This window comes from Hibiscus syriacus, unplaced genomic scaffold (assembly GCF_006381635.1).
Source record: "Hibiscus syriacus cultivar Baekdansim isolate YM2019G1 unplaced genomic scaffold, ASM638163v2 tig00110809_pilon, whole genome shotgun sequence".
Lineage (NCBI taxonomy): Eukaryota > Viridiplantae > Streptophyta > Magnoliopsida > Malvales > Malvaceae > Hibiscus > Hibiscus syriacus.
Genome location: NW_024062869.1, coordinates 704,557 through 776,645, shown reverse-complemented (window position 1 = coordinate 776,645; position 72,089 = coordinate 704,557). Strand labels below are relative to the sequence as shown.

The 72,089-nt window shown below is 34.6% G+C and overlaps 4 protein-coding genes and 1 long non-coding RNA gene across 5 annotated transcripts; 3 read left to right on the top strand and 2 right to left on the bottom strand.

Annotated features, from left to right (window-relative positions):
- Positions 1–16,313: 16,313 nt before the first annotated feature.
- Positions 16,314–17,370, bottom strand: LOC120141499. Its single transcript, XR_005517769.1, has 3 exons — positions 17,224–17,370; positions 17,005–17,125; positions 16,314–16,570 (listed from the first exon to the last, which is right to left on the bottom strand). It is a non-coding gene; the product is annotated as an uncharacterized LOC120141499 (long non-coding RNA).
- A 4,925-nt stretch (positions 17,371–22,295) lies between these two features.
- On the top strand, positions 22,296–25,134 carry LOC120141450 (style cell-cycle inhibitor 1-B-like). Its single transcript, XM_039156313.1, has 4 exons — positions 22,296–22,382; positions 22,550–22,669; positions 23,705–23,760; positions 24,751–25,134. Exons 1-4 carry the CDS (start codon positions 22,316–22,318, stop codon positions 24,982–24,984), a joined length of 477 nt encoding a protein of 158 aa, XP_039012244.1. The 5' UTR covers positions 22,296–22,315; the 3' UTR covers positions 24,985–25,134.
- Positions 25,135–35,471: 10,337 nt separating this feature from the next.
- Positions 35,472–36,134, top strand: LOC120141416 (DEAD-box ATP-dependent RNA helicase 10-like). Its single transcript, XM_039156294.1, has 3 exons — positions 35,472–35,651; positions 35,793–35,904; positions 35,992–36,134. The coding sequence occupies exons 1-3, from the start codon at positions 35,616–35,618 to the stop codon at positions 36,132–36,134; spliced, it is 291 nt and encodes a 96-aa protein (XP_039012225.1). The 5' UTR covers positions 35,472–35,615.
- A 10,364-nt stretch (positions 36,135–46,498) lies between these two features.
- Positions 46,499–60,652, top strand: LOC120141441 (thiosulfate/3-mercaptopyruvate sulfurtransferase 1, mitochondrial-like). Its single transcript, XM_039156305.1, has 13 exons — positions 46,499–46,644; positions 47,421–47,609; positions 48,775–48,834; positions 48,932–48,994; positions 49,732–49,856; positions 49,965–50,127; positions 50,952–51,011; positions 51,855–51,913; positions 58,769–58,850; positions 59,345–59,408; positions 60,060–60,127; positions 60,327–60,479; positions 60,554–60,652. Exons 1-12 carry the CDS (start codon positions 46,543–46,545, stop codon positions 60,423–60,425), a joined length of 1,134 nt encoding a protein of 377 aa, XP_039012236.1. The 5' UTR covers positions 46,499–46,542; the 3' UTR covers positions 60,426–60,479; positions 60,554–60,652.
- Positions 60,653–61,665: 1,013 nt separating this feature from the next.
- LOC120141498 (aspartic proteinase CDR1-like) lies at positions 61,666–63,154 on the bottom strand. The gene has a single exon (XM_039156346.1). The coding sequence runs from the start codon at positions 63,111–63,113 to the stop codon at positions 61,830–61,832; it is 1,284 nt and encodes a 427-aa protein (XP_039012277.1). The 5' UTR covers positions 63,114–63,154; the 3' UTR covers positions 61,666–61,829.
- Positions 63,155–72,089: the final 8,935 nt, after the last annotated feature.

Sequence of the window (72,089 nt, the reverse complement as noted above, 5' to 3'; positions counted from 1 at the left end):
ACTTCTTCTTCTTCTTCAGATGAGTTCTTATCATTATGAACTTTCTCTAGAAAAGTTGATCCATCAAGTGATGAATTTAAGCAAAAGGTTGAACAAGTTCTTCTCATTATGAACTTCTTCTTCTTTTTCAGATGAGTTCTTTTCATTATGAACTCTAACTGGCACTGTTGATCCACCGAGTGATGAATTTAAGCAAAAAGTTGAACAAGTTCTTCTCATTATGAACTTCGTCTTCTTCTTCTTCAGATGAGTTCTTCTCATTATGAACTCTAACTGAAAATATTGATCCACCGAGGGATGAATTTAAGCAAAAAGTTGAACAAGTTCTTCTCATTATGAACTTCTTCTTCTTCTTCAGATGAGTTCTTCTCATTATGAACTCTAACTGAAAATGTTGATCCATTGAATGATGGATTTAAATCTTTGCTAAAATCTTTGAAATTCCTGTCAAAATTCAACATGGATAAAATGAATGTAAATGCACCTATTTTTTGTAAATGCCTAAATATGATGCATGAATATTAAGTTCATTTTTATTTGATTTCAAATTTGTGAACTTGGTCTTCTTTCACTTCATCATTTATTGCCAGGATTACCTCTGAAATGTAGCAACTTATGCTATCAAGCTTTCATTTCTGCAGAATCATCTGATCAATCTGTATCTTGGTGTCTTCTTTGCTTCATTTAAGTCTCATAAGAAATGTTTCATTTGTGGAACTCTTGCTGTAGTCATAACTATGACTTTGATGCCCCATTTTGTCTTGGATAAAACCAGCTTTCTTTGTTGGGACTTGTGTAGAAATTCAATAAAGCTTTCATCTTTGAAAGAGAATCTATCATCTTTAAAAAGAGAATCTATCATCTTTGAAGAGAGAATCTATCATCTTTGAAAAGAGAATCTATCATCTTTGAAGAGAGAATCTATCATCTTTGAAGAATGTAGATGTAGATATGTCTGACTCAGCAGGGATTAATTAGGAAAGTAGAGTCTGTTTTGATTTGAATCTTGAAACACATCACAAGGAGGATTTATCCTAATTCTTTTCATGTCTTCACATCTAATCATATCTCGAATAAGGCAACTTGGACCATATCATGTCGACATGTTTAACAACAACCTGTCGTTCAACATTAGTTGGCTCCACTAGTTTCTTGTTGTTAAAATTTCTGCTTCCCTTCTATGGAAAGAAATCTTCATCATATCTCACTTCTGACCTTGAGGTTGAAGAAGACAAACTTTATCTTGGATCCATAAATGGAAATACCATATGATTGCAACATTGGTTCAGTACCAGAATAACTGGTTCGTAAAACATTTGACAACACATTCATCATCTCATGTGGTTTCTGCTCAGATGTTTGTAAAGTATTTGACAAACATTCTTCATTTCTTGTGGCTTCTGCCAAGATTTCTCAATCATTGAAGCTCTTTGCATGGTGTTCAGAATTTTTGTATGATGTCACAAGACCATTTGAGAACAAAACTCCGTGGGGATTCAAGTGTGATGTTAGTATGACCAAAAAGTTGGTCAAATTCACAAAATGTGCTGGTGTTGAATTGAATAGGAGACATTAATTGATCTCGATATCATCCTGGGCAAGGGCAAGTGTAATATTGATCACGTTTTCTTCTGTAATGAGAATTGTAGAAAGTAGAAATACTTCAGCTATAGGATCCATGTACAGAAAGATATTTGTGGAATTCTTGCTGCTGGGGATGAAACGCACATGATAAAACCCAAAATAGATAAAAATTCAGTTCAGCCTGGCTGGCAATGATAACCCCAGTAACAATGGGAATAACAGTAATATAAGTGAGTCGAGTCTCCCTTTCCAATGTCATCGATTAAGCGAAAACTATTGTGAAAAACAGCTTCGTAACCTCAACAATATGGTTGAAACTAACTGCCAGGAATCTCAAAGAAATATTTTCAATTGTCACCGACACAGAGAATACAAAATTCAAAGCTGAGATCTCGAGGAACTGATCCTTGGATCGAATGGTCTACAAAGGGACCATCTCTATTCATGAAATCATGATGTAGCTTAACAAAGAACACACTGTCATGTGACACATGGTTTAAGAAGATTGGGTATTTGAAACCATACTTGCTGAATAAATATTTGTTCAACAACAGGACCCTAATGCAACTGCCTGATGAACGAAGCAATTATGTGCAGTCAGATTGACTGTTATTGTTTCACCATTTTCATTCTTCATATTTTTCTGTTTCATTGGAAATATCTGCTCAAGTCAATGATGATGTGGGCCTTCAGTATGCCCCAGTATTTGCTGATATGATCGTTCAAAAATGTATTAACAGTCCTAATTCTGATTGAAATGGGCTTTCAGCATGCCCCGATATTTACTTCTTATTAATATGAGCCTTCAAAATGCCCCACATGGATCTGTCTGAAGGAACCTTTAAAATGCCCCAACATTTGCTGATACAGATGTTAAAAGTGTGCTCAACATTACTTCTTGTTGAGATGAGCCTCCAAGAATGCCCAAATATTCATATTGTTGTGAGCCTTTAAAATGTCCCAATATTCTATTTTTGGTTGAAAATGGGCCCTCAAGATGTCCCTCTAGATTTGTCTGATTCACTCTCAATATAAGTTTGACTGAAATGTCATGATCCCCACGAGGTCCAATTTTAACAATGCATTGTTATGGGTACATGTGGATTTATTTGTGCCCCAAATCTGTTTATCTTGAATGCTCTCATTATGGTGTCACTAAACAGTAGTATTGTCAAGTAACTGGAATTCTCTTCATGTTGTCACAAACTTAAGAAGTACTCAATCATTCTAACAGAAACGTCTGAGATATGTGTCTTCTGAATGATGTGACCATTTTCTGTATCTGGAGGGATTTAGTCGGACAGAGCAGTAAAAATAGCTTGGTAATCCGTTCCAGACTGACACAGTGGCTTATCATCTTTCAGTGAAGGCCATCTCTGAAATATACTTTTCTGTGGGAGAGAAACCAATTTATGCAAACAGTAATCTGATGCAATAGCAAGACTACATATACAGTGGTACAGGCTCTTGAAAAATCCACACTCATGCAACATGTTGATTCTGATAATAACTCATTTGATTATGAATTGATCTTTCAGGATGATTTCATAGATATTGATAGTTCTTCTGATATCGAGGAAATCCTGAATTCTAATTCTGATGAGGAGAATAAACTGTTATACTTGACAAAAATGGGATTCTAAGAGGCTGAGGCTTCAATAGCCATGGAGAGATGTGGTCCAGATTCATCAATTGCAGAGTTGACAGATTTTATATGTGCTGATCAAATGGCTAAGGCTGCTGACGTACTTCTTCCAGTAGAAGGTAGGAAGCCATTATGCAATGATCCCAATTACAAGCAAAGGCGAAACTTGGGCTATGATTTGTGGAAAAGGAAGAAGCAGAGGAAGCTTGAAAAGAAGCTTCTTAATGAAGATGATCATGCAGTTCATCTTTCAATTCCAATGATCGGTTCTGGGGTTCCTACCGAATCAGATCAGATAACTCAAAGAACACTTCCAGAAGATGCTATTGGGTCTCCTTATTTCTACTATGAGCAAATTCATCTTTCAAATCCAATGATTGGTTTTTGGGGTTCATACCAAATCAGATCAGATAACTCAAAGAACACTTCCAGAAGATGCTATTGGGTCTCCTTATTTCTACTACGAGAACATGGCACTTGCTCCAGTTAATGTTTGGACTGAAATGTCACAGTACTGATGTTGTAAAACCAAAACTTGTAGATTCAAAGTATTTTCATACTGCTATACTGAAAATGGGCTATGTTCATAATCTGTCAATTGAGAACAAATTTTCTCTTATTCTGCTTCCTCCGTGTGCCATACATGATGCTTTTCCATTGACAAAGAAATGATGGCCTTCATGGGATAAAGTTGAACTGTTTACAAACATGTACAGGAAGTGTCACATTGATAGAAAGGATCTGTAAGGCTCTTGAAGCTTATGACGATGAGTCACCTTCGAGTGTCCAGAAATATGTTCTTGATGAGTGCTGAAAATGGAATATGGTATGGGTTGGAAGGAATAAAGTTGTTCCACTTGAACCTGATGAGGTGAAAATGTTTCTAGGTTTCCCTAAAAACTATACATGAGGAGCTGCTAGAGACAAGTTCCCCAGTGATAACAATGTCCTGTCTCTTTTCTCTGGAATCAGTGATGCAGAGGTTACCTTCTACTGTCTTAGTATACTTTTGAAAACAAATGTGCAAGAATTGAATGATGATCGGTTGGAGCAATTGATGAGTAGATTTGTCAAATTCGACCTTGTTGTCGGTGGCATCCAGCGTAACAACCTTACTGGAAGAAATAAACATCATCAGGATGAACTAGAAGATTTTTGTTGGTGCATTTTCTTGCAATGACTGCTACGACAACTGTCTCTTCTGTTGCTCCAATATATCCCACTCTTTTCGAATCATGGAACGGTTTAGCTGACAGTAAAACTGGTCATCTCAACTTTTGGAATCTTGTAACCAATGTTACCCTATATAAAAGGCCTATAAGGATAGATTCTGTTCCACTGTCTTATTCTGTGCCATAAGTCCTCAAATTCAAATTCAGAAATCTTCTGAAGGACATAATGGATATCATCTTGACAAAGAAAATGATCGGCATAGAATAAGTAGCAATAATGTATCAAGACTTGAGCCAGCATCACGGTATAACCATAGTGCAGGTAGTGACTTGTTCATGGCTCTATGATGTAATCTTCTAGAGAACATGAATTGATGGTTGGGGAAAATAATCTGTCTGATGATGCTTATCACCCTCAGCATGAGATAAACGATAATCTTTCTTGATGAGCTGCTAATAATGTCATAGGAGAGTGTCACAAGTTCAATTCTCCAGACTTTCTGGCTTCTTGGACCACTTGCCTTCAAAAATGTGAAGTGCTTCATTATTCTGGCCTCGTTCATTCTTTTTCTACAACAGATGTAGAATAAGCAACAATTGCTTCAAGGACCTTCCTCATTTAAGGCTGTCCTGTTTGAAAATGTTTTTTCTCATTTCTTTAATGAATAATGAAAGAATTTTGCAAAGTATTACCCCTTTCAGGTTCACAATATAATCAAACCATAAACAATAAGTTTAATGAATATCCAATAAATCAACTACACTTTTAAATCATTCAAAAATCATAGTCCTATGGCAAGTGTCAAAATTATTGACTGATTTGAGGTGTAGGTTGATTTTGGTAAAGTAGGTTCTTTCAAGTTGGTTCAGTATGTCGCTTCGGCTTCCACTATCTTGAAGAAAAGGTTGTTATGCTCATCTTGTAAAGATGCTTCTCATTTCCAAAATCTCAGGAACGTCTTTGGGATGTGCGGTGCTTCTTTTAAGAGCTTAAAATTGTCTCTTATGTCGTTGTTGCACCATTCAATATTCGAGCTGCCTTTTCAGGTTTTCAACTCAAATCCTCCTTTGGTTCTAAGATGTTATTTAAAAATTTACATCTTGAACCCCCCCTTTTATCATTTTTCATATCATGTATTAAAGATTTCAAAAACCAATTTTTGCAAATAAAAATCAATCTTGAGAGGCGGAATGAATTCTAAAGATATTCTCTTTTACTTAGAAATTCATGTATGATTAAAATGGACTTTTCAGGTACGTAATGTAGGTCATGGCTTATGGTTACGAAAGAAAGGGATAAAAAGGGCCAAATAAGTGTTTAAGGGTAATCAAACCAAGGATTAATTCATTCTGATGCCATCAATCTTGCCTTGCTTAACTTAGATCTGCTTTGTTGGAGATTTTTCCATCATCTAGATCCCTCTAGACTGCCAAATTTTGGATTCATTTCCATTTTCTAATATCTTCAGCATTTCTTGCTCTTCTTGTTTGTACTTGATCAACCTTGTAACTTGAGGCTCAATAATTCACCATCTTGATTTAATTTTTTCTTTTTCTTTTTTGTTTTTTTTCTATTTCTTTCCTTTTTTTTCTTTTTTCCTCTTTTTTCTTTTTTCCTTTCTTTGCTGGATTTTTTTTCTTTCTTTGCTGGATGAGTATAATACTTCAATTGCTTTGAGCATCTCCTTTTCCTTTTGCATTTTGGAGGTTTTCCATTATTCTTGATTGGATTGATCTTCAAGCACTCTGTATTTGACATACTTTATAGTTCAAAACTTTCATGACTTCATGGAAACTTGTCTTCGTAATAAAAATGCATTAACAATCTTTATTCTTGTGAGCAAATATCCTTCACCTTGCCCCCTAATGTGGAGGGTGATCCTTGGTTAGGGTTGAATCAGAAGAAAAATCATTCAGGCTCAAGTGGGGACAACAAAGGATATATATATATATATATTAAAGGATAAATGAAACAATGCCGTTCGTCATCTCATACACAGAAACCTTTGTAAAAAAGAGGTATCTCCAGGGGGGATGAATATTCAAGATTAATTTTACTTACATGAAAAATGTAATTAATGCATGATATATTTATTTCAATCAATCACTTTCCCCTTCTTCTTTGAGTATGCCCTAATCACTCGAAATTATCATCAATGAGTTGGTCCATGATGCCTCATCTCGTCTCTTCTTGCAGTAAAATTCACGGATAATTGAAAGTTTGGTTCTTTTGAGGTCTTTTGGTTTATGATGGTTTTGTGTTTGGAAGGATAAATGTGTGACTCTTAAAGTCATGTATATGGTGGAAGGGGTAATATCATAAACCAACCAACTCTATCCGAGAAGGTAAACATCTAGAGTTGATGTCTCAAAAACAAGTAGAGACATTTCTTCAGAATCTCAGATAAATGTAGTGTCAGGATTTGGTTTTGGTAAGGGTCGAGTAATTGACATTGGATGGGATATTGAAGATATAATTTTTACCACTTGCCAATAGATCTATAACTCTTGAAAAATTAAAAGAATATTTAATCTACTTGATACTCAATAATCTCAAGATTAAAATTTGACTCCTTGCTCATAACCATAAAAGAAACACGTATTTATTTATTGCACAAAAGGCGGAGAAATGAACAAAAAACATATTCAAACAAGATGCTGAAAATAGAAAGTACTACAGTGGTAGATAACACTTCCACTTGTTTATGCATCATTACTCCTCTATTATTGGGTGTGTACTTGGCCCAGGATTTTTATCCTTATTTTCCCCCCATTCCTTGATCGTTTCTTGCGTCAAGACTCCCTTGTCGACGAGCGTCTCTATTTCCTTTAACAGTGACCAACAATTCCCTGTTGAATGTCCAGATACTCCCAAGTGAAAATTACAGAAGATATTTTGATCATAGCAATGGGCATAAGGCTTTGGTGACACCTTCACCAATCTTGGTGTAATGTATTGACCTTTAACCAAATGAGGGTACAGGTCTGAGATAGATTCTTGAAACACCTTCAGAGTTTTTCTCGCTCGCGAGGCTATCACTTTCTTTGATCGTTCTGAACGAATGAATGCTCTCATGTTATCGAGGGGGTTCTGAATGCTCATTTCAGCTATAACTGGGGTAATATTAACCAGATTTCTTAAGTTTTCCTTTGCCTTACTGGTTTTCGGAAAATCTGATACATGTATCTGAGGTGTCTTCTGGGTTATATTTGCCTCATTCTTTCTTAGACCTATAGGCCAATCTCGAATTACATCCATGGGAGCCTTTTGATTTCTTTTCCCATTTTCTTTGCAGGATTTGGTCACATTAGTCTCTGTTGAAGCAACAATTTCTGAACATTGAACCTTCACCCCTTCTTTTACCTTATATTTTTGAATTGTTTGCTCTAAAGGATCTTGGAAATTTCCCTCAAGGTTACCAGGAACCTTAGCTGAACAATTTGAAATTCCAGTCTGATTTTTCCAAGGAACCTCCTTATAGGTCCAATTCTCATTTGGAGGCCACTGTGGTGGAACAAGTCGTGGAGTAGTTAATCTGGCTGAGAGCATTTTTGAATGCAGTTTTTCACTCGAACAATGGAAGGGAGGAAATTGAAAACCCTGCACATTCTTTTTCTTCTTAACCACTTTATAAGGTTTGACACCATGTTTAACTGAATAAGACCTCATTATATTAACTTCAGCTTCTTTCTCGACGTTAATATCGTCAGAGCCGCTTATCTTGCCATTCTTGATAGGTATTTCGATCATTTCTCCAATCATGTCGATGTCAGAGAAATTATTAGTGGCAGCCCCTATCATGTGATTAATATAGGGAAATTTTAATGTACTGATGAACAAAGTAGTGAACTCCCTTTCAGTCAATGGTGGATGCACTTGAAAAGCGATGCCATTCCATCGTTGTGAATACTTTCGAAAACTTTCATTGCACTTTATATTCATGTTTTGCAACATTGTTCGATCAGGGGCCATATCAGCCATATGATTGTATTGACCCAAAAAGGCTTGAGATAAGTCCCTCCAAGAACGTATTTGAGTACGTTTTAGCTGATTATACCTTTTTGATGCAGACCCGGATAAACTGTCTTGGAAATAGTGGATCAACAATTTTTCATTCTCCACATAGCCAGTTATACGACAAAAGTACATAGTGATATGATATTCAGGGCATGTGGTCCCATTATACTTCTCAAAATCTGGAATTTTAAAATTTGGTGGGAGAACTAAGTCGGGGACCAAGTTCAGTTCTTTGGCGTCAATCTCATAAAATGATTCAACCGTCTCTCTAGAAGTAGTACAAAATTCATTTGACTTAAACCCAGAAGCAGTAAGACAGTCAGTGGGGAACGAAACTCCAGCTTGATATTGTGAGTTCTTAACAGCGAAATGAACTGGTGATTGGATTTCCTGACGTACAGAGGTGTGCTCAGGAATGTGAACAGGTGTAATACCCAGAGAATTTGTGGAGTTTTCAACAAGACTCTTTCCAGCAGTCAAATGCTTCTCAATCATTTCTTTCATATTGTTCAGTAGATCGATCTGAGAATTAGCTTCGATTTGTGCCAACTTGCTCCTCAATTTTTCCTGTGTCTCTTTTTGCTCTATCTCTAATTTGGATAGCCTATCTTCAGTTTCTTTAGACATTTTTCTTGTGTCGTGCTGAGCGTTCTTGCTTCAAGGAAAAACCAAGATCACTTCGTTTGAAATCCTTATTTTAATGAATAAATGTTTTAATGTATTATGACATAAAAAATGCAAAGATGTCAAATGCAAATGTAAATATGTGAATGTAATAATAAGAATACAAATTGTGCAATACAAAAGCAAACATAAAAATACAAATGCAAAGATGCCAAATGTAAATATGCAAATGTAAACATGTAAATTATTTAAAATATCATAATAGGACATCCAGTTATATTAAGACTGCCCTTTTCTTTGATATTGAAAATAAATAAACATTATTATTTAATTAAATATGTTTTAATGCATGATGTAAGTTTAAAAATGTAAATGTAAATACAAACGTAAAAATGTACAAATGCAAAATACAAATGCAAGTATGAAAAGGTGTTACTCAAGAGTGATCATCTTAGAACAGATTTCATTGAACATAAAAGTTTTCGTGCATCAAACAAAACTTTACATATAGGGGACATCTTTCAGTCCTAACTTCAACAAAACTTTACATATAGGGGATAACTTTCCCTCCTAACTTCTCTAAAGCCAAGTTAGTTTCCATTCATGCTCAACAGTTGAATTATCAGTCTGTTTCAATTCTTTGTAAAGTTAGGTTGGTTTATCCGCTTATGGGTCATATTGTTTGTCTGGATTGTAGCTTCTTCTGTGACATTTTTTTTCTTCATCTTCTGTGTCACTTCTCGGAGTTGCTCATTTTCCCTTGTAAGAGAACATTTTTGTCCAAGAAGTTCTTGAACAAGATTTTCATATAAGTTGCAGTTCTTTTTCAGCTTGGTGACCCCTGTTATCCACTCTTCTGGGGTACTTCCTAGGCCAGCATTTTGAAAGGCTTGACTGATCTTCTGAAAATCTCCATGCATGGTTTTCATTTCTGTGCTCAATTTCTTGTTTTGGTCGTTCAAGTCCTTCAAATAACATGCTTGAGCTTCATAAAAACCTCCTCCACTCTGAATGCCCTGACTGATGCTCTTACCATAGACTGCTTTTGGTATCAATCTGGCAGAATCTTTGTGGAGTACTTTTGGTATTAATATAACAGGATCTCTGTGTGCATTGCTCATTTCTATCTACAGAGTTTCTTTAGGATGTCTTTCCTGGCCGCATCATATTTTGTTTGATCATAAAACTTTTGTCCATTTACGATTTCTTTCAATTTGATGAACAGTCTTTCAAGTCACACCTTTGATTATGCCATGATCATGCAATGCAAATGCAAACAAAAGAAATCAAATATAAACAAGTTTAGAGCAACAATATGTATGAAAAAAATGAGAAGTGAAAAAAGAAATTGGTTAGTACCAATTAATGGAAAGAAAAGATCCTATTTATCAAAGTATAAATCCTAACTTCATGCTTTCTGGTTCCATGCTTTGTTTGGAAAAATTAACCTAACTGCATGATTTCTAGTTCGCAGGCATTTATTCAGAAAAAAAATAATGAATAAATTAAAAGCTAGAACTTATTTCTCCTTTGTGTATACCTATTTACAATGGTTTCAGATCAGGAGAGTTTCTAGGGTTTATTATATGCAGGTTTTTAGTTCTAGGAGTAAAGGTACTCGAACTGTCCTTGTTGATGCCCTCTTGGGCTGTCAACCCTCAATCCTAGTCCATTACAGACTTAAGCGGATCGAGTTCAATTCGAGGCGATACATTTCTCTATACCTGACACGGAGAATAAATTCTCACGAAGACATAGAGCATATGAACCCCGAAAGTTACTTGCTAGGTCTGACACGGAGAATAAATTCTCACGAAGACGTCGCTTTCACTCCCACTTAAAAGGGACAAACTCAATTATAGAGCTTTATGTTATGCAATGCAAGTGTTGTGTGTGAGGAGAAATGTTCAAACCTCTAACAGATAAATAAAATAATTAATACCTGAAAAAAAAATATTAATAAAATAATATAAAAATAAATAATAAAATTTTGAAAGAAATAATTAAAAATTAAATAATGAATTTTTTTTCCTAATTAATAGAGACAATTTATAATTAATTTCAAAGCATGACTGTTCCCCAGCGGAGTCGCCAAGCTGTCGTAACCGGTTTTCATCCGGGCACGAAATTTTAAATACTTGGCGGAAAAAGTGATGTGAATAAATGGTTTTTAAAATAATTTGGGAGTCGCCATTGGCCTTTTGGGTTAGGTAGGTCGAATACCTAAAAATTATCTTTTAAAAGAGTTTTAAGAAAACATCAGTTAAAGATGAACTGATCTGCGTTTATAACCAAAAATTCTTCGATATTGAAAAATGAAAAATAAAAAATTTTCTAAAAATAATAATAAAAATAGATATATAATTTATAAAAATAAGATATTTACTTATCTAGAAATATCAGAAAAGGGCTTCTAGGTACTTTAAGACAGCTCTTTTCTTTGATATTAAAAATAAGTAAATAACTAAAACATTTCTTAAAAAAATAAAAATTTATTTTAATATAATAAGATTTATTTTTGAAATATCAGAAAAGTTCTAGGTGCCTTAAGACATCTATTCTCTTCGATATTGAAAATGAATAAATATAAAAACATTTTATAAAAAAATAATAATAAATAGATAATATATAATTTATAAATGTAAGATATTTATTTAATATATATAAATAAATAAATAAATAAATATTACTTAATATATATTATATGAATTAAATAATAATACTTAACAATAATTAAATATATTTCAAATAAACATATAAAATTAAAATAATAAATTGAATTAAAATATAAATAAATAGTGATTAAAATAAAATTAAAACTATAATAGTAAATAAAAAGGTAATAAACTTACAAATAAAGTAAATGATAAGTATTAAAATGGGTGACTAAAATATAAAATATTAATATTAAAGGACCTAATTTGAAATGATATGGAATACGAGGATTACAGAGTAATTTACCCTAATTAATTATTCAGGGATAAATATAAATTAATAAAATAATGAGGGATTGAATCGGTTATTTACCTAAATATTTATAATTAGGTCATGGACTAAAATAAAATTCGGACCAAATTAAACGTTCAGAATTTAATTCCAGGGACTAAATGAAAAAGTTACAGACCTGGAGTGATTGCGGAAATAATTTTCCCGAAAGTGAAATTACACAGATACCCTCCCCAAAACGACGTCGTTTGGGGAGGGATTTATATACCCTTAAAACCGGCCATTTTGGCCATTTGATATCATTCCTCTCTTTTTCTCATTCTAAGAGAAAAAAAATTTCTCTGAAAAGGGCTCTCGTCGAGCTCCGACCGGCCACCGTCTCCGGTGCCGATCACGGCCGCCGGCCACTACTAATGGTGGGCGGAAAAATTCAAAATACACCACACGATAGATCCAAGCGATCTAAAACTAAATCTGACTCCCGTTTTCCCTAAAATTCCTCGGATTTTTGTAGATCTAGGAAAACCGAAGCTTTTACCTCGGTTGAAAATGTCTCCGGCGACGATTGGGCTCTCCTCTGTGGTAAGTCCCTCGTTCTCGCTCTGTTTTGTGTTGCTCTCGATGGCTGTTCTTGCTCATTTCTCTCTCTTTTCTTTGTTTTCTGTCGTGGTCCTCTCTTTGTGTTGCTGGTCTTTTTTTGTTCTGATTGTTGGTTGTTGTTCGTATCTCTCCCTGTCGTTTTTTTTTCTGTCCTCTGTCTGTTCCTCCTTCTCTGTCTCGCAGGTGTGGTGGCTTTTATAGCCACCTCCAGTGCTTGTCTTGGACCAGTCCAAAGGGGAAAGCTTCGGTGAGTCACTGGCCAAAGGAGGTGATGGAAGCCACTGGAACTGGGACGTGGAGGGGCTGCTGTCCCGGCTTGCTGGAGGCTGTTTGTAGCTGCAACGTGGAGGGGCAGCTGTCGCTGGAAGCTACTAGAAATGCTGTATGGAGGGGCTGCTGCAGCTGCTGGAAATTGCTGGAAATGCAACGTGGAGATGCTGGAATGGAGAGGTAAAAATGGTGATTACAGGCGTCTCACCATCTCTGAAACTGCTCCAACACTTTTTTTTCAACCAGTTATGGAACTTGAATCTCTTAGTTCCTTGCATATTTATATCGATTGAAGATAATGATCCGAGGGTTGTAATCATCCAATTTATTTCCTAGAATGTGACATGTTTGAATCACCTTTAAAGGAGTTTACTCGGAAAAAATGGATCCTCAAGTCCTTTATATCAAGCCTTTTGCCTACTATGATTTGGCATTGCAGGTGCGTGTGATCTTTCTTTCTTAAAGTCTCCACTCTCCATATGTTTTTAATAACTCTGTTGAATTTCGTTCCCTAGATTGAATTTCCTTGCTTCTTATTATATATATAAAATAAGACATTATTAATTGTTAACAAATCAAAATAATCAATTACTATCTTCCTTAAAGGAGGGACCAAATAATTTGTTTTTGATACATACATACTCAGATACTTTAATTTTTGCCATGGACTTTTTAAACACTTAAATAAAATTTTATGGAGTATTACAAAAGGTTACTGTGACTAGTGGGATTTCAACAATTGGTCTACAAATTATATGATTAAATCTGGAACCAATAACATGGTATGATTGTTTTTAGTCATGCATTCATTAATAACCAAATTCTTTATAGATATTTCTTTTATGTACTCTATCCATTAGATGAACCCTGTAGAAATAATAAAAGGATCTATAGAACCCATCAAGTGACCTCAATGGTGCAGAGAATGTTGTTGTTTTTCTAGATTTAAGCAACGTCTGCAAAGTGTGCGCATGTTGCAAATAGGTGTGATTTTGAAGAAAAAAATAAAGTTTGAGTATCAAAATAGAATAAAAATAATAGTTTAAGCACTAAAGGTGTAGTTTACCCAAATAAGGAAAAGGTCTCATTCTCAATCAAAATGCAAAAACCAAACAGCCATTGTCTTAACAGCAGCAGTAGCTTTGACAATAGAATCAGCAGAGGCGAATTACGAAGCCAATTTGATTCGGTTTTGATTTTGTTGTATACCAATTGAATTAAGATTTCATACTAGTTTTAAAAAGACTATAGGGATCTTGGGTGACTCGTAATCTGCTTCATTATTTATCCCTCTGCTCAACCTTTGTTGCTTCATCCTGAAACTAGGGGTGTAAAAAGCTGACCCGATTTGTAAAATTGACTGAAACAGACTCGAGTTAAAATTGTTTTTGACCTGCGCTGTAACGATCCGAAACCGACTTGAGTCGAAACTGGTGTTGACCTGAACCCGAGTTGGACCTGGAAATTGTGGATCTGAACCCGACCTGCATCCGACCTGAGAACGACATGAACCTGAATTGAACCGAAAATATGATACTCGAACCCGAACTGCATCCGACTGATATGAACTCGAACCCGATATTGACCTGGTAAATAACTGGTATTACCCGATCTGTTTTCAACCTAACCTGTTATGAACCTGACCTGTAATTAACTCAACCTGTAAATGATCTGACATGTTATTAGGTGATATAATATTATCCTGACTTATAAGTGAAGTTACAATTAATATAATTATATTATTTTAAATTTATAATAACTAATGATAATTAAATTATTATAATAATTAATTAATATGTTACTTTTTGAAATTTATCATAAATTATTATGAATTAAATTAATATGATTACATTTAAAATTAGTTTTATATTAATATAATTTGTATATTATAAATTTGATTTTTATATAAATTCCAATTCATTTCTTTATATTTATTATATTATAAATTTTATTTATAATCAATAAATTAAATTTAAATATTATCTTATTGAATTTTATTTTATTAAATTATATTACCTGAGTTAAAATATTCATAAATCTAATTACTTTTAATGTGAAAATTGATAAATATTTAAGTAAACTTAACTTGAAATTTAAAATCAAATATATTAATCGAAATGATGACTTATTAAAGATTAAAAACTTGAATAACATTACAAATACTAAAAATATTTATAAATGAAGGTAATTTATTACACTTGAAACACTAAAATTACAATAAATCAACTAAACAAAATAATTTATATTGAAATAAATACTCTCAGATCTTATAACTAATGTTTACAAGGCTAAAAGCCTACTATCTACCAGAAATATCATCATCGAGCTTTGACCTAAATGTTACGAACATGTTTTTTTGAACAACTTCTAGCTTTAAAAGCCAAAAGTCACCAACATAATTCAACATGATAACTATTTAGATAAGAATTTATAAGGTTCTAAAATTGATTTAAGTCATACCAACAACAATAATTTACAATACATCAGTGAGTAATAAACAGCAGCAACATCAAGCATTAATGTACCAATTCAGCAAGCATCGTTGCATCGATTCAACAAGCACCCTGCATTAAGAAAACATACAATCAATGATAAAGCCAAAGGGAATTTGATGGCCAACAGTGCCAAACATTTCCGACTTTACCAAACCCTTACTATAGCAACATATAAATGATTACGGCCTGGTGTAGCAACAAGACCAGAAAAGTTACTTTCAACATATAAATGATTAAATAATTTGCATATTTCAACATAAGAGGATATCAAATTAATTGCTTGAACAACTTCTCATATACGTGAAGGGTACCTTCCATCCTGGGAATAGTCACCAGCTCTACCACTGCTATCCCTGCAGAGAAGATGTTCATGTAATCACATTGTTCATGACAAGCATACCATGAAGGTAAGAGTAACATACTTAAAATTTAATAAGGAGGATCATAAAACTACTAATGTGTTAACGCAATAAGTATTGTTACTATTATATTCCTAAACCGTACAACCAAGTGATATGCATTTTAAGGAAAGAAAGGAACAGAGAGGCACCTGATGGAGTTGACAATTGAGACCAGCCAAGTGTTTCAGCCTTTTGTATGTGAAGCTTGGATCTTGTTTCAAGCTTTTGCAGTAGTGTTGAGGATTCACCTACAATATTTTCATCGGTGCTGAATACGAGCTCAGCTTGGCAGGAAACAGTCATCGGAATGAAGAAAGGTAGAGCTTCCAATTAGAGCTGCACAGGGGATATTGTTTTCACGATTTCCCCCCTTAATTTTTAGGTTTTCAAAGATGTTATACATCATGTTTTCAACTTTACCATCAACAAGACTCTCACTTTGTGCAGAGGTACCAGAAGAAAATCTTCTCAAAAAGATCACTTGTGAAAGATGAAACATAGTATATAACATTTAACTGTTTCCTTAATGTTTAAAGTCCACTAACTAAACTGAAAATAGAACTAAATACTCATTTGCAAGTGGAAATCTTTACACTATCTATGAAGCATTTCAAATCAAAATTGATTTATTAGATCGTAAGATGAGATCCAAAAATAAGGTGGAAGTGATGGATCTAAGAGGTGTTCTGACTCCATCATCACCAAAGCTAATGGACTTCACAGTGATGGATTCTAAGCCATTCTCCACATCACTGCATTTAGCAAATGGGCAGGAAAAGGAAACACCCATCCGACGACAAGACTCACTGATTTCTCTGCAACAAAAACTCAACTCGGTTAGGCGCTTTATATGGTAAAATATATTAAATTTATTGATGTTACAAGATACAGCAAACCAAAAACAAAAACTAGAACACAGGTTGAACAAAACGCATCAAACAAAACCACCATATTAGAATCAAATGCATATTTCATTCGTTAAAAAGCAAATAAAGAAACCCTTTTATGAGCATTCTAGAACATGGATTATGGATCTATCAAAAGCATCAAATAAACAACCAATTAACAACCCATTTCATCAAAGCAAAAACCAAAACATAAATAAATGTATGTATGTATATGACAACTATTCCATTTAGTAACAGCTCTGAACTGTAAATCGCTGCCTCTGAAAGCATAACGTAACGGCAAAACACTCAAATAAAAACATTCGAACTGAAATCCAGCTAATTTACAGAACCCTTATTACCTTTTTCGAGGAAAGGAATACAAAATTCACAATCTTCTTCACATGATAGAACCAACAAATCATCTGGGAATCTGTCATTCTTCATAGCAGATCTGCCATTTCTCTCAACTGGCTGGAATTACTGATCAAAATAACATAAAAAAAGGAAATAAACTTCCGTGATCAAACACCCGAAGATATGTATTTTCGAGAGAATTTTCAAGGGAACCGCCCACATACCTGACCATGAACTGCAGTTGCCAAACGCGAGATCGTTGCTTTACCTGGTTGTGTATTTGGGGTGATTCAAACTCTTCGACCCTCTGAAGAAACCCTTGAATCATCAGATTATAACAGCAACTACCAGGCAAACAATCATTATCTCTCATGCTCCTAAACAATCATTATCTCTAGATTTAAAAATAATAACAACCCAAAAAATTACACTTCAAATATATAAAATAATCAAGCTTTTGAAGAGTAGAAGAGAGAGTAACCGTTTTTAAAATTAGCAGGAGAAGAATCAGAAGCCATGGCAAAGAGAAGAAGAGCGGCAAAAAACGAGGGGGAATTTTTCTGAGACTCAAGTAATGAAAGAACGGAACTGCCTGCTGGTTGGAGAAAAGAGACATTATTTGACGAGAAATGATGTTGATTTTGGCGCGTAGCCTTGTGGCTTAAGCGAGGGAAAAAACCCGCGGCTTTTTTAACTTTATTTGATATTGTAGTGTTGTCTCTTAGTTTTAAATTTATTCAATTTAGTTCAAATTTAATGATTTAATATATTAATTTAATCTTCATATTTCAACCTTTTTTCAATTTAATCCAAATTTAATGTTACAATTTATTAATTTAAGCTTCATATTTAAAATTTGTTCAATTTGATCATTATATATTTTTCAATTCTTTCAATTAATATATATTTTTATATTAATAATTTAATATATAGTTTATATATACTATATAATTTATATATACTAATGAACTATATATATATAGTTTGTATATCATATACTATATAGGTTATATATACTAATAAACTATATAATATATAGTTTATATATACTATATAGTTTATATATACTAATGAACTATATAGTATATAGTTTATATATACTAGTGAACTATATATAATGCATAGTTTATATATACCATATAGTCTATATATATCATATAGTTTATATATACTAAAACTATATAATGTATAGTTAGGGTTTATGGTTTAGGATTTTTATATATAGTTCATATGTAAATTATACTATATAGTATATATAGTTTATATATATAATATATAGTATATAAATATAAACTATAGTTTTTATATATATAGTATATAGTATATAGTATATAAATAGTGTATATAGTTCACTAATAAACTATATATATAGTTCATATGTAAACTATATAGTTTATATATATAGTTCATATGTAAATTATAGTTCATATGTAAATATCAACTATAGTTTATATGTAAACTATAGTTAGTATATAAACTATATAGTTTATATGTAAACTATAGTTCATATATAAATATCAACCTTAGTATATATATATTTATATATATAGTTCATATGTAAACTATAGTTCATATATAAATATCAACCTTAGTATATATATATTTATATATATAGTTCATATGTAAACTATAGTTCATATATATAGTATATAAATATAAACTATAGTTTATATAAATAGTATAAAATATAATATATAAGTATAAATTATAGTATGTAGTTTATATAAATATAAACCCTAAACCCTAAATCATATATACTATATATATATATAAACTATATAATTTATATTAATAAACTATATAATTTATTCAATATATATTATATATAATTATACATAATATATAAATATAAATTGTATAGTTTATATATAATTCATATACTTTATATAAACTATGTAGTTTCTATATAGCTCAATAGTTCATATATAAACTATATAGTATTATAGTTTAAACATGGTATATATAGTTTATACTTTATACATAATATGTATAAACTATATAGTTTATATATATAATACATATACTTTATATATAAACTATATAGTTTATATATTATATATATATATATATATATATATATATATATATATCTATATTAGTTGTTTTACTTTTTTTCTCAACTTATTACTTATTTCTATTTATTAATTGGCCAATAACTTTTTAAATGAGTGTAATTTAGTACATTTTTGTATTAATTTCAACCTCACAATTTAAAATCATTTCGATTTGATCCCTCATCAAGGTGTGTTGTTTAATTTATTTAAATTTTTATTTGTAATTTCATATTTGTTCAATTTAGTACTCCAAATTTTATTTGCATATGAAATTGATCCATACTTATTACTTAATTATATTTTTTAATTGGCCCATAACTTTTTAAAGGGATATAATTTAGTACCTTTTTGTATTAATTTCAACCTCACAATTTAAAATTATTTCAATTTGATCCCTCATCAATGTGTGTTGTTTAATTTATTTAAATTTTTATTTGTAATTTCATATTTGTTCAATTTAATTCTTAAATTTGTATTTTTCATAAAATTGAACCATGATTATTTATATTCTTAGTAATTTACTCTAAATCATATACAATTACAAATTGCAATTCAACGTTCGCAAAAAACGAAAATAATTAATTTAAAAATAAAAATTAACCCGATTTGAACTCAATCCGTATCTGATAGAGATCCGACCTGAATTTTATCTGCCAATGATGTGACCCGATCTGAACAAGATCCGCCTGAAGTCTATCAGAACCTGAATTAACCTGCTTTTTAACTGCTTCAAACCTGAACTGTTTTGACCTGAACTGAAAACGATCCGAACTGAAAATGACCTGACCTGAACCCGATCTGGATCTGGTGTCAAATCAACCTGAAAATAACCTGAACTGATTTGACCTGACTTGAACCCGATCTGGATCTGATGTCAAATTTACCTGACTTGACCTGTATCCGATTTTACCCGACCTGCCAGGATCCGACTGAAACCTGAACGATTACCCGATTTTACAACCCTACCTGAAACCACATCAAGTCATCGATTAATGTCATTCAAATGCATAATATGTAATTTTTATGCTAGAATACTTACCTGTACTTCTTCTTCTTCTTAATTGCGTTGGCGGTGCCGTCAGGCTTGGGCGCCCTTTCCCTGCTGATAACAAAGAAAAGTTTATAATTTGTCATACTAAGGCGAAGCATCCAAATTTCTGTATTTTTTTTCTCTAGCCTATGTATGTTTCTTGCGAAACTGTTTCTGGGTAAATATATGGGAGTAGTAATTAGAACATAATGACACGAACTTCGTGGCGTGATATTCCTCCCCATTGGAATCCTCTGGGGTATGGATTTCCTCAGCCACATTCTCATATTGGCCCGGATCGATTCTTACGTGGGTCACCTCTGTCCGTTTCTTTCGGTAAGGTCTGGTCCAACCTGGTTCAAGATTTTCATTTCCTCCATCATTATCTGAACTTGGTTGTCCTCCTTGCTTGTCTTGGCCTGCAAGTTGGACTTGTTTGCATCACAAACTTTCTCCATGGTTTCTTGGAATGTTTTAGCTAAGAAATCAAGGTTGGAATATTCTTTTTCTTGGAAGAGGATTGCTTTGAAGATGTTTTTTTTATAACAGCAAATGAATATAATTATATATCTATATGTGGTGGAATTGTTATAAAAAGGCTTTAAGAAGAGCCCATATTGTCATAACGTTTTTAAAACAAAAAAATCGAATTAAAAATAATTATGATTTTATTTTAAAAAAAATTAGGGTTTAAACTAATTTGAAATTTAAAGTCGCCATCGATCTTTGGGTTAGATAGGTCGAATAACTAAAAATGTCATTTAAAACAATTTTAAAAAAAATTATTTTAAAGACAATAATAGTCTGCTTACCAAAAATTTATTTTTAAGAGTTAAGAGAGTCGATTACGCGTGGAGAAAGGTGAGCACCCCACAACAGCCAAAATTAATACTTAATCTCTTATACATTGTCGAAACAGTGGATTTTACAAATTCGAATCAAAATTAAAGTATGATACATTCTTATCGAACGTTGGTTAATTATTTCGAAATATAAAATTATACGAAAATCGAGTAAAATTACTTCAAGTTCACTGTTCGTTCGAATGTCGTTGAATCACACTACTCCTGTCGAGCGGTGCTTTTCACGCCCATTCTACGACGAACATTCTTGAAAATATTCGAGACAAGGACAAAATATATTAGCAGATGGATATTTTTATCAATTAAATATACATGAATATATAAGGAAAGTAGTCTTGTAATGTTATGAGAATAGTAAAGTATATACACTTGTGTAATATATTATGTATAGGGTATAAAACGTATTATATATATTAAGTTAAAAAAAAGGAAGGAAAAAAAAAGTATTTTTGAAATAGCATGATATTTAGTAATATACATACGTATAAGGTATAAGGAAGTTATGAAAATTAAGTCAACCTATTAAAGCATAATCAAATCAAAATAACAGTAACCTAAGGGAACAAATGTAAACATGGTTTAAATATAAAATGGGAAATTACGGGAATTGACTAGTCAAAAACGGAGGAATAAAATTGATTCAAGGATCAAAGTGAAAGCGGAATGAAATTAAGGAGTTGAAACGTAAAGATTTAAAAATCAAATGGTGACCAAAGTGGCTATACAACCAACCAAAAGGGTTTACAGCACAAATATACCACAGCCGAGTGTGTAATAAACAAAAGGACTAAAATGCAACGAATCTCAAATTAATAGATTAAGCCGAGCATTTAACAATAACATAATAAATAACATGCGAAGACTAAAATATAGGAAAAATAGACTTCAAGATTTGAAACTGACAATAACCCATTTCATTTCAGAATATAACATAAGATTACAAACACGAAGAACCAAAACTGCTATTTGCCCCGAAGACTCAAAAACACAAGTGAGGGTTAGGGTGAAACGATATCGTTTTAAATTTAGCTTAATACCCTATTATAACTAAAGAAAACCTCAATGATCAAAAGTAGATAAAATACAAACATAAATGATTATTTGTGTAGTTAATTTTAATATTTAATTCATTAGTTAAATAATTTAAATCAAATGTAGTATCTATCAGTATTCTATTATATTGCGGATCGTGCCAAACTTTAAAAATTAGGAAATAACATAAAATAGAACACAATAATTTATTTTGAAAATGACATTATAAGACAAGGGTGTTTTAGTCATTAAAAATCTCTACTGGCACGTACGGTATATAACATAAAAATATGGCTCCCCAAAAGGACCAAAAAAACAACAAAATATCTGAAGAGAAATGGGAAGCGATAGGAAGGAAAAGAGAAGTAAGAAACGATCAAATTCTTTTTCTTCTGGGTCTGAAGGTTAGTTTTAATTGTCCGTTGACGATGAATAATTTTTATTTAATTTTCGGGAAAAAAGTTAGAACCCTAATTTAAATTGCTTAGCGTTTCAAGCAAGATTGATTCGAAATTAATTTAGCTTCACGAAAGTTTTGGTCTTTTATGTTTGGTTTATTGTAAGACTACAGATGAAGGAAGGGAAAAAAGGCAAAGGGGAGGCGAGGACGAGGAGAGGAAAAGCAGGAAGAAGCATGATAAGAGAGAGAAAAGGAAAGACAAGAAATCTCACAAGCACTCTTCCGACAAAGGTTTTAATTTTAAGCTTAAAAGTTCATTGTTATTTATCCTTTTTATTTTGTTTTAAGTTATCGAGTCTTTGTTGAAATTTCAAGAACAGCAAAGGGATACTTAAGATTTTATCAACTGAGATAGCTTTATATTGCTGTATGTTTTATCAACTGATGAGCATTTGTGAACTTAAGATTTTAAAATCTGTGGAACAGAAAAGGGATACCTAGGACGGGAAAATTGAAGGAAGAATATGAATTCCATTATGAATTGAGCTTCTAGTAGCTATTATTTTACTTTATGTGTCGAATTTTCAGTTTTCTGCTTTTATGGTTGTAGGATTTATGGGAACTCTTTGTAATGAGAGTGGTAGATATCCCCCCGGTGTTTCTAAAATTCTACTTCTATTGAGATAGTAATACACGTGCAAATACTCACTAGTTAGTCACCAAAATTGTTTCTTAAAACTTCGGTCTTGAAGCTGTTGATAACTTGATATATTAACTCTTAAGATGGCTTGATTGATCTCTTCATCTGTATTATGTTTTTTACATGCTTTTTGGAGTCTATGCTTATGCTGAGAGTTGGATGATATATGATTAGTGAAGTACTCAGAGTTGAGAGAGTATGGGTAGATATAGTGCTACTTAAAAGAAAAGTACACTAACCAAAATTTTTGACTTTTTGTTAGATTCATGAATTGAAGTGTAAGTTAACAACAAGAGACAACCATAGTAATATAATTCTAGTGCTTGAATTTGAGAAATAGTTTTTACCATAGTAATATAATTCTAGTGCTTGAATTTGAAAATTTGGTTTTACTTGTATTATTTTATAGTTATATATATAAGTTATAAAATTCTGATAAATTGTTTTGAATTTCCAGCATCTCTTTAATACATCTAAAGGTTTAGGATCTTTTGTTGGATTTCTTAATACCACTTGTTTGGGATATGCTTTTGGTATAATTCTAGAAAACTACAATTTCCATATTCTGTCTCTCCTGCTTTTTGGAAAAATAGTTATAACACGTTGGTTTACTTTGTTTGACTCAGAGAAGAAGTCGAAGGAAAAACACAAAAGTAAACATCACAAAGGTGACCGCCACTCAGTGAGTCTTCTTATTCTGCTTTGTAGAAGTCAACCTTCATACTTATAAGATTGGAAGTCATAGTTTCCTTTAACTGATGTGTCTAAAATTTAGGTTACTTCTTGAGGAACATGATGTGAAATTGGATGTGGAATGCAGCCTGTATAGTTCGGACATATTGATGTAATAGTTCATAGCTTTTTTTTTTTTTTGTGGGGGTGTGGGGTGGATTCTTGTGTTCGTCTTTTTCAAAACAAGGTCCATAGTCTATGTTAAAGCATTGAGAATTCTGATGAACATTCATGATTTTGGAGTATTTTCCTTCCGCTCTTAAGGGATATTGAAATCACAGATTCTGTGAACTTATAAGGAATTCTGGTAGGTTTGTAATGGTGGATACTTTGAAGTCAGCTCACTCACTAGATGTCTTGTTAGTTCTGTTTTGTCATATGTGTTGTGCTACTAGTTCATACCTTCCCCAGGTAAATCGAGAAACATATCTTATCGACTGAGATAACTCTAATATTGTTTATTTTGCTTTGTTGAAATAGGTTGGCAAAATGACATTAGTGGCCGAACTTTAAATTGCAAATTTGCCTTCTCATCAGTGAACTTTTGGGTTTCACCTGTTTCATTTAACATACTTGGCATCTTTATTTCATTGGTCCTAAGTGTGCATATAGTTTAACTTGCTGTACAAGAATGATGTAATCATGTTACAATACCCCTTTAAGAATATACAAAAATATTTTATACATGTACAACAATAACAAAAGCAATAAGTTATCAATTTGGGGTTAAAATTTTCGTTCAACCTTTCCACTCTTCTTATATATTGGATTCATGGGGTTTGGCTATTAAATATGAAACCAAGCGGTGTTGAGTTCAACTTTTGAAATCTTAGAATGACAACTAGGCACACATGAGTCTCTAAGCCCTATATATTATTTGACTGCCTGTGCAGATCGTGAAATTTATAATTTGCTGATGTTCTTGTCTCCATTCCTGCAGAAACATGGGTTCCAAGAGATCTCCAGTGATGACTACTTTTCAAAGAACAATGAGTTTGCCATGTGGCTGAAAGAAGAGAAGCGTGTGTTTTTCTCTGATCTTTCGTCGGAGTCTGCTCGGGAATTTTTTACCTACTTTGTTAAAGATTGGAATAACCAGAAACTTGGATCTGAATACTATGAAGGCATTTCAAGTGGGCCACGGACTGCTCATAACTGGAAAATCAAACAGTAGGAAGGGAAGAGGGTACCTTGAGCAGTTTGATCCCTACTTTTTGTTTATTGTTCTCTCTCCTTTTATATGTACTGATTTGCAGTGTATTATCGGATAAATGTTATAGTTTGCAGACGAGCAGCAAAAGAAATATATTTGATGTTTTACTCAGTTATCCCCTGGAAACTGGTAGTATGGAAAAGAAGCTATTTTATCCTGCATTGTGCAATATATACATCACATTGATGAGCTCCCCCTTTATCTTTATCAGTTAAGAAACTACATGATGATATCTTTAGCGTTTTGCTTAAAGCTCCAAGACCTGTCTGCCTTGTCTTTGCTCGGTAGTCATTCTATGTGAGAGATGTACTCACTAGAGAAGCAGTAAACAGATTGCTAACATGGGGCTTGGGAGAAGGTGGCAGCCGGCTAATGGATACCCCACCTTTCTCCTTTTTAATTTCCAGAATTCTACATATTTTGTGACCTTTTTTAAAACATTATAATCCTATTTAAGAGGCAGATTTTGCCAGAGAAGGTTTTCATTGTATGGATGTTGAAATGATTCTCTTTTGTACGCTAAAAAATAAAATATGCATTACATTTTAAAAATTATATATATAATTACTTAAATATCAAACTCCCTTATCTAAGAATATTATAAAAATAAAATCTCATATACAACAAATACTAAATGTTAGATAATATATGTATTTATTAGGTTTAACAACATATTCACTAAAAAAACACTAATTTTTAAAACACAAAAATCATAGTTTTTTCTCTCTTTTCTTCTATTAGCCGCAATTTTTTTTTATTTTACCGATGATGACATCAGTCTTTGATTTGGTCGTCGACCGTCAATGTTCATCTTTTCCATTGTTTTGCATATCCCACTTTATTCTGTTATTTTAATTTTTTTAATAAAAATTATCTTTTTTTTTTTTTCAAATTTTGCGCATGTCTGCCTACTTTTTGACACGTTTTAACTTTGCTCTCATGGCATGTTTTACTTTGCTCTTGTAACACATTTCCTCTTCCTTATGACATGTTGCTCGTCTACCTATGTGGTAAATATGTGATTGTGTATAGCTTCTCATGTCGCTCATATCTGATTTTTGATTGTTAGTGGTATTTCAATGGTCAGATTCTCTTTTATGATTATTTACCGATGTATTTAGATCTATTTTATGAAACAGTTTGTAAGTTTGCTTTGATTCGCTCGTCAATTCATTATCTCTAGAGCTTATAGTTGAATAGAATCAAAGGAGTATTATTGATGATTATTGAGCTTCTATGGATGATGAACGTTAGACTCAAAATAAGATTTTGACTGTTATTGTGCGTTTAAGTTTTCTTTTTAGTTTATGTTTGAGTTTTTGTTTTTTTTTTGTATGTGGATATATTCCTTAAAAATTTTAAATTCTCTCTTTGATTAGTTGCATCGTTAAAGTTTTATTTTCTTTTGTTTCAATACAATTCAATATCGTTTCAAATTCAATATAAAAATCATATATTTAATAATATATCATTTGTATTTAAATGGCTAACACCCTTATTGAATGATATACTCCGGTGGCATATAACCACTATGTTCACCACCAAAGCCAGTGGTACCATTTTCAGCTCTCAAATTAAAATCTTAAAACATTTTGATACAGCTATACACTAGACACCCTGATACTTACTAGGTCCCATCCATCCTCTTTGTATTTTGCTTCATTTTTGAACTCTTGAAGGCCTTGTCCAGAATTCTCTGCAAGTCTCTTCACTGCCACTTCTTGTGCGCACTGCAGCTCAACCTATGAATTATTTCGAACATTAAAGGAGAAAACAGAGAGGATTAAAGAGCAATCTGAAAATATATTTCTACCATGTGTACTGGTCCAAATCCACCTTCTCCAATCTTGTTTGCAGCCGAAATGTTGTTAGTAGCAGCTTGAATAGTGGCAAATTCAACTAAGGGAAGTTCAGGATCATCCTCACTTTCAACTTTGCTAATGGTCACTTGATTTTCTGGTTGATGAGCTGTCAATAGGAACATTGATAAATCAACAACGCAGCTTTGTATCGTCATTTATAGTTTTTGGTGTTTGCTCTTCGCAGCTTGTGCCTGCAATGCTTGGGGTGTTTGCATTCAAAGCAGCTGCTCTTGTTCAAGTATACAGAGACAATGAAGTCCTGCAATTTGTCTTTCCCGAAAACGAAGAACAATCAAAGCAGCTGAGTTTATATTTTTTTTTGGTAGAACACCTCCAACACTCAACTGATCCCTCCCTAGCTCAATTGGGGAAGAAGAAAGACCTTTCAGGCTCATTTGATTCACGTGCACAGAATAGTGCCTCTGGAATCAAAGACTCTCACCTCAACAAGTCTTGTTATTTTTGGTTGGGTTGAAGAAAGATATTACCGGTGGATATGCTACATTCAAGAATGATGAACCTGGATTAGAGAAAGAAAATATAAGAGACCTCTCTCCTTCATTGGGGGAATCAATGCTATCACGAACAGCGTCATACTGGCTTTGCGGAGATGATAAGCCAGAGGTGACAAAAAAGGATGGCCGAAAGGGTACTGAAGGTTCCCAATCATCTGAAGAAATTTCTATTCTACATTCAGAAAAGTGCAATGGATGATCCCTGGCAATATCATTTACAAGAAAGTTTTCTGGTTTAGAATTAGTGAAGGGGGAACCGACTTGCAGCGAAGAAGATAACCTTGAAGTACAACGCTCACTGTCATTGTCCAACATCTTTTGAGCACAAAGAGAGCATGGACTTGAAGAATAGCTTAAATTTAAGGAAAAAAAATTAAAACACTTATTCATACTTTCCCCTCTTCTCCTCCTACTTGGCTTTGGCTTCTTCACCTCCTACTTGGCAGGTTGTGAAGGCGGCAAAGGTGAAGGCGTCTTCGCCTCTGGAACCTCAATGTCATCACCACCACCATGTGAAAGCTTTACATTCAACATAACACCCAAAGCTTGCATAACTCTCTGATCTTTCAAATGCTCATTCAATTTGCTAGGATTCCTCTGAATTTCCTGCATTGCTTTAATAAAACTTGGTTGCTGTAAAAACACCCTAATATTCGGATTTGCCGTTAATTTAGATCATATCTCCGGCCCCTAAAAAGCGTCACCGAATGGTTTCGAGAAGTCCAAGCCGTCACCGCCGATTGAGCATCAGCCAAGCCGAATTTCAATGCTTCATTATTAGGAGAGGGGTCATGAAACCCTAAACCCCAATCTATTTTGAGAATATTGGAGATTGGGAAGATGAGATTATAAGAAGAGAGGAAAGTATAAACACATGTTTTAATTTTTTTTCATTAAATTTAAATAGAGTATCTATTAAATAGAGAAAATAACTTCAGTGACCGAAAATGTCTTATAATATACGATTTTGACCAACTTTTTTTCGATTTGCCAAAATGACCAACAAAATCGCAATACGATCTCTAAATCGCAACGCGATCTCCAGTATCGCAAATCAGTTTCCAGATTCGCAACGCGATTTTGACTATCGCATTACGATTTTCCAAATTCGCGTTGCGATTTTAGAAAATCGCAATGTGAATATGTAAATCGCAACGCGATTCTGACTATCGCAACACGATAATACATAATCACAATGCGATTTTCAAAACGCCATTAGTATCGCAACACGTATTTTATTTTCAAATTCCAAACACGAATATTAATATATCCCGTAATCGCAACTCTTAACCTAAAACCCTAAATCACAACTCAGTCCCATCTCCATATCTCACTCTCTACGGCGACATCCGTCCCCATCTCCGACGAAATCCGTCTATCTCCATCTCTCAGAGCCACCCTCACAATCATTCACGGTCAGAAATAGAAAATCAACCAAATCAACCACCGAGGGTTAGTTTTTTTAATTATTTTTATTTTGAAATTTTTGCATTATTATTAGGTTTTTCATATTGAAATTGATGATAAGTTTACTGGTAATTTCAATAATAGATTAACCATTTCACTTAGATTGCTTATTAAATTCATTCGATTGCTGCCAATACGGCTAAACTGTTTAGTTTTTAACCCTGTGAAGTTAGTATTTTTCTTTTGGCTGAAGTAATGCAATTCATTCAAGTTTCAATTTTAGACAATGACTATTGAAACCGAGAATCGCAACGCGAAATGAAAATCGCAACGCGATTTTAGTTTCGCGATTTTCTCGTTGCGATTTTCATTTCGCGTTGCGATAGTCATTTTCGTGTTGCGATTTTCATTTTCGTGTTGCGATTTTAAGTTTCAGAAACTATTCTTCTTCTGCAAATTGAAACTTGAATGAATTGCATTACTTCAACCAAAAATCACAATGTTGCAAATTTAAGTTTGAAGAATAAACTACTACTCTTTATGTTTATTATTGTTTTGCTATATCTTCACAGTGTAGTTTTTGTGGTATATCTAACTTGGTATGTTTATTATTTTTGTAGAACTTTTTTTCGGCTCAATTGACCTTAAGGAATAAAATAAGTCAAAGCGTCCATCTCTATCTGTTTTGATATGAGTTACCGACCCATGATTTTTCAGCTTTAAATTGTGACAATAAGCCGGCAGTTGGGCAAACGATGCTTCTGGCGACCCCCTCAACAATTCCAAGGCATAACATTTGGCTCTCCAAGCTTGAGAATATGAGATACTAATCTTGAACCGAGCATTCATGTCAGTCATAATTTCATATCCCCGATATACCCTGTCATTCAAAAACATTAACTCAGCCAGAAAACCACCCAACACCTTTTTGTTTACATGTCTATGGTGAGGAAAAACTTGGGTTCTTGAACATGTATGTTTATCAATAAAAGTCCTAACTTGAAACATTTCGCAATTTTTTATCCTCTTTGCAATCATACGCCACGTACAGTTTTTGTCAATCATACACCTTGTTTCGAAACGATCTTTGCTTGATTTGTTAACTTTTAGTTGATAGCCATCTTCCACACATTTCGTATACAAAGCTATCTTCAAGTCTTCCTTTGTATCAAAACAATCATCTTTCTTGATACGAATAATTTTTGTGTAACAATCAACTGCTATCTTTACCAACTCTTCTTCCGGTATCTGAAGTAATTATGGCATATTCCAATTATACTCCCGTGGCATTTTCTTTGGGGACTTTTCTTCGGGGATTTCTTCTTCTTCTTTTTCTTCTTCAGGGTTATATGAATTACATAATGGATGTTCAACATGTTCATTCACAGACGTAACTTCCTCCTCATTATCATCAACAACAACTTCCTCGGCAGCGGCTGTTTCATCATCAAAATTCGGGTATTGACCAATATCAAAATCATTACACGCAGGGTCTGTTTCTTCTTCTGAAACATCATCAAAATCTGAGTATTGACCAAGATCAAAGTCCGGGTATTGACCAAGATCAAATTTCGAATATTGACCAGTACTCATAATTTTTTCTGTTGGCTCATCATGTAACATCCCAAATTATGGGTTAGTGACCAAATTGTAAAGTTTCATAATTTGATGACTAAAATAGAAGAATGAAATAGTTCTATGATTATTGGATACATATGATGAAGGTTATTTTGTAATTGTTAAAGGAAATAAAGGGTAAAATGGTCATTTGATCATTTAAGGAATTATATACACGTGGGAAATGGGAGAAACATCCAGAGTTCTCTTCTCCTTTCTTCTTCTTCATGCGTGGGAGAGCAAGGCAAAGGTGAGAGTTTTATTAGTTGATTATTATTTGAATTTTAAGCTTGGTTTTGATCTTTAGTTGATGGATAAACATAAGGAAAGCTTGGGTTACAGTAAAAATCAAAGAATGGAGGGGTTAAGAGAGATTACAGATTTGGAGTTTTTATATGAAACTTTGGAAAAGAATTCATAAGTAGAATTTGAAGTTAAATTTGACTTGTCAATGGTTAAATTAAGAGATTTGGAGTGATAGAATTTGATTTTGAACATATAGAAAATTTGATATGATTCTTGAATTACATATGGAAGATAGGATTTTGAGGTTTAAGATGAAATAAATGAATATAGATTGGTTTAAGTATGTGTACTAGAGTTAAGAATGAAAAGGGGATGATATATGAAGTGTTGGGCTGAAAATGAAGTGATTTTCGAGCTAAAAATATGATTTCTGGGCAAGGGGAATCGGTACCCATTCAAGGGGAACCGATACCCCTTCAAATGACAGAATTCCAGAATGTCTTGAGGTAATCGATACCCCCATAGTAGGGAACCGATTCCCCCTAAAGTAAAATGTGAATATTGGTTTAATAAGTTCGTTTAAGTTGCTAGTATCCAATTATAAGGTGTAGGTATCTAATGATTGCCTCAAAATGTACATGTATGTAGATTCTACGCATAAAGCAATTCCGGAACGTTTGGCAAGTAAGATCGATCAAGGAAAGATAACAGATCGATATTGACTAGTGAGGCCAGGTGAGTGCGTACTATTAGAATATACGTATTGTGTATGGAAATTTGACTTGCGACAAGTCTGTTTCCAATATGTTGAATATATGATTGTATGATTATGTTTATATTACATGAATATGTTTAGTTGTATTACATGTTAGGTGGTATGAATTTATATGATATGTGTTATATGGCAATGATTTATATATTATAGGAATTAGATGAGTTATATGAACCTGAGATATAAATTATAGGAGCATGAATTATGTAAAATAGCAATTATTTATATGATAACAAGAGAAAGGATATAAATTACATGAGTTAGATATATATATATATATATATATATATATATATAGGAATTGTATAACCAACTTATTAGATTAGATGAAAAGTGAGATAAGTTAAATAACATTGATTTATAGGGCAATATAAGAATAATATATAAATGAGGAGACATTGACAGAAGTGATTATATGAACATGTAAATAAGTTATATGGAGAGGATATATGAGCTGAAATGAACATATAATACATGAGTCATATGGTAAAGATTTATGAATCTATAGGAAAATGTTATGGGAACTATGTGATGATAAGTTATGAGAAAATATTTATATAGGTAACAAGCTATGTGATATACTTGGTGTATGAGAATCATATGAGAATAAGAGATGACAATGAGTTACATGCCAGATGAACACAAGAGAAGTGTTATAAGCTACGTGACAGATGATTATGAAATCATACGAAAAGTGAAATGTACATGTGAATATGTGAAGTGATATGAATATAATGCCCATGTTATATGATACGAGAGCTATAGGTATAGTTGGCATGCCAAGAGTCGAGGGTTTACCTATGTCTTTCGAGACATATGAACAGTTTACCTAGGTTCTTCGGGACCTATGGACAGTTTACCGAGGATCTTTATGACCTCTGGACAGTTTACCGAGGATCTTTATGACCTCTGGATAGTTACCGGGGTCTTTGTGACCTCTGGATAGGTCCTTCGGGACATTTATATGAGCTGTGGTGACAGCATAGTGGTGCACAACCTCAATAGACTCACATATCTACAGTTCTCACTGGTGCACATGGGCTAATAAGAGATAACATGGAATGTAATGTATAAGATATATGTGATGTATATACTTTTGGTGATATGTCATGTGTTGCTTGAATTATAATGATGTTGATAAAGATAATAATATACATGGGCAATGCAATTGGAAGACAAACGAAAAGTGAAAGTAATACAAGAAGGTATATGTGTATGACATGATTATATATATTGTTATCATGCAATAGATACATGCATATTGAAATGTCATGATTCAATGGTATGAATGCACATTCATGAATTTATTGTTATATGTTTAATTATTGCCTCACTAAGTCAACGACTTAGCGTGTGATTGTTTCACACGTAGGTTACGAGAAGAATAAAGAGTAATGCGGAGCAAGACATGTCAGTTCTCCTTACCAAATGTCAGATCAGAAAATGTATGTAATGTTTACAGAGTGTAGTTGGCATGTAGTCTAAAGATATAAATGGTATGAACTCTGATATCTGTTGTAAACGTTTTAAAATAATTTAAATGTTATCAAAGTTTTTAAATTACTCACTATTTTATACGAATAAATGTTTGAAAAGTCAATGTGACACTTCGGACTCGTACCCGGGTCGGATACGGGTTGGGGGTGTTACATTTAATAGTATCAGAGCTAAGGTTTAGCCGATTCTCGGCATAAACCGAAGTCCAAAGTGTCATAAAAGGTGTACATGCCAACATAGATAAGAAAATGTATGTAATGTTTACAGAGTGTAGTTGGCATGTAGTCTAAAGATATAAATGGTATGAACTCTGATATTTGTTGTAAACGTTTTGAAATAATTTAAATGTTATCAAAGTTTTTAAATTACTCACTATTTTATACGAATAAATGTTTGAAAAGTCAATGTGACACTTCGGACTCGTATCTGGGTCGGATACGGGTTGGGGGTGTTACACATCATCGTCTAACTGGTCAATGCGAAAATCGGAATTTGGTGCTGAAAGTTGATTGAGATTTGGATTAGGGAAAGGTTGTGGGTTTTGAGATTTTGTTTGGTATTGGAAATGTGGTGAAACAACATTTGCTTGGTGATGAAATTGTGGTGGAACCATTAAATTTTGAGCACCATAAACTGGGATTGAAAAACTTAGTTGATTACTACCCGCTACAGACCCAACTTCACTACTTCTAGGTTCAACAACATACAATGTAACATCATCTTGCGAAACACTAATGTAAGCAATGAATCGTTCAACATCTTCATTGTCGGTTAACAAATAAACTTTACCTTTTCTCTGATAAGATAGCCTAAATCCACTTAGGGGCTCTAAATTCAATTTATTTGCAACACGTAACATTAGAGTTTCATAAGTTAACTTTTTTAATGACAGTTTTAGTTGAAGATTCATGGGTAAAGACATATATTGTAAAACACCATGAACATTCTCCCATGACCCTCCAAAACACAAATCTATCCAAACATGATCAACATTAGACGATTTCATTATTGTAAATTAATTTGCTAAACAAACGAGTTGCGAAACTAAAACCTGTTGCCAGATGGGAAAGGATGTCGTTGGATATAGGATGTCGTTGGATATAGGAATGGATGTCGCCGGAGAGAGTGATAGATGGAGATGGAATGAGTTGCGATTTAGGGATTTAGGTTATGAGTTGCTGCTGCTGCGTAGTTATATACCCAAAACATTTGTGTTGCGAAACTAAAACCTGTTGCGAATTTGAAATTCAGTGTTGCGATAGTCAGAATCGTGTTGCAATTTACATATTCACATTGCGATAGTCAAAATCGCGTTGCGAATCTGGAAACTGATTTGCGATACTAGAGATCGCGTTGCGATTTAGAGATCGCATTGCGATTTTGTTGGTCATTTTGGCAAATCGAAAAAAAGTTGGTCAAAATCGTATATTATAAAGCATTTTAGGTCACTGAAGTTATTTTCTCTATTAAATATTATTTAGTTCATTATTTAACCAAACAAGAAGCTTGGTTTAGTGGCAAAGGTTGTGTTATTCTATAATCTTTGCCTAGGTTTGATTCGCTTCTTTGTGTTTTCCTTTTTAATAGCTGCTTTTAAACAAACCTTTCCATGTTACAGTAAATGCACTGAGTTTGTTAAAGTAATATGAAAATGATGTAGAATAACTTGAGTTAGCTCAATGATAGTGTATATCTCATAGGTCTAGCACACCTTGTGACCCTAGGGTGGTGTGCAATAAAAACTTTCAGGAACCTTCTAGACTACTTATCCTGAAGTGAAAGTAGCAGAAGGATTGATGATTTGTGTAATGCAGTTTTTATTACCTTAAAACTTTTACATCTTAGTATCAGAATATGAACAATGAAATTTCACACCCTTCCCCTTTTTGGACCCTTGATGGCTGTATTCAGTTGCTTTCATTTCCTGGAAATTGGCATGTTTAATATTAATATTAGCATCCAGACCTAAGTTTGAGTAAAGATAGGTCAGCATATGAATTGACCCTGGGAATCTTTGACAGACTTAAAAGACTGAAGTAAGTCTCTAATAGCGCTAGTAGGTATGAGTGTTCATGCTACATGCATTTTGGTTGAATAGGGATTTTACTTTAGCTGAAATCGGATAGTTAATCTGTAATTTAGTCATGGTAATCCTTCTTAATTCTGTAAGTGGATAAAGGGTGAAATATCTCCACCTTCTTGCTTACGTTGTTCCTGGATATCCGAATGCCTTTATCTATGTATTTTATTTAGCTGTGATCGCAGGACTGCTGTCTTGTTTACATTTTGACTGAGATGTCAGGATTTACATCTATGGTTTTTACTCGAACATGTGATGCAACTCGCCTTTTGTCTTTTATTCTTCGGAATCTTAATATAAGGGACATTCCTAATAGTGGTCAAATGACTCGATTTTTTTCCTTTTGTTTTGTTGATATTCTGATTTATGCTTCTTCTCTACAAATGCGGAGTGCACCTCGCCTATCCACCTCCACTCAAAAAAAATTGTCATCCTCTTTATGTTAATTTTATTAATTATTAATTACTCACTTTGCTGACATATTGTGTTTACAGTCAAATAGGCTAGGAGCTTTGAATAAGTTCAAGTCTGGGTAATGTAAAGTTCTTGTCTGCACTGATGTGGCTAGTAGAGGACTTGACATTCCGTCTGTGGATATGGTTATTAATTATGGTATCCCTATGAACTCTAAGGTTAGACTTCGAATATGTCAGACCATGGAAAAGAATGCATTCTGTTGTTCTACAAATGATCTTAATTCTTAAGGGATAGTGTGCATAAGAATTTTTGGCATTCTTTGCTTTTTTTTTGGGTTTATTTTCATGTGGGTACAGGATTACATCCATCGAGTGGGGAGAACAGCTCGTGCTGGAAGATCTGGTGTTGCTATCTCACTAGTGAATCATTATGAGCTGGAGTGGTATCTGCGGATAGAAAAGCTTATTGGTATGCCACATTTGCTAAACTTGTTTCTAGGACGTTAGTCAATGAGTAGCTTGTTCAGCAAAGTAACATTTTTTTTCTGTATTCCAGGCAAAAAGTCACCAGAGTACCCTGCTCAAGAAGAGGTTGCCTTGCAAATGTTAGAAAGTGTGACTGAAGCCAAAAGACTGTCACAGATGGTAATCCACGTTCCTTTTAGCTTTGTCTATATGTTATTTGAATATATCTGCTGATTGAAAGCACCATCTTTATGTTTCTGTCTTACTTCTGGTTGTTACTGGTTGAACCTTTCGGTTTGAGGACGTAATACCCATTTATTTTAATTTGGGTTTGTGCTTATAGTATACTCAATGTTTGATAGTGTGTCTTATTTTATTCACCCTGTCATTTGCTTGTAACTTTTGTCTCTATTGTATTTTGAACTTGATGTTTATTTGAAATTTCAAATAACTTTGGTAACTCGGATGACATTTTTTTCCAACTGTTAAAATTTGAACACCTCTCCAGAAACTTAAAAGAAATTAGAGGCACAAAAAGAGGAAGGGCGGAAATGATGATGATGAAGAGGAAGATATACAAAGATATTGTTGGGAAATAAGCCGAGTACGAGTAATTTCCCTATAACCAGATTAGTGAGAATGCGAAATAAAAGCGGAAAGATAATACCCGAAATTGATAACGGAGTTCAGCCAATTGTGCTTACGTCTCCGGATTGCTGCAGATCTTTTACTAAGAGAGAAAATTTACAGGTGTTTACAAAACACTCACTACTCACAAGAAAACTCTCTAGTATTGGGAGAAAAAAAATGATTTTTGGGATGGATTTGAAGCTAAATGAGCTAGGGTATTTATAGTTGAAACTTAAGGACTTAATCGTGTAAATACCCTAAATTCTAGTGAATAATTATGATTATCCCATTACAATATTTCAACAAACATCTACCAAACTTTGAAAAACCATTTTTCAAAGAAACATTTACCAAACTTTGAAAACCATTTTTCAAGGTTGGTTGCCAAACTTTGAACTTTTAATTTGGTGCATTGCTTGACTTTCAACAATCTCCCACTTGAAGACTGATTTTAATCTGTCTTCACACCTCGATCAATGCAGCAATATTTCTGGTCTTGTTAATCCAGTATGCCAACTGAAGTTGAACACAACTTCAGTTTGTCCGTGGTCACCGTCTTTGTCAACATGTCTGCCGGATTTTGAGCTCCACTAATCTTTTCAAGTTTCAAAATCACATCTTCCAGAAGAGACCAGAAAAAATGATATCGTAATTGTATGTGCTTCGTCCTGGAATGAAAAGACGGATTCTTTGCTAGATGGATAGCACTTTGACTGTCGCAATACAAGACATTATTTTATTGTTTCTTGCCTAACTCTTCCAAGAAACTTTGGAGCCAAACCATCTCCTTGTTGGCTTCCGTAACAGCGACATATTCTGCTTCAGTTGTGGAGAGAGCAACTATCTTCTGTAGTTAAGAAACCCAACTCACTGCAGTACCTCCTAGAGTACAGACATACCCTGCAGTACCTCCATGAGCCTGCAAGAGATGGAACTGGAGATGGTCCCCATACATCAGTATGAACCAACACTAACTTTTCAGCCTTGGGTGTCTTACCAATCTTTGCAAAGCTGACTTTCTTTTGTTTGCCAAAGATGCAATCGTCACATAGTCCGACATCTACATTCTTTAGATCCGGCAACTTCCCATTTGACAAAAGTGTCTTCATCCCTTTCTCGCTCATATGGCCAAGCCTTTGGTGCCATAGGTTTGATTTTCCATCAGCTTCTGCTACTGCAATGATATTCTCTAAATTTGAGGTTATATAGAGAGTACCAATTTTCTTACCACGAGCAATGACGAGTGCTCCTTTAGTAATCTTCCATTCACTGCCTGAAAAAGTTGTGCTAAATCCTTCACCATCAAGCTGTCCTACAGAAATCAAATTTCTTTTGAGGCCAGGAATATGTCTCACTCCTTTCAGCGGTTCCAGGTGGTCTGGTTTGGCAACTTTAATCGGATGTCTCCTTTTCTGACGATCTTCAAGGTTTCATCATCGACTAGATGAACCTTCCCAAAATCACCACTAACATAGTTCTCCATGATTTCTCGGCATGGGGTGGAGTGGAAAGATGCCCCTGAATCCAAGATCCATGATTCAATCGGACTGTTGACGCTTAGAATCATGGCATCACCTGTCTCCTCTATCACGTTGGCAGAATCCTGTGCGTCGGTATTTTTCTTCGGTGCTCGTCAATCTCTTTTAAAGTGACCATTCTTGCCACAATTATAACAGGTAAAATCTTTCTTTCCCGTTCTGGATTTTCCCCGTCTGGATTTCGATCTGCCATGATTTGAATTTCTTTCTGAAGTTCTCCCTCTGGACTCCGTATGCAAGACTGAGGAGGTTGATGCTTCACCCGATTCTCTCCGTCGAATTTCTTCGCTCAGTACCAGATCCCAAACATCGTCGACTTTCAATTTACTATTTCCCGAAGAGCTGCTAACTGCTGTAACAGTAGCATTCCAACTGTCTGGTAGAGATGATAGGAGAATTAAAGCTCGAACTTCATCATCGAATTCAATTTCCACTGAACTCAACTGGGTTGTGATTGTGTTGGGTTCATTTAGGTGTTGTGCCATCGATGCCCCTTCCGTCATCCGCAAATTAAATAATCGCCTCATCAAGTGCACTTTGTTTGAGGCTGATGGCTTCTCATACATACCAGAGAGAGCCACCATAAGACCCGCCGTGGTCTTTTCCTTTGCTATGTTGAAAGCAACATTGCGGGATAATGTCATTCGGATAACTCCAAGGGCTTGTCTGTCGAGAAGAGTTCAGTCTTCATTCTTCATGCCCTCTGGTTGCTTTCCTAAGAGAGGTTGATATAGATTTTTCTGGTACAGAAAATCTTCAATCTGCATCTTCCAAAAGCCAAAGTCCGCACCATCGAACTTTTTAATTTTCACCTTCCCTTCGTCTGCAGCCATCGCTCCCACTCGAATCTGGTTTCGTTTGGATCGTTTCTGACAATTCTTGCGAACCACCGTATATTAGAACACCTCCGTCGACAAGCTCGTATCGCCGACAAAATTTTTACTATTCACGAAATTCACTATTCATGTGAATAGTAATGAATAGTAACCTCGCAAAAAAATTGACAAAATTCACAACCAAAAGCTCTGATGCCAATTGTTGGGAAATAAACCGAGTACGAGTAATTTCCCTATAACCAGATTAGTGAGAATGCGAAATAAAAGCAGAAAAATAATACCCGAAATTGATAACGGAGTTCAACCAATTGTGCTTACGTCTCCAGATTGCTGCAGATCTTTTACTAAGAGAGAAAATTTACAGGTGTTTACAAAACACTCACTACTCACAAGAAAGCTCTTTAGTATTGGGAGAAAAAATGATTTTTGGGATGGATTTGAAGCTAAATGAGCTAGGGTATTTATAGTTGAAACTTAAGGACTTAATCATGTAAATATCCTAAAGTCTAATGACTAATTATGATTATACAATTACAATATTTCAACAAACATCTACCAAACTTTGAAAAACCATTTTTCAAAGAAACATTTACCAAACTTTGAAAACAATTTTCAAAGAAACATTTACCAAACTTTGAAAACCATTTTTCAAGGTTGGTTGTCAAACTTTGAACTTTTAATTTGGTGCATTGCTTGACTTTTAACAATCTCCCACTTGAAGACTGATTTTAATCTGTCTTCACACCTCGATCAATGCAGTAACATTTCTGGTTTTGTTACTCCAGTATGCCAACTAAAGTTGAACACATCTTCAGTTTGTCCGTGGTCACCGTCTTTGTCAACATGTCTGCCGGATTTTGAGCTCCACTAATCTTTTCAAGTTTCAAAATCCCATCTTCCAGAAGAGACCGGATAAAATGATACCGTAATTGTATGTGCTTCGTCCTGGAATGAAAAGACGGATTCTTTGCAAGATGGATAGCACTTTGACTGTCACAATACAAGATATTGTTTTCTTGTTTCTTGCCTAACTCTTCCAAGAAACTTTGGAGCCAAACCATCTCCTTGCTGGCTTCCGTAACAGCGACATATTCTGATTCAGTTGTGGAGAGAGCAACTATCTTCTGTAGTTGAGAAACCCATCTCACTGCAGTACCTCCTAGAGTATAGACATACCCTGTAGTGCTCCTTCTGTTGTGAACATTTCCGGCTAAGTCAACATCTACATAGCCTGTCAGTATCGTATCTCCACCTTTGAAATAAAGTGCTTTGTTTGTGGTACCCCACAGATATCTGAGGATCCATTTGACTGCTTCCCAATATACCTTTCCTGGATTATTCATGTACCTGCTAACAGCTCCAACTACATGAGAAATATCTCGTCTGGTACATACCATGTCATACATCAGACTTCCAATTGCTGAGGCATACGACACCTTTACCATGTGTGCACGTTCTTCCTCCGTCTTTGGTGACTGTTCTTTGGAGAGTCTAAAATGAACACCTAAAGGTGTACTTACTGGTTTAGCATCTTACATGTTGAACCTGGAGAGTTACTCAGCCTGTGATAACATCAAAGTCCCCGACTTTGTGTCTCTCTTGATCCTCATCCCAAGAATCTGCTTTGCAGCACCCAGATCCTTCATAGCAAACTGCTTCGACAATTTTTTCTTCAAGCGTATAATCTCTTGCATGTCTGAGCCTGCAACGAGCATGTCATCAACGTACAATAATAAAATAATGAAGTTGTTGTCGAACCTCTTGATGTAGCAACAATGATTTGCTTGGCATCTGGTAAAACCACTGCTACTCATGAAACTATCGAACTTCTTGTACCATTGTCTAGGAGCTAGTTTTAAACCATACAAGCTCTTTTTCAACCTGTATACCAGGTTTTTCTTGCATGCCTCTATGAAGCCTTCTGGCTGCCTCATATAGATTTCTTCCTCCAAATCACCATAAAGGAAAGCTGTCTTTACATCTAACTGCTCAAGATGTAAATTCTCTACAGCTACAATTTTCAACACCAGTCTGATTGTGGACAGTTTTATGACTGGAGAGAAAATTTCATTGTAGTCAATACCTTCTTTTTGCTGAAAACCTTTGACAACCAATCTTGCTTTGTAGCGTTTCCTCCCATCGTGATCTTCTTTGATCCTGTAAATCCACTTGTTGTGGAGCGCTTTCTTGCCTGGTGGTAATTTAGCTAATTTCCACGTCTGATTTGACATAAGCGAGTACATCTCATCTTTCATGGAAGACTCCCACTTGACTGAATCCTCTACTTGCATTGCTTCATCACAATACTCTAGTTCACCAATGTCAGTCAGCAACAAGTAGTGCAAAGAAGGAGAATACTATTGGGTTGGTTTAGGAATTCTGGAAGAGCTTCCTAGTTCTGGTGTGCCTGGTTATTCTTGAACTGCTTCCTGACTGATCTGAACATCATTTCCAAAAATCTCCTCGAACTCAGCAAATTCCTTTGTTTTAGCTTCGATGTTTGAGCTACTTGATTCTATGGTTGATCTGTCTTTGTACATCACATTCTTATTGAAAATGACATCTCTGCTTCTAATGATCTTTCGATTTTCGTAGTCCCAAAATCGGTAACCGAACTCATCACCACCATAACCAACAAAGACACATTTGTTGGACTTGGCATCAAGTTTAATTTTTTCAGTAGAGTTTATGTGTACATAAGAAATACAACCAAACACTCTTAAGTGTGAAAGGTTTATTTCTTTCTTGATCCAAACTTCCTCTGGTATTCTACCATCCAAAGGAACCGAGGGCCCACGGTTGATCAAGTAAGCTGCAGTGTTGATAGCTTCAACTCATAGAAATTTGGGCAATCCGGCATGTATCCTCATGCTTCTGGCACGTTCATTCAGAGTTCTATTCATGTGCTCTGCTACACTATTCTGCTACGGTGTCATGGGAACTGTTGTCTCCATCTTGATCCCATTGTTTAAGCAGAAATCTCTGAATCTACGATTTCTGTACTCTCCTCCATTGTCAGACCTCAACCACTTGACTTTCAGACCAGTCTCATTTTCCACCATGGCCTTCCATTTTCTGAAGGTATCAAAGACTTCTGATTTCTTCTTCAGAAAATAAACCCACACCTTCCTTGTAGAATCATCGATGAAGGTGACATAATATAATGAGCCTGCAAGAGATGGAATTGGAGATGGTCCCCATACATCAGTATGAACCAACTCTAACTTTTCAGCCTTGGGTGTCTTACCAATCTTTGCAAAGCTGACTTTCTTTTGTTTGCCAAAGATACAATCCTCGCATAGTCCGACATCTACATTTTTTAGATCCGGCAACTTCCCCTTTGACAAAAGTGTCTTCATCCCTTTCTCGCTCATATGGCCAAGCCTTTGGTGCCATAGGTTTGATTTTCCATTAGCATCTGCTACTGCAATGATATTCTCTAAATTTGAGGTTATATAGAGAGTATCAATTTTCTTACCATGAGCAATGACGAGTGCTCCTTTAGTAATCTTCCATTCACAACCTGAAAAGGTTGTGCTAAATCCTTCACCATCAAGTTGTCCTACAGAAATCAAATTTCTTTTGAGGCCAGGAATATATCTCACTCCTTTCAGCGTCCAGGTGGTCTGGTTTGGTAACTTTAATCGGATGTCTCATTTTCCGACGATCTTCAAGGTTTCATCATCGGCTAGATGAACCTTCCCAAAATCACCACTGACATATTTCTCCATGATTTCTCGGCATGGGGTGGAGTGGAAAGATGCCCCTGAATCCAAGATCCATGATTCAATCGGACTGTTGACGCTTAGAATCATGGCATCACATGTCTCCTCTATCACGTTGGCAAAATCCTGTGTGCCGGTATTTTTCTTCGGTGATCGGCAATCTCTTTTAAAGTGACCCTTCTTGTCACAATTATAACAGATAAAATATTTTTTTCCCATTCTGGATTTTCCCCGTCTGAATTTCGATCTGCCATGATTTGAATTTCTTTCTGAAGTTCTCCATCTGGACTCCGTGTGCAAAGCTGAGGAGGTTGATGATTCACCCGATTCTCTCCGTCGAATTTCTTCGCTCAGTACCAGATCCCGAACATCATCGAATTTCAATTTACTATTTCTCGACGAGCTACTAACTGCTGTAACAGTAGCATTCCAACTGTCTGGTAGAGATGATAAGAGAATTAAAGCTCGAACTTCATCATCGAATTTAATTTCCACTGAACTCAACTGGGTTGTGATTGTGTTGAGTTCATTTAGTTGTTGTGCCATCGATGCCCCTTCCGTCATCCGCAAATTGAATAATCGCCTCATCAAGTGCACTTTATTTGAGGCTGATGGCTTCTCATACATACTGGAGAGAGCCGCCATAAGACCCGCCGTGGTATTTTCCTTTGCTATGTTGAAAGCAACATTGCGGGATAACGTCAGTAGGATAACTCCAAGGGCTTGTCTGTCGAGAAGAGCTCAGTCTTCATTCTTCATGCCCTCTGGTTGCTTTCCTGAGAGAGGTTGATATAGATTTTTCTGGTACAGAAAATCTTCAATCTGCATCTTCTAAAAGCAAAAGTCCGCACCATCGAACTTTTTAATTTTCACATTCCCTTCATCTGCAGCCATCTCTCCCACTCGAATCTGGTTTCGTTTGGATCGTTTCTGACAATTCTTGCGAACCACCGTGTATTAGAACACCTCCGTCGACAAGCTCGTATCGCCGACAAAATATTTACTATTCACGAAATTTACTATTCATGTGAATAGTAATAAATAGTAACCTCGTAAAAAATTGACAAAATTCACAACCAAAAGCTCTGATGCCAGTTGTTGGGAAATAAATCGAGTACGAGTAATTTCCCTATAACTAGATTAGTGAGAATGCGAAATAAAAGCGGAAAAATAATACCCGAAATTGATAACGGAGTTCAGCCAATTGTGCTTACGTCTCTGGATTGCTGCAGATCTTTTACTAAGAGAGAAAATTTACAGTAGTTTACAAAACACTCATTACTCACAAGAAAACTCTCTAGTATTGGGAGAAAAAATGATTTTTGGGATGGATTTGAAGCTAAATGAGCTAGGGTATTTATAGTTGAAACTTAAGGACTTAATCATGTAAATACCCTAAAGTCTAGTGACTAATTATGATTATCCCATTACAATATTTCAACAAACATCTACCAAACTTTGAAAAACCATTTTTCAAAGAAACATTTACCAAACTTTGAAAACCATTTTCAAAGAAACATTTACCAAACTTTGAAAACCATTTTTCAAGGTTGGTTGCCAAACTTTGAACTTTTAATTTGGTGCATTGCTTGACTTTCAACATATATCTGGGGGTCAAAGGCAAGTCCTCGAAGAAAGTTAAGAGAAAATGAGATTTCCTGCGTGTCATGTTAATTTTGTCTCTGTCTACTTGTTTCCAGTTTCTGACTAATTTGTTAGGTTCAGTTTTATCCCCCCCTTCCTCTCTTCTGCTGAAGTGATTGTACAAAACTCGGATTACAGAAGTGTCATGGGTTTGAGTCCCACAATACTAAATTTACGAAGTGTGGGTTCTCCTCCCAGTGCTATATGTGGGTTTGTTTCCAAATTATTATTCTGGTTCAGGTCGGACTATGTCATGTTATGATCGTCTTTGACACTTGTACTTCTCGGATTATGATTGTAATTATGCTTGAATCCGCCTGAAAAAAAAAACAAATTTGCATTTGCCGAATGATTTTGTTATAAATTTTATTAGTTCTGATTTAAATTTCAATTCATATTATCTCCCTTGACCGTAACATAGTGGATGTGGAAATTATGACATGCACGAGGTGAAGGATGCCTCGAGCATTGTTCTTGTTCTTTGGTCTTGGATTACCCTCCGTTTCATTGCTTATGAAATAACACCTCCTCATCAGGTAGTGCTAGAAAAGCCGGTATACCCTTACCCTTGGTAACGGCTAACTGCGCCATCCCACCTGCAAGGAAGTTGCCTTTCAGATAGCAATCCTGCACTCGAACCCACCAATGAACATTGTAAAAGCTGGCAAAATAGAACCTGATTGTCATGTTCCAAGATGACCTGCTGATAGCCAGACTCCCATGCCGCAACAACCTGTCTCGGCCTTCATCATTGAACATCTCCCGATATTATGCTAGAGTTATCTCGAATGAGACCTCCAGCAAAGGCATCACCATGTACACCTTGCACTGGGTGATCGGTGTTAACTTTCACCAGTCCCTTGCAGGCCTCTCCCACTTGATCGTGTTGCACTCCCTCCATACGCCTTAAAATCATTAGGGGAAGCAATCCATGAACACACTACTCATCCGTCAAATGGATAGCCTTATCAAATAGTGATTCTTTTTCAACATTTAGGAACGCACTGTTACTTGTTTAATCTTTAATGGAAAAGCAAGCCTGTAGTGTTGTGAACGTTTGTTGCTTAACATACAATTTTCTTAATTCTGGGTACGAGAAATTATTACTACTTGACAAAGAACAGTTCACTTTCTTGTTCAACAACAGATTCCCTGAGAACATAAAACACATGCGCCGGCTGCTATTCCTTGGGTATTATTATAGCTCTGCTATTTTTTTTTTGTAATTTATTCTAAAACACAATAATCATAATTTATTCTTATAGCTTTTCCTCCTCATTTATTGATATGAGCTTTGGTTTTAAGGGTAGGACATTGTGTTTGTGATGATTGTTTATTTCCCTATTAAAAAAAACTAATTTGAGACCAGTTTTTTTCTTAATCGTGTTTGATTTGATTTTTATGTGTTGTATTTGATTTGATTTTTTATATTTTAATAAAATATTTTTTTCATAAATTTCATGTTTATTTTTTCTAATGATTTTTTTTATTGATGCATGTATTTATGATGTATCTGAAGTAAAAAATTATCTTATAATAGTGTTTTATTTATCATATTTGATATTGATAAGACACCAACATAAACAAAAGTTTCATACATCAGTACATCTCTTCAAAATGGTTTTTTTTTTCCTTATATACTTAAAGTTTAAGACATACTTATATTTTTATTCAAATTAGGACATGAAGTTTACTTCTATCACACATTTTGGTATTTGAATTTGAAATCACCATTACTAGCTCAATATGTGACAAAACTCAAGTTCAAATACTAAAATATGTGATAAAAATAAAGTATCCAATTTGCACAAAATATAAATAACAATTTAACTCTCTCATAAAGTTCAAAATAATCCTTAAACTTATCAAAATTTATTATTATTTTATAACATACAAAGACCATTTTGTAATATTCAATAAATTTAATAATAAAAAAACCATTTCAGTATAATTTTGTGAACTTTACCTTAGATTTTATTAGGAGGGATATGAACCAGGCCTAGCCTTCCTCAGCCATTAATCGGCCCTCGTACAAATTGCAAACCAAATAAAATATTAAGCCCAAGCACAGCCCAACTCAATACAATCTGAATCGGAGCTCCAATATACAAACAACCCGACCCGAACTTGCTTCCCGTTGAAATTCCAATCATATACACTTTTGTCCAGTTTAGTGCTCCCAGTCCACTTCTTCAAGCAGCGACAAAACATTTAAGCAGCAATTTGTATAATCTCTATCAACAGCCTCAAATCACTTTTTTGTGCTTAGATGGCATCATCCCTTTGCTCCAGAGCTCTCGTGGGTCATCGCTTGATCCGATTCTCGTCCTCTCTCCCTCGCGAACCCGTGATTTTCTCTAATCTTTTCAGTGTTAGTGACAATCTTTCTCATTTATTTTTCTGATACTTGCTACTTGGGGTTTTCTCAATTTGTTGGTTTTTGATTGTTCAAATTGGCTTTTCTTTATGGATATTTCAAAAGTGAATCTTTTTCTTTTGTTTTGCATGTGATCAATCTATCACTTTTAAAGGAATTAGTTCGTTTTAAACTTTATAGAATAAAGATAGATAGGTTGAGAACTATTGACAGTAGGTTTTGTACAGGGCGGGGATTGGTTGTTTGAGTGGCATGGTTTTTGTTGATACTCTTGTTTTTGTGTAGCAGCTTGCTGCTTCTTTGGATATAATACAATCTATCACTTTTACGAGATGGGCAAGTTCTGTGTTTTTTTCCCCTTTCAATTTTATGTCTTCACCAAAGTTTATGTAGGTTTTTGATTATTTTTATGAAGAATTTGATATTATCTTTAGAAAATTTGTATTTTTGTATTATTGTTCTTGCTTATAGAATGCATATGCAGAAGATTGTCTATTCTGCATGTTTCTTATTTTAATTTAATTTTGAATATTCTGGTTATGTTTTCTTTAATCCAAACTATGCATATCACTTATTAGTGAAATTGGGCTACTCTGAATAATTCATTAACATGGGCATGTTGCTATTTGGCGCTTTGATATTAACTACACTGTCATTGAGTGCCGCTGGCTCTGGTGACGACATTAACTTGGAACACCCCCGTTCTTCTTTTAGTAGTTTTTATGGTCATGTGGCTCAGTTCATATGTTGTATTTTTGTATCACTTGCAGAAGAGAGAGTTTCGTGTACAGGCTGTGTCTTCCCATGCCACATATAAGACCTCTGGTCAGCCTTCTCGTTTAATGACTTCCGTAGCAATTGATGCAAGAACTAATTTTTCAACACAATCTCTTTCCACTGATGATCCAGTCGTTTCTGTTGATTGGCTTCATGCTAATCTAAGGGAGCCTGATCTGAAGGTATGCATTTATACGTGCGCCAGTACCCCCTTTAACTTTTAAGCATTGTTTGTTATAAAAATGTTATGAATTTTGTGCTTGTTATTTGTTATGTTTTGACAGTGGTTGTTGTGAATGAGTTCATGTATATGTAAGCCACTTTTGATACTGTTGTCTTTGCTTTATTTTTCTAAATATAGAAAGGCATACATGCATGTTATTAATAATTATAGTTAAGGTTTTGCTTGCAACTAATTTTTCATCTTCATAGGCATCACCTCTCATATATATTTCTATGTGCTTATGAAATTAGTCTTTATATACTACTGTACAGCTCTTGCAAGTTTGCAACTCGTAGGAAATCTTGATGTTAAACCACGAGTTATCTGCTGAAGTTTAGCAAAGCAGGGGATCGGTTGATTGTATGTTTTAGTTATAGTTTATTTTTCTATGGCTGTAGGTTCTTGAAGTAGCTGAAGTTGTTAAGTTTAATGTAAAATCATCTGCTGTATTGTTAAGTCTTATGTAATTCCGGCTTGGTAATAAAATGAGGCACTCTTTTCCTCCCTCCACTACTTGATCCTTTCTGTTAGGAAAGGGTCAACTATGAGAGAGGTTTTTAACGAGGCTTCCTATTCCTATAAAAAAAAGAGTTACAGTTAGTTATAGATCAGCATTTTCGACTTAACAAGAATATTATATGAAACTGTAACTAAAAGTTCACATTGAAACAATTGCTAAATGCCAACCTTAAATCACTGATCGCGGTAATTATTGAGAAGACAAAACAATCTCGAAACAGCTAACAGTCCATCTTCCATTAGGTTTCATTGGAATCTTTCCTTTTCTCATATGTCTTCAAATATTTTCTCTCGGGGAGGGAAAAAGAGCTTGGTTTAAACTAAACATTGGTACCCTCCAAGTAAGGGGATCATTTTAGAATGGTTTTCCTGAAGATGCCCCCACCAAAAAAATCAGACTATTGCAATCTAATAATTGCTTGGTTTCTTAGAATAAGATATCATTGTGAAAGCATTTTTTTTATTTTTTGTTATGAATTTTGACTTTTTCCTAAAGCCTATTTATCGTTAATTTGCATAAGTTTCTTTGGAAATCTTATGAAAATTGGAAAAACACTTTATGCTTTTTTTCTTTATTGGTTGATCGCATTTTTATTATTTATCAGTTACTGGACGCCTCGTGGTACATGCCAGATGAGCAGAGGAATCCAATTCAAGAGTATCAGGTGCTGATTATCATGTTTTCTACAATCTATTTTTGTGTCACACTCCAACAACAGTTAAATGCTTTTCAATATTGAAATTATGTTCTTCTCATAGCAGGTTGCTCACATTCCCGGTGCTCTGTTCTTTGATGTTGACGGAATAGCGGATCGAACTACAAACGTGAGATTCTTTCTGTTCAATTGATTTGTTTCTTTTCAATCTTTGGGTTCTCTGGTTGCTAGACTACTGAGGTAGAGAGAGAAAATGCTCCATGTCTTAACAACCTTTGCATCACTGTTTCTTTTCCCCTTGATATGTCACTGCTATCCTTTTTGGGTTTTACAAGCAGCAATTTTCTTCTCTTCCTTTGGGTTGTTATTCGAGGAAGGTAGTAGAGATGAAGGTGCTCTTTCTATAGTATTATGTTCAATCAAGTTGTTGCTTGTTGGAGAAGATTTGAATAAAATTTCTTTTTATAGGTATGTGGCAAGCATTAGGATAGAATCATATGTTTAGCCAAATTGGAGATAGTAAGAACAATTAGGGTGGATTAGAGAAAATAGGAAAGAAATAAAAGAACTTGGGAGAAAACTAGACATAATCAGCTGAGGGAAATCTCAGTATCACAAAGACTTGATAATCCATATGGAAAAAACCTACTTACAGCTAAAGTGACAGTTATTTTGAACCAAACCCTAAACGCAGTCCTCCATAAAGTTGCTTTGATAATTGCAGAATCAACTTTAACTTTGTATATGCCTTTAGCATCCTCAGTAATGCATTTCAGTCAAATGTTCTTAGTAGTTTGTTACATGACATATTAATATTGAAGATGTACTAGATAAGTGAGCCTTTCAATAACATATGCACTACTTTACTTACTGTATTTGACTTCTCTCATTTAAAACTTTTATCAGTTGCCACATATGCTGCCATCTGAGGAAGCTTTTGCAGCTGCTGCGTCCGCTCTTGGTATCGAGAATAAAGATGGGCTGGTTGTTTATGATGGAAAGGGAATTTTCAGTGCAGCACGTGTCTGGTGGTGAGTAGCATGTTTGATAATATATCTATTTAACCTCTACTGAAATGTTCTATCAGTATTTTCCCTGATTCTAAATCTAATGGACATTATTCCTTCGATAATTATAAGGATGTTCCGAGTTTTTGGGCATGGCAGAGTCTGGGTGTTAGATGGAGGCCTCCCAAGGTGGCGTGCATCAGGTTATGATGTTGAATCTAGTGCTTCTGGTGATGCTATTTTGAAAGCCAGTGCTGCTAGTGAGGCAATAGAGAAAGTCTATCAGGGACAAACTGTTAAGTATTCTTTAGATCTATGATTCTCTATATCTCCCTTTCCAATTCTTGATATTATTGATTGGATTTCTTGTTTTGTTTTGTCTTTTTTTTTGGGAGGGGGGGTTGTTTCCCTCTTCCATGAGAAATGTTTGTCCTTTAGAAATTACGAAAATATTGCTATTGAGTTCAAATGATGCTTTCTGAAAGAAGCAAGCATGGGAATGCTATGGGACTTGGTTTTAAAAGAGGCGCGAGGTGCAACCAGGCGTTGAAGATGGTGCCTGCCCGAGTTGAGGCGAGGCTATTTACAAGAGGCACTCGGAGGCATGCGCCTCTGGGCTTTAGGCACCGGGCTCTGCGCCTTTCGGATTTTTTTAAAGATATTACTATTTTAATAAATTATTATATTTTAATATTAAAAAAAAACCCATCTTAGAATAAAACTCACTCACTATGTTTTTTATGTTAGTTTGTGTGTTGTTAGTTGTTAGTTGATAGTGTAATGGTATTGAATATTTTGATCTTTAAAGAACTATAATATTATTTATCATCTTATTTTGAGTACAAAATATAGTTTACACTTGATATATATTATATGTTACAAACAGTGTGCCTCTCATACGAAAGGCGCGTGCCTGCGCTTTGCGCCTAGGCTCCAGGGACCTTTTGAGACTCAGTGCGCCTTGCGCCCTTAAAAACCAAGCTATGGGAGACATTCAATGGCACTTGTTTGTTCAGTTGCTGCGTTGAACATTGTTATCTAATATTATACGACTATCTATACTCGTGTTTACAATGTTATACTCAAATAGTTTTTGATGCATGTATCCTTGTTTTGCAGGCTGGACCACTGACATTTCAGACAAAGTTTCAGCCACATCTTGTCTGGACTCTTGACCAGGTTGAATTGCTAACTTAATATACTTCACGTGGAAATATGGTTTTGCTACGTTAGTTTTCTTCAACTCCTGGTGTCTATTAATGATTGCAATCTTAGTGGATGCACCTTGATAACGCATTTATACTAGTACTACCTTTCTAGATCCATTATGCATGATTATTATGGTATGATCCACTGATTGAACATTTACTAGCGTCCACAGACATCACACCACAACTTATTATGATAAGAAAAGCAAAGAAAAAAACTGAGCTTGGAGAAAGCTGAACATTAGCAGTAAAGAATCATAGAAATTATGATTTTATGGGAGGAATAGAGAAACATAATGCTTGCATGTCTTATTAGAGTCAAAACTTGCAGTTGTATATATTAGATGGTAAATCCTATTATCCTCACTGATCTGTTTTAATTAGCTGGCTACTGACTTGTTTATGTATACCAGGGCTTGATATTTTGATGCCATTTTGAAATCTGGTGAAGAAAAAATCCCTGGAATCCAATGTATAACAATCTAAAACTATTTCTGTGGATGTAAAAGGTGTGGCATATTTTATGTCTGTTTGGTGATCTTGTATGTTGCATCACTCTTGACTTGTCCTAGCATATTCATATCAACAATATGTTGGATACTTTAAAGCATACATGGTTGAAATCAACGGTCCACGTATGAGACAATTCATACAAACACTTGAAAGTTCTTTGTTGTGACTTATGACATGTCAATTACTGAAATCAGCAAAATAGGTGCTCTTTATGGACTTGGCTGTTAGTCTGTCCATCAGTATTCCCTATTACTTGAGTACTCTGCCAGTTTATGTTAGATGATGCAATTTTTTTTTTCAGGTTAGAAGAAACGTTGAAGAAAAGACTCACCAACATATAGATGCCCGTTCCAAGCCCAGGTACAGCATTCAACTTGTTTTATTCCGTTTGATTATGTTTACTTAATCTCTTATCAAAAAAGTTATGATTACTTAATCATTTTATGAATAAAAGAATTTAATTTGGTAAATACTAGCAGTTGTAGGTAGTCAGTTTTATTACCTCAATTCATTGCCTTTTGTCATGGAACTGCTGTACAAACAGTATTAAATAAAACCGAACTTTGGACCTAAATAAATTCTTATATGGAAGGGGCATTGAACATAACACATGGTTCTTGCACATTTTTCAGTCCATGAAGCGTAATTTGCTTAAATTGTAAAGGCTGAATTGAATCTTTGTAATACATATCGCATTAAAGCCAAATCCGTTTCACTACTAGTAAGACACATGAACTGCTTTAATGGTATAGGAATCTGTCTAATCCTAGCAAGAACTATAATTAAGCTAGATCCTCATTGCCTATCTGGCGGTTCTAGTTGCCAGCATGATCCATTTCATGATCCTCTCAATCTCAACATTTTTATTTCAGCCACACTCATCTTTCGGACAAGTTTTCAACCTGCTCAAATGCTTGGAATCTTAAGGCTTAACTGTTCTTACTGTATTTCCTTTCAAACTTACTCAGTGTTGTGAAGGGAACAAGGTGTTCTCTAGGATCTAGAACCTTTATATAGCATGTGCAAGGTGCAAAAAAAGCTTCACTGGTATACTTCTGTAGTTCTGTTCTTGTATGTATCTGCAGATGTATATAGTAATCTTATGATATATAATTAAGATGATAAACTCTAAAGTTCTTCCAGTTTATCCTAAAGACATGTAAAATTTCCTTTTTCTTTTGCCGTCCAATATGCATGATTTCCTTATGGTCCCATGTTTGTTGTTAAATACTGAAGCATTAAGTAGATGGTTTTATATTATCCCTTTTTTTTCTTTTATTATTATTAAAGGTGTAAATAATGAAAAGAAATTAAAGAAAACGATAGGGGGAATGTTTGGCACCTATTACCTTACTAAAATGCACCAGATGTGCTCGATCATATGAGCCTTGCTTGTAAAGGTCTTAGGTGCTTTTGTTGTCCATGGTTAACACACATGCCTTAACAACATCAAACTTGTTAACATTTGTGTGATCACATTATATGATATATGTAGAAAACAGAGTAAGTCTCTGTTATTTTATTCATGTATTCATTCAGTAGAACATATTACATATTTATATACAAATTATGCCTCTAAACTAGGAAACTCTAAGTTAGATAAAATACTAATCCTAGGAGATGTAATCCCTTGAAATAAGGGATTGAAAAACAGAGAATAATTACAGAATCTCTTAACTTAAGGGATTGATAACTCATTTCTATAATTCCTACACTCCCCCTCAAATTGGTGTATATATGTTGTATATACCCAGTTTGAATGACAGCTCATCAAAAGTCACTCGTGGAAGGGCTTTGGTAAAGATATATGCCAACTGTTTCTTCGTCGGAATGTACTGCAGTTTTGCAACTCCATTGTTGACCTTCTCGTAAATAAAATGTTTGTCTATCTCAATGTGTTTCGTTCTATCATGCTGCACTGGGTTTTTTGCTATACTCATAGCTGATTGATTGTCATTAAAAATCTCAAAATTCTTCTTGTCATCTAAGTCCAGTTCTGTGAGCAGTCTTTTAATCCACATTTCTTCACATATTCCGAGAGTCATTGCTCTAAACTCTGACTCAGTACTACTTCGAGAGACAACGACTTGTTTCTTACTTCTCAAAGTCACCAAATTACCCCAAACGTAGGTACAATAGCCACTAACTGACCTTCTATCAGTTAATTCACCTCCCCAGCTTGCATCAGTATAAACCTTCACTGTTTTGTCTTGATTTTTTCTAAATATAAGTCCAGCTCCTGGGGTAAACTTCAAGAACCTTAGAATTCTGTTAACAGCTTCCAAATGTTCTTCTCGAGGATCACTCATATGTTGACTGACAATGCTCACTGAGTATGCAATATCAGGCCTGGTCAGTGAAAGGTAGATCAACTTCCCAACTTACCTTTGGTAGGTTTACTTGTTTACTGGATTTCCAGTCCTTCCTTGCAAAATTTCAAGCCTGGCTCCATTGGAGTTTCAACTAGTTTGCAGTCGAGCATCCCAATTTCTGCAAGAAGATCCAAAACATACTTACGCTGGTTTATGACCTGCCCTTCCACAGACCTTGCAACTTCCATACCCAGGAAATACCTCATACTCTCTAAATCCTTGGTTTCAAACTCCTTTGCAAGTTTCATCTTTAGCTTTTTTATTTCTTCTATATCACTGCCAGTTATAATCATATCATCTACATAGACAATTAGGAGGGTTATCTTACCACTCGGTGTAATTTTTCTGAATAATGTGTGATCCACTTGGCTTTGTTTGAAACCATTTTGTGTCATAGCCTTAGCAAATCAATCAAACCAAGCCCTAAGCCATATAAGGATTTATTGAGCTTGCACACAATTTTCTTAGTGATGTTTCCTTCTAATCCGAGGGGACCTCCATGTATACCTCTTCTTCAAGGTTCCCATTCAGAAAAGCATTCTTTATGTCCAGCTGATGCAATTTCTAGTCCATGTTAATAGGTACTGATAACAATATTTTGATGGTATTCAATTTTACAACCGGTGCAAAAGTCTCCTGGTAGTCGATGCCATAGGACTGAGAAAAACCTTTAGCAACCAGCCTTGCCTTGTATCTTTCCACACTCCCATCCGAATGATATTTGACTGTGAATATCCACCTGCATCCAACAACTCTCTTCCTTTTTGGCAAATCTGTCAAACTCCATGTCTTATTCTTTTGCAACGCTTTTATCTCCTCTTCCACAACCCTTTTCCACTCAAGAGATTGAAATGCTTCTGTCACATTTCTTGAAATTTTCACACTGTTAATGCTGGTAGTGAAGGCCCTGAAATTAGACTGTAATTTCCCATATGCAACATACTTATTTATGGGATGAGCAGTGCATTTTCTTACCCCCTTCCTAATAGCAATAGGAAAGTCATCAAGATCAACAGTAGTAGCCTCTTGGTAACCATCATTACCTTCTGTTTCAGCTGCAACAGGATCCGAATCTGGTTCTTGGCAAATGCTAGGCTGATTGATTTCTTCAGCAACATCTTTCCTTCTTCTTGAGTAAACACTGAGTTGTTTCGGTTGGGGAGTTATGGTTTCAGGGTCATTGTTAGGTGCATTTTTTGTAGTGGTGGAAGGTGTTTTGCACGGACTAGATTGCTGAGATAAGGAGGAAGGTAATTCATCAGAGTTATTTAGGTTATTCTCATCACCCTCACTAGGAACTGGGACAGTGCTAGTCGGCTTTGGAGAGACAGTAATAGGTAAATAAATGATAGGTTGTAAAGAAATATCGGTTTGAACAGGCTGAAATTCCTTGTAACTCTCCCCCTGAATTTCTGTTCCTGAAAAATAAGGTTGGTTTTCAAAAAATGTAACATCAAAGGAGACATAGGTTTTTTTTGTATGGAAGGTGAGTAAGACTTGTAACCCTTCTGACTCGAAGAATAGCCCAAGAAAACACACTTTATGGACCTAGGATCTAATTTCCCTCTGTTGTGGATATGAACAAAGGTTGTACACCCGAGGAGAAAGACTTGAGTTTAAATGTTTAAAATGGGGATAAAGCTGAAACTAAACCTTAGTAGGAATTTTGAAATCTATGGTCTTACTTGGCATTCTATTGATGAGGTAAGTGGCTGTAAGAAGAGCTTCCCCCCAAAGATACTTAGGAGCATTAACAGCAAACATAAGAGACCTAGTAACTTCTAGAAGATGTCTATTTTTCCTTTCTGCTACTCCGTTTTGTTGAGGTGTATTGACACAAGAAGTAAGGTGAACAATGCCTTTTTCCTTAAAGAAATACCCAAGGGTTTTATTCAAATACTCACTCCCATTGTCACTCCTTAGAATTTTGATTTTTGTGTCAAATTGGGTTTCAACTTTTTGATAAAAACTTTTAAAGAGAGACTCAACCTCAGACTTTTCTCTCATTAAGAATACCCATGTTGTCCTAGAGTAATCATCTATAAATTGACACAAACCACTTATATCCAAAAATACTTTTGACAAGAGAATGGCCCCAAATGTCACTATGGATGATGGAAAAAGGTGTTGTTGGTTCAAATTTGGCTGCAATATATGGTTTTCTGGTGTGTTTGGCTATTTGACAAATTTCACAGGAAAACAAAGATAGATTTTTATTTATAAATAAGTTCGGTAACATTTTGGAAAGATAGAAAAAATTATGATGACCTAATCTAGAGTGCCATAACATAATTTTATTGGTATTGAGATCAGAAGATAAAATTGGTTTCCTAAGAGCACTGGATAAGGCATGATTATGAGATGCTTTACCTCCAAGGGTGTACAATCCTTTGCCCAGCCTAGCACTGCCAATCACCCTCTTCAAGCCCTGGGCCTAAAAAATGCAACCACCAGTACCAAACACAACATTACAACCATAATCTTTAATTAATTTGCTGACTGACAACATATTGCATGCAAGTCTAGGAACATAGAGGACATTGTGAAGTAGATTTTTGTTTAATGTAACATAACCACTCCCTTTAACTGTAGTGAGAGAGCCATCTGCCATTTTGATAGAAGCTGGTAAGCTGCTTTCACTATATTCCTCCAAGAGATCAATATTTCCTGTCATATGATCTGATGCACCCGAGTCTATTATCTATTGTACCGAGGAAGCATATGGATTATTTCCGTCAGTAGTAGTATAAGTCACATTGGTCGGCTTGGTTGTCATACTGCTCAAAATCTGTTGCAGCTCCTCTATCTGTTTTTTGCTAAAACTGCTTGAGGAATCATCTTGAGAGGCAATATGGGCCTCCTTTTGAAACCTGGACCGTGTGGGTTGCCAATCGGTTGGTTCCGTGTAGCTTCCAACATTGATCTATCATATGGCGTGGTTTCTTACAATGTTCACACCAGAGGTGATTTTTCCTCTGCTGCTCTGAAAATCTGAAATCTGAAAATCAGATTGAGAGGGGCTGGTATGGGAAATGATTTCGGATGCTGAGGGATCCGGATTAGCCATGAAAAAAAATAGAGTTGAACAAGAATTGATTTAAAGAGAAGCGGAAATCGGATTGATCGCTCTAACCTGATACCATGTAGAAAACAGAGTAAGTCTCTGTTATTTTATTCATGTATTCATTCAGTAGAACATATGACATATTTATATACAAATTATGCCTCTAAACTAGGAAACTCTAAGTTAGGAAAGATACTAATCCTAGGAGATGTAATCCCTTGAAATAAGGGATTGAAAAACCGAGAATAATTACGGAATTTCTTAACTTAAGGGATTGACAACTCATTTCTATAATTCCTACAACATATTCTGTTAGCATGTCTAGATTCCATCAGCACTGTATTACCATATGAATGGATTTGATATAAAAACCATCACTGACTGAATACTGATATTATCTCTTCTGTTCATGTTTGCGTATTGGAGACTTTATTTTTTTTCAACTCTTTAGCATTTTTACTTTTTTGTTATTAGATCTTTTTCTTTTGGTTATTTTGGATTGTTGAGGCTTGAACCTCAATATATCCTTTTGTGCTTCGTTGGTGGTGATTTTAATGCAATTGGATTTTGTGCATTGTTTTTTTTTTTCATAAAATGGTTGGGCTCAAGATGGATTTTTATTTTCTTATCTATGCTTATAAAATCAGAAATCCTGCCCTTTCATCGTTTAATTGGTGTCTTTGCTTTCATTCAATTTCTCTTATGGTTTCCTGTTTTGCAATCAAATTTATGTTTTAGGTTTGTTTCTCTCATCATTGTGCCGTATCTTAAGTAGTTTTGGATGTCCCAACATCTTGGATATTGATTTGGAATAATGAGGTTTTGATGTTTTCGTTGGCCTCTGTCCGACTGCTGGTACCAAGAAAATCATTTTCATTAGTTTAGTTGAGCAAGCCTTTGGAAGCAAGAAATGAAGCCAATTATAGTTGGTAACTTGACTAAAAAGTTGGAGAACAGAAAATAGCAGCAAATTTGGAGTAGTGCAGTCTGCCAGTCTCTATGTGGGCTAAAGTGCTGACCCTTGGCAGCCTATATATTCTGTTCTTTCGGTTGGTAGATTATTATTATTATTATTTTTATAAGAATGCTAGGCCTCGTTAAAAACCCCCTTCTTGATTAATGGATCTTATAGGGAAGCTCCTTAATCAGCGGAAGGGGGAAAAGAGTGCTTATATATTATTCAGAATAATAAATTACAACGAAAACAACAATAGTAATCCCCTTACGAAACACAGAAAATCAAGAAACAACCCTAAACAGCCATTAACAACTTTACTAACTCAGCCTATGCCTTCTTTAGCTAAGGCATCAGCCTCTAAATCGGCTGTCCTATTAACCCATCTAACAACACCTTCAAAGGCATGAAGCCTATGAACAATATCTTTAATCAAGAAGGCATACACAACAGGACATAATTCAACCCCCTTAATCCAATCCACAGCCACCTTACTGTCACTCTCTATAATCAAACGGTCCTTGATCCTCTGTCGATAACTTGCAAAGAAAAACAACCCCATAAGAATAGCCTTTAACTCCATCAACGTAGGAGGTCCCGGACCAGCAGGATCCTCTGTAGATTATTATTATTATTTATTATTATTATTATTACCTGCAAACATACATCCATTTTGTTCAGGATTTGCCTTCTAACTTTTTTAATTTTGAAGACATAGCCGTAAATTTAATTGCATAAAACTCTGGGTTATGTCTATTAAACCTTTTTGCATATGGAATCCTTTTTCTCTAATTTTTTCCTTTCCTGTTTGGGGTTTCACACAGATTTGATGGTGCCGCACCTGAACCTCGTAAAGGAATTAGAAGTGGCCATGTACCTGGTAGCAAGTGCATTCCTTTTCCACAGGTAAGAAAGTTTTTCACTTTTTACTTGCGTGCTATGGAGAGGTGAAGTGGATGTAAATTTCTAAAGACCTAATCAAGACCTTTTTAATTTGTCTGAGAGAGAAGTTCGGTAAATGTTCAGGAACATTTACTTTCAAGTTAGGAGTGTAAGGGGGACCCTACGTCTTTCTGTTGTGTGCTGCATTAAATTGTCGATTGATAGTTCAAAATTGTCATGCACATAGAACAAAGTTGTCGAGTGGCAGATTTAGCTAGTGCAATTTGAGTATGACCTGTTACTGGTCATCATTTAGACCATTAGTCTTAGGATGCACATCTTCTGTGATACAGGAAATTGCAAAATTATAACCTTAGAAAAAAGGGAGAAACAATATGATATGCCATTTTGGGGGATTATTTTATTTTGCCTCTCTCTTCTTTTATGTCTGATGCATGTTCTGGACTTTCTGTTTCCGGGATAGATTATTAATTGCTCGACTTATTATTTCCTTGCAGATGTTAGATGCTTCACAGACACTTCTACCTGCCGATGAGCTCAAGAAACAATTTAATGAAGAGGGTGATTCCTATTTATCTTCCTTTTTATCATCGTTCCTTTCCCTCTTTACTTTTTCTTCTTTCCCAGTTCTGCAGGCATGCATTTGGCCATATCATTTTTGGTTCTCATATATGAAGTCAATACCCCTTCACCTATTCACTCTATATGCACATCAGTTTTTGGGAGTAGTGATTTGTCACAGATGATTAGAATTGGAAACTTAGCTCCTGAATAACAACAATTTTTTTTTGATAAGGAATAACATAACAATGTTGAATATTTTTCGAGGTTTGCTGAAACATATGATGTAAAAAAAATTCTCAGTTTAAAAGAGGCTGCTAGTTTCCTTGATTGTGCAGTCCAAAACGGACAGCCAAAACTGTACCTTGCCAATTTGTGATAGAAAAATTAGACACCAAGGTTTTTATTGTCGCATCAAATTTGGCGGGTAACTTTCAGTCTTGCACACAGTTCATAGTTAAATCAATCTTTCAATACGATTTTTGTGTTTATGATGGATATAAAATACTGAATTTGATTGTGTTTCATTTCTTTAGGAATCATCTTGCTTCCAAGCCTATAAAGAAGTTCATGTTTCTTTCTTGTTTATTGTTGGTCTTGACATTTTCTTATTGTCCTTGAAAACTTACGTCACCTAATAACGAATTTCAGGCATCTCATTGGAACGCCCCATTGTAACTTCTTGCGGCACTGGTGTAACTGCTTGTATTTTGGCATTGGTACTTTCCTCCGTGATTTATTGTTCTATCTCTTCCATTAATCTTTACATTTATCAACATTCTCATAATTTCTCAAGAGGGGAAATAATATAATGTGGTTCCTGAGCAAAGTTCGATTCGTTTGATTATTTCCTGTTTGGGGAAGTTAAAAAGATGGATTAGTGTTCTAAAACAACCGTATCATGCTAATGCTTTCCAGGGCCTCCATCGACTTGGGAAGACTGATGTTGCGGTGTATGATGGATCTTGGACGGAATGGGGTGCGCAGCCTGACACACCAGTAGACACTTCGTCCTAGTTCTTGAGGCAAAGCAGTCGAAAAGAAGAGTCCAGCTTACGATCGGACCAGTTTCAGTACTCAGATACGGAGGCTTGAAAAGGGTTTCAATCTAGAGAAGCCTCAGGTGTCATTAATCAATTTTGTTGCAATATGAATCTGTCTGTGTGGTAACACTTAAGATTATCAGAAACTTTGTTTGACAACAGAAATATTGGATTCTAGAAGTGTAGTTATGGTTTTTATGACAGCAGTGTCGGGTGGTCAAGTTTTTGGAATAAACAAGTGCATAAATTTCGTTGCAGTTCATTCTCGGCTTATTTGTTTGTTCAATGCCCTCTTGGATTAATCGACTTATTCTACAACAGGGAAATTTATTGGACCGGTAAAATTTATTTTAATAAGACCTTACCAACGTCTGAGTTCTTTTATATTTTATATTTATTTCCATGGGGGATGTTCCAATTATAGGGTAAGGAGTAATTGGGAATCACACAAAAAGATTTTTTCTTTTTCCACTTTTTTCTTGTGATATTATGAGAGGAATTCAATTATATTGATATAGATATTGATAAATTTTAAAAATTTAATAGTTTTACAAACTAAACGATCTCAATGGTTAAGAGATTTGTTGTTATTTTTTAAGATTCCAGATTTAATATCGTATATGTCAGAGGTACGAGTCTTTATTGTCAAAGGGTTAAAAGTCTTTGAACATATACTATCTTGTATTCACTTTAGGTTTATTAAAAAATATTTTTTATATTTTTCTTATAATTAATAATTTAACAATCTAATTTTAAAATTAAAAATATAAGTATATTTATTAAATAAATTTAATATTTGTATCACATCCCTATAAAATAATACATTTACTAATAAATTTAACGGGTTAATACTACTTTATAATCATCTTATTTTATATATATATATATATATATATAGCAATTTAAGACAGGAAAACGAAGCAGCTAAAATACTCTCTGCAGACTCAATCAAATATGAGGGGTCATCTCCTCCAAAAAGAAAAAAAAATGAGGGGCCATCATCCAAAAGTTTGTCCTTCTATAATTGCATGAATAAATTGGTTACTTAATGAACCGGAAAACACGTTGACTTCTAACAGTTATTAAGACCAAAGTCAATTGTGGAATTAAAATAACATATAACGACTTTCCTCATCGATTACAGGGATTGTGAAATTGATTGTAAGAACTGGCGAATCGATAATGAAATTAGACAGAAACATCCATTTGCAGTGCAAATAAACCATAATATCATCTTGTACCGGTGGACTGATCTTACAATTAACCAAGAAACCTATATAAGCTAGAGATGAATCTAAATAACCGCCTAAAGCAGCTTTGCGATTGTTATTTTATGATATATGATGAAGTCGATCACCATCGTCCGAATCCAACAAACTTACTGTTGGGTACAATCTGTCGGAGCAAAGGAGACCTTCTTCTTCTCAAGATCATGTTCCACCTGGAAATTTATCTGTGCATAGTTTCCAAATATAGATAAGGACTCACTTGGGACTATCAGCATACAAAGCAAGTCGCCATTGTTCCCAAATGTGTTTACAGGTTGCAACCGAAGGTCAGCGCCACTGAAATGGAACACCATGTCCGGGACTTTGATATTAGTCTCTGTCCCATAGCACAAGCTGAATGTTCCCGAAGGATCTTGCACCGGATCAGCTCCGATGGCATTTTTCACTATACTCTCCAAGCTGTTATAAAAATTCGATTCGAGTAGCGTGAGTGTTGTTCCGGAATCGATTATGATGTTCCCTTGGCTCGAAATCGGCTTCGCGGTCTCGTCTCCGATGCTAACACCTTCGAGACTAAGGAAGTAGAAGGTCGGAGGGTTTTTAGTTGTCAACGGAGTCGAAACAGCTCCAGGACGAGATATTATCGCTTCTTGTCCGAAGAGCAGTTTACTACCGGAACTTGCAGAGCGAGGAACCAAGCAGTAGGAGAATCTGTTATCAATTTGAGTGCTTATTTGAGAAACCAGGGACAATGACCCTCCTCCCAGGCCAACAAGACCAGCACTGGGGCTACTGAATTTGCCTTGATTTTTATGCCCGCAACCAAAAACAGTCGTCGGGAATTCTGTTTTTTGACCATCGGAGGAGTCGAAGCTCAAGGTGTCAGTGCTGAGTGTTCCAACGGTAAACGACCTGTCTCCATAGCTATAACTATATTGACACTCATTCGTGTCGGTGCACTGTTTCCGAGGAAGAGCTTGGCAACTGTCGGAACCACAAGGAAGCTTTCTGTAAGTGGACGATGCTTGAGGATTAAAAGGAGGAGAATCTTGAGGATAACATTGAGGGCATGGAACGCACTGTATCCATATAAGGTCGCTGCCGGTATCTGCAACTGCTAAGTATTCAACCGGCGGGGTTCCAAAGGAGAGTTTCATCAGATAGTTTCCTTCAGTTGGAATCACTGAAGATTGGACGGATTTTTGATCGATCAAAGAGTGGAAGTGTTTGAGTCGGGCCATTGAATGGAGGGCATTTTTCCTTAGGATATCTGATGAGGTTAGAGAAGCATTATACAAGGGAGATGTTGGTGAATCACGGTGAATAAGGTCGACACTGAAACTCATCGATGCCTTTGCTCCAACTACTGCGTGAACCAGCAGGGTGGAGAAAATCACGGCAACAACAAGAAACAGTGGATTTTTATGCACCATTTCTGTGTTTTGTTAAAGATGGTTTGATGAATAATTGGAATGTTTGAGGATGTATTTATAGCACATATGATTCAATTAGAGATCGTGTAGCTTAGCGACGAAGCTGAGGTATATATTATGAACACCGTCTTGATCATTACAGCAATTTCCCATTACTTTTCTGGGAAGAAAACCAGAAATTAGTGATTTTCAATCACTGGGGCTCCTACTGTCCTACATGGAAAGTTCCGGTGATTGCGCTGCTTACACATCTGAAAAGAAAAGGGTTTATGTTCTTAGGCGTCTCGATGGTCTTCTTGTTCCCATTTGTAATGAGAAGTCAGTGTGAATGTTGGACCTCCATCACCAAATTATTCGTGAAATGTGTTTTCTGATGCAAAACAATGATGTCAGTATGGTGATTTTTTTCTCTCAAAAAATAGTGGTTATAGAATTCATCAAGTCTTTTAGTAGTAGAAGAATTTTTTTTTTTTGCGGTCCTAAATTTGAATATATATGTCTATAAGGTACCATTATGTCTGTAGGTAAAGAAAATTTAAAATAAACATCATTTTATAATTACTCCAAATGATTCAAAAAATAACCGTTATAAGATTGTTTATTCTTATGTTATGCTTCTATTAATGATATTAATCATTATATTTATATATGTGTAAATACTTGTAAAAGAATTTTAATTATTACATAGATTATAAAATAATATATTATAGGCTTAAACTAAAAAAATTATTTAAACTATATAAATTAAATAACATATGGGTTCTAGAATGGTTCAACTATCTCCAATCACATACTGCGACATCCTGTCTTCAAGCTATATATAGGCTCATAAAAGATAACAGGACTTCAAGTAGGAATATTTTGTATGTATTTATTGATTTAAAGTGTCAGTGTCACTGTGGTGACTGTCCACCTAGCTGATTTTCAGCAATGTTCTGGCGCCAGACTTCTTCAAAACTTCTCAACTCCATTAGTATGCATGGGATATAGGATTATGGATTATTTAGTATGTCTATAAGAACGTGTGGCAAAAAGTTTTGTTATTCGATTGTTTGCACTAATATTACAGAAAAATATAATGTTTGTTTTATGTCTTGTGAAAATAATTCTATTTATTTTAAAACTATTTTTGAATATAAGGAAACAATGCTAAATTGAATTATGCAATTAACATTTGAAAATGGTAATCCAGAAATATAAAGTGGATAAGAGTTCGAAGAATTTATCAAGGGTAAGCTATTAAATTGGATAAGAGTTGATAGATTTATCAAGAGTACGCTAAAGCTGAAGTGAGAGAAACACATAGAGAGAAGTAACACATAAAAAATCGAAGAACATCAAAATCAACTTGAAGTTCTGAAACAGATGATGCAGCAGAATCAGACGAAGAATTCACCATCCTAGGTCATTTATTAGATTAATGTTTTGTTTATTCAACTGAACAATGTTGAACTACATTACATTTCACTTGGATGTTTGTAAATTTTGATTTATTCATGTTTTTAAATATTTTTATTAAATTTGAATCGTAATTAAATTTTAAGGTTGTTATTAGATATTGTTACAGGTTAAATTTAACTAATACATTGTAGGAAAAAACATAGGAAAATCAGTTTTTATCGATGGAGTTTTAGGATGAGAAACGTCACTAGTGGAGTACATAATTAGTGGAGTTTGTGTGGATCAACACCACTATATACATAATACTTAGTGGCTTTTTTTGCTGAAAACGCCGTTTATATCATGACAATTAAAGAAGATTGTGTCTTAAACACCGCTAAACAACCTCACATTTGCGGCTTTTGTTTCTAAAACACCGTTAAATAACTTTACTTTTTGCAGCATTTGTTAACATGAAACGCCACTAATAGTTGCGGAATTTGTTTTAGCGAAACTTCTTGCAGTATTTTTTTACGTCGAAAGGGTTTTTAGCGGCGCTTTAAAAGGCCGCTATAGGGCTAAAAATGCTGCTATAGATATATTATAGTGTATGCTAATTTTTTACTTTAGGTACTTAAACTATTTTTTGATCAAACTAGGTACTTAAATTATTATATGTAACCACTTTAAATACATTTACTATTTTTTTGGTCAAACTAAGTCCCTAAATAATATTATTTGTTTATTTAAACTCTTAAAATATTTTTTAGTCAAAATAAGTATCTAATTTTGTATGACATGTGTCGAGACGTTCCTTTTAAAATCTGGTGTCAATTTAACATCAGAATTTTGTAAAAAAATGTTTGCCTCGAATAACAAGGGACACAAGTTTAAAATAAAAATCGGTTCTTGGAGTCACCACCAATCTTTGATTAAAGATTGATTGGGCACACAAAATGTGTTTGTTATTTTAATAAAAATAAAATTTAAGTTTATTAAAACAACATTTTGATCTATATTACCAAAAATTTGAGTTTGGGAGTCGATTACGCATAGGAAAATATTTAAATTCCTTACAGCGCCCTAAATCAATATCTAATTAATTAATTAGTAAATACTATTATGGAATCACGTGTTAGTGAGAGAAGCTCCAGCTTCTCTCTTACCCAGGCAATTTCAAATTTCAAATTCCAATAGCCCATGTGTCTTTTGATATTTTGTCTCTCTCTTCCGACATCCACCCGTGGTCCGCCACCCGTTGCCGCCGTCCGCCACCCGTTGCCGCCGTCCGTCGTTCTCCCCTTCACTCCGACCACCGTTTGAAGCCGTTTTCCCCTAATAAGATTGCTGACTCAAACTGATTCCAAATCTGCCCTTATATTTGTGATTGAGTCATTCAGGCGTCGCAGATCTTCACGTATTCCTCCTTCATTTTAAGTTGCTTCCCGCTGATAGTGGTTGTCACAGCCTCACCATCGGACTCTGTTTCTTCTCGTGACCAAAACCCCCTATCCAAGCGTCGAGATTTGGTTCTTCTCGTCAATAATTTCCAGCGTACTGGTTCAACTAGTAAACTTCATTTCTTCAATCTTTCAGTTTTTCCAGTATATCCCTATTCCTGCTACCCAGTTCTCTCCATGGAATCCCAACGCTTGCCTCAGTCCAGGAGATCTCGTGGTTTTGTTGCAACAGCAGCAGGAGGTTCTGCCGCTGGAAACCCCACTTGTACTGTTGAAAACATTTTTGATATTTCGATATAACAAACTAAGTTTAAATGAATTTTAAGATTTTACAAATGATTTTCTAAAGTATATTCGATTCAATTAATCGAATATCAAATTATTACTCCAAGTCTTTCAAGATCATTTCAAACCTTACTAAATGTGTAAAATTGTGTTTTATACTTAAAATATTTTTGAAACAATTTTCACAAAGTATTATGAATCAAAATCAAGCCTAAAATCAATTTTCAAGGGCATGCACCGATGCACCAATCCATGCATCGATGCATCAATTAATTTCTTGAACATCGAATGCATTTTATGCATCGATGCACATACCATGCATCGATGCACTCAGTGCATTTGATGCATCGATGCACAAGACTATGCATCGATGCACTCAGGCTTTTTCAAAACATCGAATGCATTTTATGCATCGATGCACTCTTAGTGCACCGATGCACTGAGAGTCCAACGGTCAAAATATTTGAATTTTACACTGCTGCACCGATGCACCTAGGGTATGCATCAATGCACAGATGCTCCCATCCACTTTCATTAATTGTTTTCACACTTAAACGGCTCTATTGACTCCACTAATCATCCCCAACGTTTAGAATCATTTGAAGGTGTATTTAAACAAGCTTAGAAGCCATTGATCAACAACAAGAAACATCAAGCAACTAGAATCAAGAGAGAATCAAAGAGAAAGCATCAAACCTCAAGTTTGAGCATTTCAAGCCTATTTTTCATTCAATATTCATTTTGCTTTCAAGAACACTTATTGTGTCAATTGTATTTATTCTTGAGTGTTCTTTCTTTGTTCTAGAATTGTGCAAACATATTTGCTTTGTGAGGTTTTTCTTGTAAGTTTGCAAATTTGTAATATTCTCTTTGAGAAAATAGTGTTATCAAGAATTGAGGTATATTCTTGAGGGAGTTGTAAGGTTATCTCTTTGGCCTCAAAAGAAAGAACAAATTAGTGAATTTGTTGGAAAATCCTTAGTGTGGATAGCTAAGGTAGTGGACGTAGACTTTGGTTGATAAAGTCGAACACTGTAGCTGTGTAATTACTTTTAATTTTCTGTAAAAGCTTCCACCAAAATTTTTATTGCCAATTCACCCCCTCTTGGCCGATTACATCGATCAATTAACTCAACAATTGGTATCAGAGCCTCACTCATTTGAAGGTTTAATCACCTCTTGAGTCGATTCGGGAAGAGTTACATCGATTATCAAGTCATCAATGGCCTCCGCTTCAAATTACGACTCTGGTCTCGATTCGATGCCCGTCAACAAGCTTCCTTTCTTCAATGGAGCTAACTATGCCTATTGGAAAAATAGGATGATGTACTTCATTCAAGCAAGTGACATGGGAGAATGGAATGCCGTAGAAGAAGGATACATCAAGCCTCTCACTCATCCAAGGTTGTGGAGTGAAGGAGAGACAAGAATGTTCCAGCTCAACTCCAAAGCCATTCATATCATATTTTGTGCTCTTGGACCAGATGAATACGGAAGAGTTTCATCTTATACAACCGCCAAAGAAATATGGGACAAGCTTAAAGTCACTTATGAAGGTACTGATGAGGTAAAGAAATCTAAAATTAGCATTCTAATGCATAGCTATGAAAATTTCAGGATGAAATCAAATGAAAATATCAAAGCTATGACGGATAGATTTTCAATGATTGTCAATGGTCTCAAATCATATGGAGAGATCATTTCAAATGAAAAGCTTGTGAGGAAGTTAGTCTACACTCTTCCAAAATCGTGGCAATCAAAGAAGACGACAATCATCGAGTCTAAGGACCTAACGTCTTTAACTCTTGAAGAGCTAATCGATTCCCTTCTCACTCATGAAATGATGCTTGAAGATGAAGTGGACCTCGATAAGATTGACGAGACACCAAAGGTCACATTGAAGGTATTGGTACTATAGGTAATATCTCTTCCATACAAATTAAAAATGTATTATATGTGAATGGATTAAAGCATAATCTATTGAGTATTAGTCAATTATGCGATAAGGGATTCAATGTCATGTTTGAAATTAATGGTTGTAAAGTCATTGACTTTGCATCTAATCGGATTATGCTTGTTGGTCATAGAATAGAAAACATATACATGGTGCATTTAGACTCTATTGATATGACTAATTTGTGCCTAGTTGCTAAGGATGAACATGACAGTTGGTTATGGCATAAGAGACTAGGGCATGCTAGTATGAGTGTTTTACAACGGCTAATTCAAGGTGACTTAGTAAGAGGGTTGCCTAAGCTTAAATTTGATAATGATAAAATATGTGATGCTTGTGCTAAAGGAAAACAAAAGTGAATTTCTTTTAAATCCATTAATGATGTATCAACTAGTAGAGTATTACAATTGATCCATATAGATCTTTTTGGGCCAACTAGGACTACTAGCTTGGGTGGAAAACAATATGCATTTGTCTTGGTAGATGACTATTCTAGATATACTTGGGTTCTATTCTTAAGTACTAAAGATGAAGCATTAGAAAATTTCATCACATTTTCAAAAGTAATCCAAAACGAAAAAGGTTACTCTATCACTAGTGTTAGAAGTGATTATGACACTAAATTTAAAAATCTTAAAATCTTGGATTTAATGAATTTTGTAATTCTAATGGTATTAGCCATAATTTTTCAGCACCTAGAACCCCTCAACAAAATGGAGTTGTTGAGAGGAAAAATCGAACTTTAGAAGAAATGGTTAGAACCATGCTTTGTGAAAATAATTTGCCAAAATATTTTTGGGCGGAAGCCACAAATACCGCTTGTTATGTTATAAATCGAGTAATGATTAGGCCAATTTTAAAGAAAACTCCATATGAAATTTTCAAAAATAAAAAGCCTAATATTAGCTATTTTCATCCTTTTGGATGTAAATGTTTTGTTTTAAACAACGGTAAAGAAAACCTTGGCAAATTTGATGCTAAAAGTGATGAAAGAATTTTTATGGGTTATTCCTTAAATTCTAAAGCTTATCGAGTATTTAATAAAAGAACTTTGGTTGTAGAAGAGTCTATACATATTGTTTTCGATGATAATCTTCTTTCGAGGAAGGATTCTTGTTTAAATGATGATGTAGGTATTATAAATACAAATAACGTTAGGCAAGACGTTGGAGAACCATCATCAAAGGAAGAAACGAAAAAAGAGGAAACTCGTGATCATCTCGAGAATCCAACCATTGAAGAAAGAGAAGTATCTTATCCAAGAGAGTACAACTATGTCAAGGATGGTGAGATTATAGGTGATCCATCCAAAGGGGTAACAACTCGATCTTCTCTTAGAAATATTTGTAATTATGTTGCATTTATCTCATGCATAGAGCCTAAGAATATTAAAGAAGCATTAAAAGATGAACATTGGATTATGGCTATGCAAGAAGAATTAAATCAATTTGAGAGAAGTAAAGTATGTACATTAGTTGAAAGGCCTAGTAATAAATCTACTATAGGTACTAGATGGGTATTTAGGAATAAGCTTGATGAAAGTGGTAATATTGTGAGAAAAAAAGGCTAGACTTGTTGCTCAAGGGTATACTCAAGAAGAGGGCATAGATTATGATGAAACATACGCTCCCGTAGCTAGGATGAAAGCAATTAGAATGTTATTATCATTTGCATGTTTTCATGAATTTAAATTATATCAAATGGATGTTAAAAGTGCATTTTTAAATGGTTTTATAAAGGAAGAAGTGTATGTGGAACAATCTCCAGGTTTTGAAGATTTAAAATTTCCAAATCATGTTCTTAAATTGACAAAAGCACTTTATGGTTTAAAACAAACTCCTAGAGCTTGATATGAAAGATTATCAAATTTTTTTAGTTGAAAAAGGTTTTTCAAAAGGGAAGGTTGACACTACATTGTTTTTAAAGCATAAAGGTAAAGATTTATTAGTAGTTCAAATTTATGTTGATGATATAATATTTGGTTCTACTAATGATGTTCTTTACCAAGAATTTTCTAAGCTAATGCAAAGTGAATTTGAGATGAGCATGATGGGGGAGCTCTCATTTTTCTTGGGACTCCAAATCAAGCAAAGAAAAGATGGCATCTTCATCAATCAAGCTAAGTATGTCAAAGATACGCTCAAGAAATTTGGATTGGAAAATGGCAAGCCTCATGACATTCCAATGAGCTCTTCAACAAAGCTTGACTTAGATGAAGCAGGTAAATGTATAGATGTTAAATTATATAGGTCAATGATTGGTTCTTTGCTTTATCTAACTGCAAGTAGACTGGACATTATGTTTAGTGTTTTCTTATGTGCTAGATTTCAATCATGTCCTAAGGAATCACATTTACTAGCTGTTAAGAGGATCTTTAGATACCTTAAGGACACCCCTAGTTTAGGACTTTGGTATCCTAGAGACTCTAGCTTTAGCTTGCATGCCTTTTCAGATGCGGATTATGGAGGATGCAAATTAGATAGGAAAAGAACCTCCGGTACTTGCCAATTCCTTGGAAATATGCTGATTTTGTGGTTTTTAAAGAAACAAAATTATGTTGCATTATCTACCACTGAAGCGGAATACATTTTAGCAGGTAGTTGTTGTGCACAAGTTTTATGGATGAAACAACAACTTTTTGATTATGGAATTGAAGTAAGTACTATTCCTATCAAGTGTGACAATACTAGTGCTATTTGTCTCACTAAAAATCCCACCCAACACTCTAGAACTAAACATATTGAAATTATACATCACTTCATTAGAGACCATGTCGCTAAGGAATATGTAGTTCTATAATTTGTTGATACTTTACACCAATTAGCGGATATTTTTACAAAACCCTTAGATAAGGAAAGATTTTGGACACTTAGGAGAGAATTAGGTTTAACTGACCTATCTTCACTTAGTGTTTAAAATAATTTTAGCACTTTTAAGAATAAATGAAAAATACTTATAATAATAATTTTTATTGCATTCTTTGCTATTAGTTAGGGTGAGTTTATGTTCTTTGCTGAAAATTAATTTTATGTTCAAATAAAGTTTGAAGATTAATTTGATTGATTGAACATAATTAATTTTTTATATATGAGTTGCCAATACCACTAGAGCCAATTAATTTAGCATTTTGAGTGTTTAAAACGGATTTTTGACATTTTTGTGCTTAATGCATCAATGCACTTAACAGTGCACCGATGCATCCCTTTGAATGTGCATCGATAAATCAGCTGATGCACCGATTCATGCCCTTGAATGTGCATCGATGCACAAGAGCCATGCATCGATGCATCCGTCGGGTTTTGGGTTAAAATGCCTCATTTTCTTTATTTTTCTCAAACCCTAAAACTAAAAACTCTCTTGTCGTTCGTCCCTCTCTCACTCTAAATCCTACTCTTGCTCAAAATCATCGGAAAATCATCGGTTTCTTCATGCTTCTCATCTTCAAAACCTGCTTATATCATTAAATCGTGAAAAACAACTCATCATCCCTCTCAATCTGAATTTTCAAGGTAATATTTCAAAAACCTCTATTTTATTGATTTTGGATTTTAGAAGTAATTTTGATTAGTTCTAGGATGAACATTATATCGGGCATTGATTGTTTGTTGGTTCTAAACTAGATTTTACTACCAATTTCGTCAAAAACAAACAATTTTTCAAGATTTTTTTGAATTTCGAACTTAAAAAAATTTATGATTTCGAAAATTAGTAATATTTTTTATTTAATTGTGTTATTTTCATAAAAACTATATTATGATTATCAAATATTATTAAATAGTTTTCGAAACATGCATATTAGGATATGGTTTAGAGAACCTTGAATTATTGAGGACTCATTTGAGTTTTGGGATTGATTGTGCATACATGTGTTTCAAATTGCAGGCGATATTCTTCCAA

Bases quoted from the DNA above. Each gene is read 5' to 3' on its own strand.
- LOC120141450 (XM_039156313.1), top strand. From the start codon at position 22,316: ATGGGAAGCGATAGGAAGGAAAAGAGAAGTAAGAAACGATCAAATTCT. The intron at 22,670-23,704 runs GTTTTAATTTTA...TGTTTGACTCAG, and splicing joins CAAGCACTCTTCCGACAAAG to AGAAGAAGTCGAAGGAAAAA. The intron at 23,761-24,750 runs GTGAGTCTTCTT...CCATTCCTGCAG, and splicing joins ACAAAGGTGACCGCCACTCA to AAACATGGGTTCCAAGAGAT.
- LOC120141416 (XM_039156294.1), top strand. From the start codon at position 35,616: ATGGTTATTAATTATGGTATCCCTATGAACTCTAAG. The intron at 35,652-35,792 runs GTTAGACTTCGA...ATGTGGGTACAG, and splicing joins GTATCCCTATGAACTCTAAG to GATTACATCCATCGAGTGGG. The intron at 35,905-35,991 runs GTATGCCACATT...TCTGTATTCCAG, and splicing joins GCGGATAGAAAAGCTTATTG to GCAAAAAGTCACCAGAGTAC.
- LOC120141441 (XM_039156305.1), top strand. From the start codon at position 46,543: ATGGCATCATCCCTTTGCTCCAGAGCTCTCGTGGGTCATCGCTTGATC. The intron at 47,610-48,774 runs GTATGCATTTAT...ATTATTTATCAG, and splicing joins TAAGGGAGCCTGATCTGAAG to TTACTGGACGCCTCGTGGTA. The intron at 49,857-49,964 runs GTGAGTAGCATG...GATAATTATAAG, and splicing joins AGTGCAGCACGTGTCTGGTG to GATGTTCCGAGTTTTTGGGC.
- LOC120141498 (XM_039156346.1), bottom strand. From the start codon at position 63,113: ATGGTGCATAAAAATCCACTGTTTCTTGTTGTTGCCGTGATTTTCTCC.